General features: G+C 48.0%; 3 protein-coding genes and 1 long non-coding RNA gene across 4 annotated transcripts; 2 read left to right on the forward strand and 2 right to left on the reverse strand.

Annotated features, from left to right (window-relative positions):
- Positions 1 to 15,041: 15,041 nt before the first annotated feature.
- LOC135820075 (uncharacterized) lies at positions 15,042 to 16,436 on the forward strand. The gene is made up of 3 exons (XM_065333381.1): positions 15,042 to 15,076; positions 15,537 to 15,813; positions 15,948 to 16,436. Exons 1-3 carry the CDS (start codon positions 15,042 to 15,044, stop codon positions 16,434 to 16,436), a joined length of 801 nt encoding a protein of 266 aa, XP_065189453.1.
- Positions 16,437 to 21,211: 4,775 nt separating this feature from the next.
- Positions 21,212 to 21,589, reverse strand: LOC135820077 (uncharacterized). Its single transcript, XM_065333382.1, has one exon. It carries the CDS (start codon positions 21,587 to 21,589, stop codon positions 21,212 to 21,214), a length of 378 nt encoding a protein of 125 aa, XP_065189454.1.
- A 2,446-nt stretch (positions 21,590 to 24,035) lies between these two features.
- LOC135818859 (uncharacterized) lies at positions 24,036 to 43,077 on the forward strand. Its single transcript, XR_010553790.1, has 5 exons — positions 24,036 to 24,185; positions 31,123 to 31,290; positions 40,332 to 40,505; positions 40,681 to 40,848; positions 42,904 to 43,077. It is a non-coding gene; the product is annotated as an uncharacterized LOC135818859 (long non-coding RNA).
- Positions 43,078 to 44,511: 1,434 nt separating this feature from the next.
- LOC135820078 (uncharacterized) lies at positions 44,512 to 45,279 on the reverse strand. Its single transcript, XM_065333383.1, has one exon. It carries the CDS (start codon positions 45,277 to 45,279, stop codon positions 44,512 to 44,514), a length of 768 nt encoding a protein of 255 aa, XP_065189455.1.
- Between the last annotated feature and the right edge of the window lie 26,810 nt (positions 45,280 to 72,089).

Consider the following 72,089-nt stretch of genomic DNA (forward strand, 5'->3'; position numbering starts at 1 on the left):
CGCACGTCAGCGCAAGCCACCCCAGCGTTTAAACATTGGTTCGCATCATGAACAGTCCTATGATTGACACTCTTGATCACTAATGTCAATCTCTGCTGTCTCTGCTTTGTTGTTTTCATTCTTCATTTTTGTTTTATTTATGATAGATGTTGCTGTCACAGGTTTCGCAACATCTCGAAGGGGCGTGATGTGTATCTATATTCATTACGTCATAGTTGTACTGCATGCACGCACACACACGGATTAGTTGAGTGTGCTTCTTTTTCCTGTTGGTCTTTCTCATGACATGTATATGTTTTGTTTCCGTTCTCAAGTCTTCACGAATAAATAGTAACGTATCAGCAGCATCGTGTTCAAATTGCCGGTTTTGGATCTCCAGCTGGATTTCTTTCATGCCGGAGACAATGTCACCGACCTGAGTATCCCGCCTGCCGCTTCTCTTTATCTCTTTCGGAGGCTCGGATGCATCCACAGCAGGCGAAGGTGGTGATGCGCTGGAGTCGCTTTTGTCTACAGACAAGATGACATAAACATCAGAAAAAATACAGCAACTTAGGAAACAGGAAGCAGGAGCCATGGTTTCACAAAGAATCAAACCTCTTATTGGAGGCCAACCATACCTGTACATACAGCATCATTCCAATACAGAATGCTAGGAAACGAAGTGAAGAGAGCAACACTGTGAAGATATAGATATAGATTTGAAACACACGTGCATGCACATTAATTAACCCAAGCTGCACACATCACAGGCAGGACAAATGCAAAAAGCTGCACGGTCAACAAAAGGGGAGTGGAGGTACAGGAATGACATACCAAAAGTGGCGTAGCGGGTACAATCGTACACGTGTGCATACATGAAACACCAGTAGCAGCCCAAAACAGACCAAGAGAAGACAAATATGAGCAAAATGACAAGAAACCGTGCCACATATGGATACGAAAAGTACAAAAGAAGACAAACACACTCGTGGTGACAAGAGCTCATTCGTGCAACAAAACGAGGAACGGAACGCATGCAAGGAGACAGACAATCACAGCGCGAACAAATGACACAAGCCATTGTAGCATTTTTGCTACAGAACAACGACATAATTATTATTCCCGTAGCTATGCAGAAGACGTTACTTCAGTAACGTCTGGCGCTAGCCAGGGTCCACACAGCTTTAATTTGGTGTTTGTGTGTTTGTGTGTTTGTGTCACGCCTGGAGCTACCGTATCTGTCCCATATCTGTCCCGTATCTGTGATTTGGTGTTTGTTTGTTTGTGTGTGTGTTTGTGTCACGCCTGGAGCTACCGTATCTGTGATTTCGTGTTTGTTTGTTTGTGTGCTTGTGTCACGTCTGGAGCTACCGTATCTGTCCGGTATCCGTGACTACAAAGGTTCTACAGGATTATACATAACAGCTGGCCACAAACAGCTTGCCACAATATTCGTCGTATCATGTATACGACTCCCTGATATAGAGGGAGATTTGAAAAGTAAATTAATAGGGAGACGAGGAGGAAATAAAATTAGAATGGACGCTAGTTGCGGAATAGGTGATAGGATGAATCAGCAAAACCAGACTTTAGAAGAGAGATACTTTGGAAGAGAGATCCCGTCGTCTCCAAAGTAAGCGTGAACGGGCGATTCAGCGCCGGTCACAGGAAACGTCGGAAGAGAGATCCTGTCGACTCCAGAACGCCCGTGATCGGCAGAGTAAGCGCCGGTCCCAGGAAATGTCAGGACAGACGCAGAATCGACTCCACAATAAGCGTGAACGGGCGATTCGGCGCCGGTCACGGGAAACGTCGGAAGAGAGATACCGTCGAGTCCAGAACGCCCGTGATCGGCAGAGTCAGCGCCGGTCACAGGAAACGTCAGGACAGACATCTCGTCGACTCCAAAATAAGCGTGAACGGGCGATTTAGCGCCGGTCACAGGAAACGTCGGAAGAGAGATCCCGTCGAGGCCAGAACGCCCGTGATCGGCAGAGTCAGCGCCGGTCACAGAAAACGTCAGGACAGACATCAGGACATTTCTTGCCTTGCTCATCGTACATGTTACTGGAACTGATGGAAATGTTTTTTTCCGTTAATTGGCTACATCATTGTATTGCAAAAACGTTTCAATCGGTTTGAATATGAGTTAGGCAAAAGTATTTGCAGAATTTTTTGCGGATTGTTATCTTTCTCTCACTTTCTACCGCTTTTGGTTTGCTCCTTCTTTTCCTTTTTATCTCCTTATAATCGGATTTTCTGGCCTTTTTACATTAAAAGCATAGCGTAGGGCCCTGAGCTTCCAAGCTCTCTCGTTAATTTTGCTCACCGGAACATTGCTGATCATCGCTTTCAGGACACGATTCTGGTATCTGAGTCACGGTACCGCTATCAGGAACAGGACATGGCTCTTGCTCAGGGACAGTCACAACGGGGACGATGCTATCGAGGCACTCGCCCGGTCCATACTGCGGGTTCCTGAAGAACAGGGCATGATAAATTTCGAAATTCGGCCACACTGCCATGGCCGCAGCCAGGTCGTACTGCGATTCATCCAATGCCGTCCCTGCCGTCCCTGTCGCCTCGGGCAGCTTGTGGGCTTTGTATAGCTCCCGGCCCTTTTTCTTCAAATTGTCTATTTTATTGTGAACCTCCTGCACTGTGAAGATTCTCTCCTTCTGACGATCGTTGAGGAGGTGGGTTGCCTTGGTCTCCTTTGCAGCTCTTGTGGTCATAGTTTTATCCATGCTCGACATCAAATCTGCCCAAATTTCAATGAACAGGTGTTCGGAGTTTGTATCAAAGCGAGCGGGCATGATTGCACTATGAAGAGACCGTTTGACAAAACTGAAAGAGAAAGAGAAAAATGCAAGACAAATTGCTGACAGCAATGGAAAGCAAGAAGTGAAAGCAAGAAGTGAAGTCAAGCAGGGACGCCGGTTTGGTACTACTACTAGTACTCCTCCACGTGGAGCCAGTGCCGGGGCCGCCAGAAGCCAGTGAAGGCAACAGCCTTTTTCGGATACAAACGGCCGCGAACGACAGAACGACTGTCCATCTGGATGCGTCGTCTACGTTTTCGTATCAGGCGCTCGATTTTCCCGCCACGTTCCATGTTGTCATGGCTATTGGGACGAAAACGTCACGTACGCCACGTTTTGGGCGTAGTGTGAATGGCCCATTAGCGAATGTGTTCGTTGGTTACTGCGAGTCACTGATTGCAGAACAGTTGTGGCCAGCATTGTACGTTCGTTTTGTTGATGATTCCTTCACCTGGTTTGATTCTCTTGAAGATAGCCAAATCTTTCTTGGTATTCTAAATGACCTACATCCTTCCATACGTTTTACTTGTGAGCACGAACAATCGAACACACTTCCCTTTCTAGACGTCCTTGTGGAAAAGTCTAGTCAGGGTACAGTAACATCTGTGTACAGAAAGCCTACAAAAGGAATAGAATACGAAGCTTGGGTCGGCTGTGACTCCGAGTTTCACGCCTATGGCGATCATCAGACAGCAATCAGAAAGTCTATATTCACCGGCCAGTACATAATGTTTGACTCGTATTGTTCGTACCAATACACGGTGAATTTAGTGCGTAACTTGGTGGATCGAGCAGAGCGTATTTGCTCCTCTTCCAAACTAGCTAAGGAAGTGGACTTCCTAAAGTCAGTTTTTCTAAAGAACGGGTATCCCGACGATCTCTTGAAGGAGCTCATGAGCGAAAAGCTGCATAGAAAGGCAATACGTTTTGGCCCGGACAACTGTCCCACGTATCTTTCTCCCCCTTGGAAAGGTAACCTTTCATTATCCATGAGTCGCGTTGTCCGGAAAATTGTACAACAAATGTACTACGCCGTACATTTTGAACCCGTTTTAACAACTGTACGTGCGTTCACGGTGAGAAAGGATGTCCTACCAACCCAACTCGCATCTAAATTGGTATACCAATTTGAGTGCCGACAATGCGGTAGTCGGTACGTTGAAAGGACTCTTCAACATCTGAACGCACGTATCAAGAAGCACGTCCCACTGCACATTTTTTTGATTGGATTGAATTTTTTATTTATAGTGGTGACTATAACAGACAATTGCCTGATAACAATAGACCCACTCGAAGGAAAGATGCAAAAAGATATGAACAATTAATATAATAGACTACCGGTATTGGATAGGTGATCATGTTCGCATTTTGCATAGCTGAGAGTCATAATTACTAGCGTGAAAAAGCAAGGGGGTAACAGTTTCTTAAAACGGGCGGAGTTATCCACACAGCGAGCTAGAGGTCGCAAATCATTCCACACCTTAGCACATTGGAAGGAAGCGCCATGACGGGCAAAGGCAGTTCTGAGCATGGGCAACTTAAGAGTGCGTGATACAAGGCTGCGCGTTGCAAGACCATTATTTAAACGCTCGAACATTTGACTTAATATGACACTACAGCGGCCTTTCAAACAGCGCCACGTCAGATACAGTAATTTCTTGCAATACATGGATGCCAAACGATCTAGACCAAGTCTCGCAAATAAAGGGCTTGATGGGCTACAAAAACCAGTATTGGACACTGAACGCAAAGCTCGCTTTAGCATTCGTTCAAGCCTACCTAACTGGGTTAAGGAAAGGCCAGCAGAAAAACAATTTGATGCATATAGAAAATCTGGCAACACTAGGCACTTTACAACGGTTTCTCGGCAAGTCAGCGGAATATTGTGTCGATTTCGGAACAGAATACCAATTTTACTGGCAAGTTTGGTGACCATAGAATCAACTTGAGTCCTCCAAGAAAGATCCTGGTCCAAATGTATTCCAAGGTACTTTGCACATGTCACTTGCTTGAGCTGCACTCCATGACAGTAGATTGCAAATTTGTGGTCGGTAATATGTGGCGTAGACAGGAAGAGAACTTGTGTCTTCTGGGCATTTAGAATTAAATTGCGGTTTGACAGCCAGGTACTAATGGCTGAGACAGCTGCAGACATGTTGACTGGCTCGGCACGGGCACTGCGACCCAAACGCGGCAGGCCACCTAAGAACCCTCGATCACAGCCATCGTTAGCACAGTTGCCGTCGACGGCAATAGTGCCTCCATTACCCGTATCGAGAGCCGTGGAGATGGATAATGTGCACATTGTCACCACAACACAATGCACCATAACAAAACAAGAGAGTACACCTCAACAACATCCAGCTCAAGACCAAAGTGGACGCTGCGATGAGGTGATGCCCCCATCGCCATCGTTGCCGTTGCCTCCCCCCGGAACCGCCACCTGCATCTGTCAGCGGCAGTGCTGGGGCTGAGTCTGTGGTGTCCCTGGCACGGGCAAATACGGATGAGGTAAGCACTGAACATGAACAAGAAGAAAGAAGGCTGAAGGAAACGGAATTCAACAGAGAAAACAACACGATCAACATTCAAAGACCTAGACGATCAATGCATGGCTAATTATTCAATGAATTATTACAGTACTGGTTGTTATGCGCCGGCGAAGACACTGGGAACAGAAGATTTAACAACAACAGGAACAACAACAATGACAACAACAACAATGGTAACAAATTACCATCCAGATCAAAGGAGGAATCAACGAACAGAGGTTCAGCAACATGAAGCGAGCCTGGGACCGATCGGTGTTGATGAGGAGAATGACACGGAGGACGACACTGAGGACGAGTTGGAAGATGAGACGGGGGACGAGGTTGCGGTTAGTGGAGACGAGGAATCGGATGGTGATTGTGATCTTAAGAAGTCTGCCGTTTTTCTTCATCTGTTGTCTCACCCTAAGTGTCTGCAGGTGTATGATGATTTTAGTTTTTCTGTTCTTCGTCGTGCACGGTACGCTGGTCAGTTGAAAGTGCTTGAGGCTGTTTGTATTCGTTTGCATAAGCCTGATCTTTATAAGGAGAAGAAACATGTAGTTGCGCTAAGATTTTTTTCGTAGGTCCACAGCATAATTGTTTGTCTCACTACACAGTTCTAGCGCTGCAATTAGTTCCTCACCCCTGTTGCACTTAGCTCTCACTTCACTTCTATTGTCTCACCTTCCCTCATTCGATTTTAGCACTTTGTTTTGTTCTCGTAAAACATTATTGAATGTATATAAATCATTGATTTAGCATGGTTATTTTCAGTCACGGCTTTCCACTGATGATTGTGACAAGAAAATCGATTTTGGTAAACCTTCATGACTTTGTTGTAGCGTGGCGATGACGGCGGAATTTGTTCTCTTTATAGCTATTATAATTGTTGTCTCCTCGTCGATTATTAACAAGAATAATTTGAAACATTTTCGAAATTGAAGAAAAATCGAAAAGACAAAATAGGCACGATTTACGGTGCTATTCTCCGTGTCATGGTTGAAATCGCACGTACTTGACTAAAACCCACTGGTTTTAGTCATGACAAGTAGAACCCTCCGAGCACGAGAATGTTTCGCGTGGTCACGACGGGAGTCTAACTCAGCTCCCCCTTCGCGTTGCCTTTTCACGGCTTGCTAATGGTCCCTAACACTCAACCTTGCCTCTGTGTGTAGTCTTATGGTGTTTTACGTCAACCATTACGGCTACAATGGCCAACCAGACCACAACGAAGTTGGGGCCAAAGAGAAAGTTTACATCCGTTTCACGTGAAAATATACAGGGGCCATTTTTACGAAAAATGATTTATGTATACAAAATGCATGTACGAGGTCACTACATTACACCCCCACCAGAGATGAAGCCGAGAGCAGTTGCTGAAGAACGGCAAACAGAAAAAAAGATCTTGGAAAGGAAGGGAAAGAGTGCGCGAAGCGTACAAAGCGGAAAGACGGGAAACAAAAATACACTGTACAAAGAGAAAAGATATGCGCTGCATGTGGAATACCGTTGTATGACACGTGGACGCAAGGTCCGAAACAAGGTAGAAAAATGCAGGAAAGGGAAAGAGGAAACATGCGTGACAGAGGTGGAAGAACGTGTCAGAGGCAGTCCAGAGAAAGAAAGTAGAGAAAAGAACAAGGGAAACGTACGCGTGACAGAGGAGGACGGATCTTGATCTTGTCAGAGGCGGCTGCGGGCTAGGAGGTCGTGGCGGTTGATCGGCGGATCGGTGGATGGTGGGCTGGCGAGGTTGTGGGCTTGGGCGCCTGCTCAATCTGAGCCGCGGAGGTCGAAGGCACGATGGCCTGCTCCATGCCATCCATACTGTACAGCAACTCCGACTCAGCGCAGTGTCAGGGGTGACCAATTATGGTGTTTTACGTCAACCATTACGGCTACAATGGCCAACCAGACCACAACGAAGTTGGGGCCAAAGAGAAAGTTTATTTCTTTCACGTGAAAATATATACAGGGGCCATTTTTACGAAAAATGATTTATGTATACAAAATGCATGTACGAGGTCACTACAGTCTGTCCTGCATGTTGAGGGAAAGTCCCGGCTGGAAATTTTTTTACCAATGCAACAATATTGCGGAAAGGTCACAACACTAGGGGTGCGTTTGGTTGGTACGATCCAGAACAGGATCGAACAGCTGGTGCACGTGGAGCAGCCTCATGCCAACCAAACGGTACTCCAGAAACAGAGCATATTTTTGCGAAAAATATGCCAAACTTGGCGCATTCTTCAAAATGTGTATGGGTCACCATGGTCATTGTATACGGTACGACGAGTCCAACCCAAAAGCCTATGCACGTGATCATTTGGGACCAAAATCGATGTTCCCGCCAGGTTTCACTCTGAAAAAGTGAAACTGCTCGGTCTGCTCCGGCCTCGAGGCCGGAGCAAGCAGAACATGTTCTGGCCGACCCTGAACAGGTGCAGTCCCAACCAAACGCGCTGTTCTGGTGAATCCTGTTCTAGTTCGTACCAACCTAACGCGCCCTAAGAGACAAGATCAAAAGAAAAGCTTTACAATAATAATAATAATAATAAAACGTAGCCTGTAAAATGTAAAGAGTCACTGAGTCCAGTTTAATTCAATATCCATGTCCAGTATTTATAATAAAAATAATTTGCGGCAATTTATAGATTCTCACATGCGAGCAACCTGGGCCTTAGCAACAACCAGCTCAGCCGACTGCGGATGCCGAACCGATCGCTCACGGAAAAGACCCCGTGAACCCCGCAAACACATGATGCATGAGCGCAACAGGGCAAATGAGAGACGGCATCTGATGTAAGATATTTCATGGTAGTACTGCTCCATCCTCCTTTCCGCTCTCAATAACGCGATTCGGCGATAGAGTGATGTCGCCGCTCTTCCCATGCAAACACTTGCCAAAAGCACAACAGGCATGAACGTCGCATGCTCCACCTCTCTCACTCTCTCTTCATAGCATCTTCGCTTTTCTTTTTCATGGCGCCGATAGACAGTGGTGCGTGTTGCAGATCGATTTGAGCGTGCATACTGGAAGTAATAGAAGGCCAACAACATGACCAGCGTACTCGTGAGTCATGACGTGAGCTGGGCACGATCCACTTGATCCGATCTCGATCAACGGGCGATCCATGTCAGTGCACGTGGGATTGATCAAGGCTCTTTGCACCGCCGATCTACACCCCAATGGAAACTTACCTGCACACTTTTAGCGAAATTGGACAGATGGACTTGAACAAAATGTTCTGGTTTTCTCAGACATGCTCTCTTAGTTCAAAAAGGCAACGTGAACACATGATCTAGCTAAAGCAATTATATCAATACAAACTGCTTTATGGCAGTTTTCTAAAAAAGGTTATTGTGTTCTAGTCCATGGACCCCGTCTAAAAAGTAAGAAATTAACGAAATGTGATAGCCGAAAATTAAAATATCACACAAAAACTCACAATAATCACACACAGAATGAAACGCTAGAAGACCTTTTCCTGTCGTGATCCTCTTTCACATGCATGCATGTTGCCAATTGTTGGTGCAGTACAAGTACAAATGTTGAAAGCAGCATTTCAAGTGTTGTGATTATTGTGAGGTTTTGTGTGGAATTTTAATTTTCCGCTATTATTATTAATTCAACATCTCATATTATAATATCACAATTCGTTAATTTCTTACTTTTTAGACGGGGTCCATTGACTAAAACACAATAACTTTTTTTTAACTGCCATAGAGCAGTTTTTTATTGCTATAATTTCTTTTGTTTTTTTTATGTCGCAAATCATGCAATGGAATGCCCTCAATGATGGCCTCTCCATCATATCAATACCGTACTACCGGCATACGCATTGATGTGCAAGCCTTTTCTTGCAGAAAATGGCACTTGTTGCGTGATCATGTTCTTCTGAGCTGAGGGGGAAACATGTGGGTAGTGGTGGTGATACGTATTTTATACGCAGGTTATTCTGTGGATGTTGCAGAATTTCAGGACTCTGTCATAAAATTGTCTAGCCTTTCAGAAATTTCAGATTTCCACACCATCAATCAGATTTACTTGAGAAAATTAATGTAACCAGGTGGGTGTCGCAGATATATTTGGTGATTCTGTGTTTATAATTGTAGTCATGGGTTGTCGTGATAAGGTCATTTTGCATCATATTGCACGGAAATCGTAATCCTGATGATGTCGATACAACTTTTGGAAGTACATGTAGTTTAATGACTTTAAGTGGTAGTCCACGAATGTCTAAAACAACACAGCAAAGGAGGAACAATAAATATGTATTAAAATGTAAACAAATACATTGTTCAGTCCGACACATCGTTCCAACAACTACACTGATCCTGAGGGTATAAGGGGCCAGGCTATGGTTGGAGGTACTGAGAGATAAACAAGGCACTCTCTGCTCTGTTTTATTTTCTCTTTTCGTTTGTCCCTTTTTATATTTGTACTTTGTACTGTTGAGGCAACGAACTGAAATAATAAAAAAACCAAACCAAACTCCATAATAAAAAAATGTTACACATCGTTTGGTGAGTATGAATGATATCCAGTCGAACCTCTTTAGGACGAACACCAAGGGACTGATGGTATTTGTTCTGTGAGTTTGTCTCAACCCTATTTTATATCCATTGAATACAAATATTTTTTCCAATAGAGATACGATTACATTTCTTCTACAGCGAAAGATTCCAAACCAGACCGACTCATTGACTTATCTCGTATGACACAAATGAGTCACTGAACCTTTCTTTAGCAACATGACGGCAAGTGAAACAGCAACAGAGAAACACGGTATATGTACAGCACATTCTTGCTGGTACTACAAACAGATTGCAGATCGTAATCGACCTTATGCCATTTGTACAGATCCACGAAATCCCGTAGAATCTCGTAGACCCAATAGGGTGTTCATTGTGTGCTATGCATGCGCATTTGACCTTTTTAGCGTCATAATTCAATGACCAGCAATCGATTTTCCACCTTCTTCACTTTGGTTAGAACCTAGAGTACATAACCCCCCAGAGTGTGCAACTCCCACATACCCTGCTGTCCCGACAAAATTTCAAGTTGACGTCATTATTTATGACGCAATGCTACTTGCACCAGTGATTTACAACATGTGTACGGGTGTCAACCCATCACATGTTTTTCTTTGCAATAATTTGTACAGGATTAAATCGGCTTTGGTCAACCACAGGTTCCGGATTCGTCTGATAATCCGTGTACAGTGCGCATTGCATCATCAAAATGAAGTCAACTTGAAATTCTGTCGGGACAGCACCCATAGTCGAGTTGCACACTCTGGGGGGTTATGTACTCTTGTTAGAACTAATGACTAGCTAGATCTTCGTCAGAAAAAGGTTTTCGTGTGAATTGCCTTCAGGCCCCATTTCTTAGTGGAAATAGCAGAAAACACAATAGGGTCCTGCACATTCAACACCCTAGCGGGTCTACGGGATTTCGTGGATCTGTACAAATGGCATACGGTCCATTTTTGCTTTACCGGCACGCAACTTTATTTGGAGCAGTGCAATGTCGGCGCCAATCACAAATCAAACAGCCCAGACTCGAGTAAACAAATCGAATCGTGCGATATTTTCACGAGACGAGACTGCACCCATTGACTTGTTTCGTATGAAGCAAACAAGTCACTGAACCTCTCCATAATGGAGATTTCCCATGATACATGTATGCGAATATATTCTGCATCCTCGGTCAATGCGTCCTTGAACCTTTCCCTCCAGATTGGGAACTGCCAACGATAATTATTATGCCACTGACAGTCTGCAAAATTCAGATTCTACCCTATGGTCGCGATCGATCGGGGCACGGAGTGCCGGAAGCAATATCAGTGCCTTACTTGTAACGTACCAATGAACAATGAACATGAGAATTTAGACAACACATCTAAGCCTCAGCAGCAACATAAGCCTTACCGTCAAGAAGGTAAACTCGCCTTCTTCGCACACTGTGGGCAAGGGCAAAGAGATACGACTGGATCTAAATCCGAATAAAATCAGCACACGTTTCCGTGAATGAAAGGGTGAGCATAAGCAAATGAATCGAAGGAAACTGGTCAACTCACAGATCAACTGTCATCGTGTATTCCGTAAAAGGAGGCCTCGGCAGCGGAAAAACTAAATTTAGAAAAGAGATCCTGTCAGCTTTCCCATTATCAATTGCATTCCACCCAAAGTCAGGACACTTTTCGTAAGTGAAAGAGTATACACAAGCAAACGAATCAAAGTGAACTGGGCAACTCACCTGTCATTGAGTAATTTTGCGCGAACGGAGGTCTGAGCAGCGCCGAAACGAAAAAACCAGGCTAGGAGACGAAATATCCGAAACAGCTCATGCAAGAAGCAGTTCCAAAGTTATCAGAAAAGGCAACAACAAAAAGTCTGCAATGCACACGCATGCGGCCAGCCACGCGATAGTAGGAGCCATGGAGTAGCTGCCGGCCTGGTCCAGGTACCGAGCATCTTACGTAGAAACTTACGTAGCTACGTACACAACGTGTCTCGATAGCGGTGTCGTTAGGTCTTACCATGTGAACACAATAATAGAAAAGCTGACAGGATCGCTTTTCTAAATGAATAAAACTATATGCGCACTCATATCGCAGCCATAGCAACGGATATTCCAGAACGTTAACTTGTCACATTTATCAGTGGAATTCGTGACTCAGGGGAGGGGTGAATCAACGATAGGATTTATGCAATTGGAGTTTAAAAACCAGGCTATAAGAATAATAAGAAAAATAGCACAAACTTCAGACATATTAAAATAGTGATTGCGGCTTGGGTGATGATTTGTAAGAAAGGGTTTGCTCCCCACAACGCTGTCACCTCCAATTTAACTAGTCGCAAGCCCGCACTGGGCACAACAGTACGAAATAGTGTTTGCGGCTTCGGCGATGATTTGTAAGAAAAGTGTTTTTCGCGCTGGAAACGGAGCGCCTCTGTAAGTTTGTATCCCTGGCGATGTTTGTGCCTGGAGAGCACTATATAGGTGGTGCTCTTCAGGCACAATCTTCCTCGGCCTACTCAAGCTCAATTGATGAGGGGTTAATTCCCCGAAACACAGGTTATTGAACAGGGAGTGGTACTTTCTTGCCCACTGCAGTAAATCTGAACAGACAAAGAATGTCTAGTACAAATCCTAATATTGCACTGTTGGCCAGGAAAGACGACCATATTTTGCATCGTTTTGATTGCCTGGTGACAGATCGCATATTGTGGAGTGAAAATAAAATACATCTGCATAGAAAATCAGCATGGTTCTGCATAGCATGATAATATATTGAACGAAATCTTCGTTGTGGGTAGGTCCGAACAATGCACAGGTTTGGCACTCAACAGCTCGGGGTGGTTCGAAACCAGATCGTTATAAACTTATTCTACACTACATTACCGGTATTCGTTTCAGATAATGATGCTCTGGAGTAAGGCCAATGTTCTTCCAAGCGATGAATGTAACTGTTGTGAATATGTGATCTATGGTTCTGTTGTGTTTCGTATTGAGATGAAGCATTCAACCCTGGGCATGTGTTGGCACATTTGATATGTTCTTGGACTACCAACCGAACCCTTTGGCACGGTTATGTACGGTATACTTGCACTGTAGGCACTTGTCGCCCGTTCAGAACGGAGTGAAACTTGTACCAGAATGCAACAGAAACAGTGAATTGTGAGAAGCAAGATTAGGATGTTGTTTAGCACGGTTGAACTGTTTGTTTGTTTGTTTGGGTCTCAGCTTACACGTGTTCGTTCAATATTCCCAATGGTGCAAGAAGTGCAGCTGGGCCAGTATACACCATAATCTGTAGCACAGGATATCACCTGTTTGGTCATAGCAAGGTCACCTGTAATGGAACCAACCAACATACTACTCTGCCGACATGCGACAGTAAGTACCGAATTTGAGGAGTATTGGATACCTTTTTAGAGATTGATTAAACTTCGATTTGGCATAAAAATATATATAAAAATTCGACGGGTTTGCATACCGGTGAGGTCAAGAACAAGGAATCGTACAATTCCCTGGTTAAGAACCACCTTTCCGCTTCCTTGGGACGCCATCACCCCATGATCAGGCGTCAGATGCGGCTCCTAAACGGTGGGGGAGGATAGATCAGATCCACCAACCAAAGGCCTAAATCCCATTTGCCACGTCCATGTTTTGCTCATGCTAGGCCACGAGTTCTCAATTCACTATGAATCGCTGCATGGTTGGACAAAATACTTCCCCTTCCAAACATGACTTGAACCTGGCTGGTACCTCTCGTTCCTCAATCATGGTCTTAGACCAAACCACTGTGCCTGCCTGCACTGGCATAAGGACGAGCAATAGGAAGTATGATGGATGCGGAAACACTCCAATAACGACGAGCTTTCGATTTTAATGAAGCGAGCTAGCGTATTAGTGGTGCCTCTAGTCCAAAATTCTAAGATCGGAATTAGGGCCAACAAGTTACACGACTGGAAAGCGAAACCTCTGATGAACACACACAAATTTTAAAGGGTATACCTTGTCCAAAACTAGAGTTACGAGGTCACAAACTAGGTATGCAATTGTCAGAGGCCCTGATTACAATTCTATGTGGAGCGATTGCACTAACGTGGGTTTCTGGGACCTCATGAAGAGAAACCGTCGTACATGTACATGTTGGACGGGATGTCCTCTATTTCGTTGGATTGAAATAATCCCCTCCTGCTCAAGCCCTTCCAGAATCTTGACATGAAGAAAATAAGCGAATTTTCAAGCCGAACGTTGGCTTGCTCCGTCACACAGAACCCCTCAAATAGTGCACACCATAGCCCCACTTCAGCCGCTGCGCAAAAATTCTTCAAACTCCTAAAAACTGCCACGGAGGAGAACCTTACCATCAACCTATATAGACTAATTCGAGGACTCTGAACACGATGGTGACGTGGCCATTGACGGGCAAGGTAGCTGAGATGCCGAAAATTTGCATTGAAAAATAAAATTTTCGGAGTGATATATCAAAAAATCGATGACTCACGACATGCGACACACTGTTAACCATCGCCTAAAGTCGAAGGCGGTGGCCACATGAATAATGTGAAGGCAGGCGTAGAGCGTCGTTAGAAATTGTTCCATGCACGGCATGCTTGCACCGTACATTCATGCGACAAAATAGCTTATGCCTTTTGGTCACGTGATTGATGTCGCTAGTATTAATGTAAATAGTCTCACTCAATTTTCGGAATGTTTGCCATTAGGACTTGCGTTGGCCTTACATCGAAGGCAAGAGTGTGCCTACATGCAATTCCTGTTCACTGTCTATTGGTCTTCAGAAATCCCCGTATGCACCATAACTGTGACTGGCGGATCTATACGTGGAAATTCACCATTCTACACAGTTGAATGCGATTTAGGTTACAAGCTGACAGGCAGTAAGACTGTTAATTGCACCAAAAACGGTCATACACCATTGCCAACCTGTGAACGTAAGTGATGAACGATGAAACATTGCGCTCGCCATTTTCAACCGAAAGCTATATTTACTTCTTTTCCAAATTGTATTTTAAACTACCGAGCAGCAGTTTCAGGATCCACAAGCGGGATAGCGTTGTTCCTGGGATTCCAACACAAACAAAATCAATAAAATTTAATACTCATCCCTTCCAGAGTTGTTGGCATATTGGACCAACTGCAGGCAGCCTCCGTTTGGCCTCGATAGCCATGGCGAAACAGTATCTCGCTGATCAAAGTATCATGTAAGATTGGTTACTTTTTAGACTTCCATGGGTCGCATATCGTGGTTCAGAGCGAGTCTTATACTATTTTATTAATTATTTTTTATTTAGTATGGAACTTTTCTTCTGAATTCCCTAACTCCTTTGCAGCGTATTTCTTGCACTTGAAAATACGGCCCTTCCGGCAACAGGCTCTCAGCTGGACCAAATAGATAAATAAATAACTTTGCCAATATTTCGCCCATAATGAGTGAAATATTGGCAAAGTTATTTATTTATCTCTTTGGTGCAGCTGAGAGCCTGTTGCCGGAATGGCGATATTTTCAAGTGTAGTATTGAACTATTAATGATTTTTTGCGCACACGCAAAAATATATTAACACAAAAGGCGCATGCTCTGTTCCCAACAAACTCTCAAGCGCTCATTGTTCTCCAAAGTCCACTGTTCCTGATTTCAGTTCTTGCTTTGTCCGCATTGGCAGTGGATTTCTTGCGCAGCGTCTGAACGCAGTCCTCTCCGTGTTCCGCTACCTGGGAGTTCCCATTGCCGACGAAAAGACAGTCGGCCCAACCTCCTGTCTCACCTTCCTGGGCATCGAACTGGACTCCGTCCAGAAAGTGGCTCGTCTCCCACAGGACAAGGTTGACGACATCCGCTCAAGACTATTGGCCTTTCGCCAACGCCAATCCTGCCGTCTACGGGAGCTTGAACAGCTGTTGGGCAAGCTGAACTTTGCCAGCCGCGTCATCACGCCGGCCGTACATTCATGCGCCGACTGTATGATGCCACGCGCAACGTTTCCAAGCCCTACCACCGCATCCGTCTCTCTCCAGAATGTCATCTGGACCTGCTTTTGTGGTCTCACCTACTCGATGGCCTCGATGGCCTCCAGGAGACGCTCGCCAGCGACATCCTGATAGAAACTGACGCATCTGGCGACATCGGGCATGGCGCAGTTTACGGCACGCATTGGTTCGCCGACACCTGGTCACCACAACACACTCCGCTCTGCATTACGTTCAAGGAGCTGTATCCCATCTGCATTGCATGTGCTACGTGGGGCGACCAGTGGTGTCGCAAGCGTATCCGCTTCCATACCGATAACGAAGCTGTCGCCGCTGTTCTCAAGTCTGGCACCAGTCGCTGTCCTAATGTGATGTCACTCCTACGGCAGCTCTTCTTCATCTGCGCCGAGGGCAACTTTATGGTCACCGCCCGTCACATACCTGGAACTACCAACATCCTTGCTGACGCTCTCTCCAGGCAAGATTTCAAGCGATTCCATTCGTGCCACCCTACCGCCGCTCACATGCCCACTCCCGTGCGTGCTCTTCCGTCCATTCCTGGGGAGACTTCGGCCGTGCCTTGCACTGCCGAGTGACGGAAGTCCACATGCAAACTACCATGAAAGCTTGCAGCACCGGTCCTGGGTAAGCGCTGATCAGATAGACTGAGCCCACTTATTGTTGGTGCCAGAGCATAACCGAATGTCACCAATGTACCGACTGTACACTCAGTAACTCAATATCACTCTACTATTGTCCACAATCTGTGGCACCCCCTCTACAGTTAACAGTGAGTAGGAGGTTCTCTAGTTGGGGAGTCAACCTTGCTTACCAGGCTCCTCATACGGCTCATTCAGCATCTCACACTCAGACGGCTCACTCAGCCTCGGCTCACTCAGCCTCTCAATACGGCTCACTCAGCCTCCGCAGCTGGGCCCTGCCCGGCTGCCTCCATACGGCTCACTCAGCCTCCGCAGCAGGGCCCTGCCCAGCTGCCGTACACACACATTCACACAGCTCTAAGCTGTCACTCACTCGGAGCCTGGCAGAGCAATTGACAAACACTCCTATTACCCAAACTGGTTGCTCGTTGTGTGAGTGCGGCATGCAGATGCTTGAGCTAAATGATTTTTTGCGCACGCGTAAAAATATGTTAACAAAGAAGGCGCATGCTCTGTTCCCAACAAACTCTCACGCGCTCATTGTTCTCCGAAGTCCACTGTTCCTGATTTCAGTTCTTGCTGTGTCCGCATTGGGAGTGGATTTCTTTCTCAACCCCGGTGACCCACGCAATCCACTATTGTCATCATCCTGTTTCCTGTTCTAGTTCTCTCCTGTCGGTATCCATTATCATACCGGCCTACAATAACTACACCGATGCCGTCTACCGGCGAAACTCTGTAAATACATGGAGGGGAGTCAACCCTGCTTACCAGGCTCCTCATACGGCTCATTCAGGCTATCACACTCAGACGGCTCACTCAGCCTCTCAAAACGGCTCACTCAGCCTCCGCAGCCGGGCCCTGCCCGGCTGCCTCCATACGGATCACTTAGCCTCCGCAGCAGGGCCCTGCCCAGCTGCCATACACACACATTCACACAGCTCTAAGCTGTCACTCACTCGGAGCCTGGCAAAGCAATTGACAAACAAACCCTCCTATTCCCAAAACTGGTTGCTCGTTGTGTGAGTGCGGCATGCAGATGCTTGTGTTAACAGGAAATGAGGCCGAATAGGAGAGTGAGTTTCAGAGGTGTTCATCAACTTTCATTACTTTTCTGACAAGCAAAACTGACTGGCTGACAACGTCTTGGTAAGACCAAAACACCGCCAGAACAGAACGGAAAACAATTAGGTTGTATCCAGAAAGATAAGCACGAGAGATACAAACGAGAGAGCTTGGAAGCTCAGGGCCCTACGCTATGCTTTTTTGCCTTGATGACCTAGACAAAAAAAAGCATAGGGATGTTATAAATTCTTTAAAAAATCCTTTTTTTAGACATAACCTGGGATTCGAACCCGCACTATGGCGCGCCCTGCATGCATCCCCCGATACACTTCGCATACATACTAATTCTTCCAAGTTGTTTCACATTGTGATCTTGCATTTGAAAGCCCTATTTGAATATGCATTGTGGCCAGCCGTCTTTGATGGCACGGTACGGTAGGGGATAGGTACGGGACAGGTACGATCGAGGGTAATACGACACCGTCTCCCGTACCGTACCGTACCATCAAACACAGCTGGCCATATACAGCTGCCCGCAATATTCAAATAGGGCTTTCAAACGCAAGATAATAACGTGAAGCAACTTGGAAGAATGGGTATGAATGCGAAGTGTATGGGGAATGCATGTAGGGCGATAGTGCGGGTTCGAATCCCAGGATATGCCTGAAAAAAATAGGAGAATTGAAAAATTTATAACATCCTATGCTTTTTTGCCGTCAGATACGGATAGCGCCAGGCGTGACACAAACAAACACACAAACAAACACCAAATTAAAGCTGTGTGGACCCTGGCTAGCGCCAGACGTTACTGAAGTAACGTCTTCTGCATAGCTACGGGAATAAATTCTTTAAAAAATCCTTTTTTGTAAAAACATAACCTGGGATTTGAACCCGCACTATCGCGAGCTGCATGCATCCCCCGGTCTTTGAAAAAATCCTTTTTTGACATAACCTGGGATTCGAACCCGCACTATCGCGCCCTGCATGCATCCCCCGGTCTTTAAAAAATTCCTTTTTTTTTAAGACATAACCTCGGATTCAAACCCGCACTATCGCGCCCTGCATGCATCACCCGGTCTTTGAAAAATTCTTTTTTTAAGACATAACCTGGGATTCGAACCCGCTCTATCGCGCCCTGCATGCGTCCCCCGATACACTTCGCATACATACTAATTCTTCCAAGTTGCTTCACATTATGATCTTGCTTTTGAAAGCCCTATTTGAATATGCATTGCGGCCAGCCGTCTTTGCTGGTACGGTACGGTAGGGATATAGCTGGCCACATACAGCTGCCCGCAATATTCAAATAGGGCTTTCAAACGCAAGATCATAACGTGAAGCAACTTGGAAGAATGGGTATGAATGCGAAGTGTATGGGGGAATGCATGTAGGGCGATAGTGCGGGTTCGAATCCCAGGATATGCCTGAAAAAAATAGGAGAATTGAAAAAATTATAACATCCCTATGATTTTTTGCCGTCAGATACGGGATAGCGCCAGGCGTGACACAAACAAACAAACAAACAAACACACAAACAAACAAATACCAAACGAGAGAGCTTGGAAGCTCAGGGCCCTGCGCTATGCTTTGTTGCCTAGCTCATCGTGCATGTTGTTAGAACTGATGGAAAAGTTTTTTCCTTTGATTAGCTACATCATTGTATTGCAAAAACGTTTCAATGAGTTACTGAAGTAACGTCTTCTGCATAGCTATGGGACCGGCGCTGACTCTGCCGATCACGGGCGTTCTGGAGTCGACGGGATGTCTGTCCTGCCGTTTCCTGGGACCGGCGCTGACTCTGCCGATCACGGGCGTTCGTCTTCTTCTTCTTATTATACTGACGGCAACTAACATCCATTCTAATTGCATTTACTCGTCTCCCTACTTCATATTTCTTTCCAGAAAATCTCCCCATACAGCAGGGAGTCGTTTACATAATATGACTCCCTGCTATACATCTACATGACTGTATACACGTTATAATTATTATGCTATCGGCCTACATGCGATTCCCGGGCTGTTCGACAGGCGACCCAGCCAGCCTGCTAGTGGGATCTCGGCCTCGCACATAAATCCACACAAAATGTTACTGCACTGAATGCATTCCCCGATACACTTCGCATATATACTCATTCTCTTGATGGTACCGTACACTTGATGGTACGGGACAGGTACGGGATAGCGCCAGGCATGCCGATGGCACAAACAAACAAAAATATTGTGGCCAGCTGTCTTTGTTGGTACGGTACGGTACGGGACAGATACAGGATAGCGCCAGGCGTGACACAAACAAACAAACAAACAAACAAACAAACAAACAAACAAACACCAAATTAAAGCTGTGTGGACCCTGGCTAGCGCCAGACGTTACTGAAGTAACGTCTTCTGCATAGCTACGGGAATTAAAGCTGTGTGGACCCTGGCTAGCGCCAGACGTTACTGAAGTACATGTAACGTCTTCTGCATAGCTACGGGAATAAATTCAAATAACAGCAGCCACGTGGTGCATACAACGCATCACACGGAAAAATCATGCATAGTCCAAGTGTGTCGCGGCGTGCAAGGCACAGCGAGTAGTAAACTTCTTAGTATGTAACATGCGATATATGGAATGCATCACGACGTCACAATCAGTGTGTCTCATCGGAAGACCTTCTGAACATCCTCCCCTACCTTGATTAAACCAGATTTAATCAAGTACACAAAAAATTAAACGATAAAGAAATAAACCAAACAGAAAGCAGTGGAGAGAGCGATAAGAACAAAAATGTGCCGCTCACACACAGAGTCAATCTGCGGCAATCTTGCACAGCTGTGCGATGGGGCGGACAAGTAAAGACTAACTTAGTGTCACCGACCTTCACTCGCACCACTCTGACCCACCAATCGACTCCAGGGAACAGCTGCTCTACCCGGCCGAGCCTCCATTGGCCTCGTGGTGCAGCAGCGTCGAGGATCAGCACAACATCATCGATACTGAGATCGGGCTGCGGCCCGCGCCATTTTGCTCGTGGGTGAAGCAGGGGGAGCATTTCGGTCATCCAGCGCTTCCACACCTGCAACACCAGACTCTGGATGACCCGCCAGCGCTGTCGATGGCCTTGCTCCACGGTGTCCGTTCCTCTGGAAACAAATGGCTCGCCTTGGTGTCCATACAGGAAATGGTTGGGCGTCAGTGGCGGCAGATCTCTCGCGTCGGCCGACTGGTACGTCAGTGGCCTTGAATTCAGTAGTGCCTCTGCGCCAGTCACTGCGGTCATGAGTTCTTCGTCATTGACTTCCGCGCCCGACAGGATCGCATAGATGGCGCGCTTTGCTGACATGACGAGCGCCTCATGGACGCCACCGAAGTGAGGGGCAGCGGGGGGACTGAAGGACCACCGAACTCCGTTGTCCGCTAATCGTCAGTCCACGCCTTCATTCATCGCGCCCACTAATCTCCGCAGTTCATTGGCAGCACCTATGAAGTTGGTGCCATTGTTGGACACAACCTGTAGTGAAACACCACGCCTACTCGTCATCCGCATGAAGGTGTTTATGAATTCATCCACGTCAAGACTAACGGCCATCTCAAAGTGCACCGCGCAAGACTGCATACACGTAAATAAGAACAAGTACCTCTTCGCACGCGGCTTTCCGCGACCTTACTTGGTGGTGAAGGGTCCAGCGTAGTCCACTGCTACTCGGGAGAACGCTCGCATGGGCAGAGGCACACGGACGGTCGGTAGCAGTGCCACGATCTGCATTCCTGGCTTTGCTGATTGTCGTTGGCAATGGGTACACTTCTTTTTCCACGCTTTGATCTCCTCTTGTCCAGCAAACAGCCAATACGTCTGCGACAAGAGAGCCAACGTGTGACTTACTCCGCCAGCATGATGGCTCTGCTCATGGGCTTCCTTCACAATTAGCTGAGTGACCCAGTGCCCGCGTGGCAGGATGACAGGGCATCTGGCTGGCTGCTCGAGTATCTCCGCGTTTCGCAGTCGACTGTCAACGCATAGCAGTTGATCATCATTCAACATAGGTCGCAGCTTAACGAGTTTGCTCGTGGTGGGAATGGACTTGCCTTCTTTCACAAGACGATATTCCTCTGCCAGCGCCTGTTCCTGCGCACCAGCAATGATACTGTTTTTTCTGCTCTCGAGCTCGTCTACGGATAGCGGACCAGTGTGTCGCCGCTCAGTTGGCACTCGGCAATTCTGCACGAAGCGCGTCACCCAAGCGCGCTGTCGGAGAAGACGATTGAGAATCGTATCGGGTCGAGTAACCAGGGTAGCTCGGCGTCAGGAGCTGTGACTGCTACCAAGGCAACCGGTGCTTGGACAGACTTTGCGTTGTTCTTCTGCTCCAGGTGAGTAGTAGATCTTGGCTCACTGAGACGCATTGTCGGCCACTCATCCTCGTCTTTGCGGAGGAAGTCGGGACCCAACCACCAGAGCGCATCATCGATGAGAGCACCAGCTGACGAACCACGGGACAAAACATCTGCTGGATTCTCATTCGTCGGCACATGGCACCATTGGCTGGGAATAGTGCGTTGCTGAATCTCACCTACGCGCGTTGCAACGAATGGCTTGAAGTTCCGCGCATGGTTCCGAACCCAGTACAGGACGTTAAGGCTGTCTGTCCAGATGACATTGTCGTGGACCGGTAGACCGAGGATGCCGGATTCCCAAACTGCTAGTTCCATGCCAATTACAGCAGCTTACACCTCTAGCCTGGGAATTGAAACAGTGACGACACGGGATCTACTTGCGATGATTGCGGTCAACACATGGCCGTCTTCATACGTGCAGCGCAGATAGCTCACAGCGCCGCAGGCGCCTTCAGACGCGTCAGCGAACACGTGGATCTGCTTACTGACGGGGTTGCCTGCATTAACTTCTTGCAGACAGCGCTGGATGCTGAGATGGGAGAGAGCTGCTAGATCAGTATACCATCCGGTTACGCGTTGATTGAGCTCATCAGGGAGCGGCTCATCCAAGTCCATGCCTTGTAGCCACATGTCCTGCACCAACATGTGTGACTTCATGATGAACGGGGAACCGAACCCCAGCGGGTCGAAGACACTAGCTGTCGCACTCAAGAATGAGCGCTTGGTGATGCGCTGCTGGCTTGGTGCTGTTGGCTTGCACGCAAAGATGTCGGTCGTGGCCGACCACAGTAGTCAAAGTGTCTTGACGCTTGGCAGCTGCGGGGAGTCGAGGTCGATCTGGCTTGCTCGATCCTCCTTGGACACTTTCTCCATAACTACTTTGGAGTTCGAGAGCCATTTTTGGGCGTGCATGTCTGCTCCCTGCCAGCATTCCGGCAGCTGCTCGTACAGCATTAAGTCTTCGACGCCATCCATCGCAGAATCCATGGAGTCGTCCATATACGTTGCCGCAAGCGTAGTTTCGGCTGCCAACGGGTACTGCTTGCTGATGGGCTCTAGCGTGCTTGGATACAAACTGCGCCAAGAATGGCGATGCGTTAGATCCGAAAACCAGTCGTTGAAATTCACATACTCGCGGAGCCGCCGTGTCATCCAGGTCATGCCATAGAAATCGGGGATACTTCCGGCCCTCAGGACGCAGTCCGATGCGCAGATACATTTCTGCGATGTCACAAACGATGGCTACTGGATTCTGGCGAAAACGGGTCAGAACGCTAGGAAGTTGCCGCTGTAGCTTCGGCCCTGGAAGCATCGTGTCGTTGAGAGATGTACCCTCATACTTCGCCGATGCGTCAAACACGATCCGGGTCTTTGTTGTCGCTTTGTCTGGTCGAAGTATGGCAAAGTGGGGCAGGAACGGGTTCGAATCCCAGGATATGCCTGAAAAAATAGGAGAATTGAAAAATATATAACATCCCTATGCTTTTTAGCCGTCATCAAGGTGGTAGACGGTATCGTATTACCCTCGATCGTACCTGTCCCGTACCTGTCCCGTACTGTACTGTACCATCAAAGACGGCTGGCCACAATGCATATTCAAATAGGGCTTTCAAATGCAAGATCAAAACGTGAAGCAACTTGGAAGAATTAGTATGTATGCGAAATGTATCGGGGGATGCATGCAGGGCGCGCGATAGTGCCGGTTCGAATCCCAGGTTATGTCTTTAAAAAAAGGAATTTTTTAAAGAATTTATACCATCCCTATGCTTTTTTTTGTCTAGGTCATCAAGGGAAAAAAGCATAGCGTAGGGCCCTGAGCTTCCAAGCTCTCTCGTTGTATTGAGGGGTAAACTGCACAACACTGCGCCCTACTCTATAATATTCCATACATTGTAGCCAGTTTCTGCAAACCATATCGGTTCCAAGCTCCAATTGGCTTAGCACTGTCACAATAGTCCCTCCCTCGTGCACTCTTAGTTTGTGAACGGCTAGCTCCCTACTTCTCGAAGTACAAACACCTACGATATAGCGTGTCCAGCACAATTCTAGTCACTCCTTCACGCCTTATACTGTTTTGTATGTGCCAGCCAACATATGCTCAACACCAGTTCTCCTCAATGGGATTTTGATGGAAAGGGCTCCAGCCTTCAAGGCTGCTTGTTTCGATGGCTTCGTACTAATTGGGCCGGAGACGGTTTCCTGCCTAAGTAAAAATACGACAACTCCTCTACCAAACTGCACTGGTAAGTACCACACTTTTCGATTTTGACAGCATGTTACAAGGCGAGGTCGCGTAGTGCTCCTGACTACAACCATAACCCGTTGGCAGAGTCCCGGTCTTGCGACCATTTGAACCGTATTGGGAAAACCCAGGTTCGACCGGGTTATGGTTGTAGTCAGGAGCACTACGCGTCCTCGCCTTGTAACATGTTGTCAAAATCGAAAAACATGTTAAACTACCAAGCAAGGCTTCTGTATATAAGTGCCACACTTGTAATGATCATGCTCTTGTGCCTTATTTTTGCACTTTAATGGTATGGAGCAGATGTTCTGATAACAACGTTTTCCGGAATACTTGTGGTGTCTAACGCATTCATGAAATTCATGTAATGAAAACAATAAAATTGCGTTTCGCGTTAAGCCCGATTCATACTTCATCTCGCGTACGGGAAACCCATCGCACGACCGTCGCGCGATGGGTTTCCCGTACGCGAAATAAATGAGCTCAGATCAACTTTTTCTCGACGCGACGCGTTTCCCGTACGCGACATGAAGTATGAATCGGGCTTAAGACTCAGGTAGACTCCAAGATCAAAGCGCAGATGCAGCTCCATAAGCGGTGTTAGGTAAGTAGAACAGACCCTATCACGATTCTCCCGAATCAAGCACTGTAGACGATTTCTATCTGTATGCGCTCGTGGTGACTTGTTTGGATTTCAGCTGCCCTAGGCTGAGGAGGAGGCTTGCTCTGTTGCTGACTGCTTTCCCTGGCTGCCTGATTGTTGGGCCTGACTATTCTGTAGTTTTATCCTTCGGTTTGATCAAGGGCGGAGGTTTGGAACGTGTGAGACTTGGAACGCTTCCTCACTGGCGAGACCCTACACAGTAGCAGGCCGCCGTGCGCTCCATGCGGGAAACCCCACCTTTGGGTGCGAGGCTGTTCTCATCTGTTTTGCCGGCTACGGGCCTGCCCGTCTCAACGTTGCTGTCGGTCTTCGCGTCTTCATGTCCTGCTGACCTCGCGATTCCCTGTGACAACTCCATTGGTGACAATGCCCTGCTGCCAGTGTCAGATAACAGGCAAATGTGCAAGATGCTCGTGCAAGAGCTCCGGAAAGCCGTGTGTGGATTGTTATCCCGGCCGCAACGAACCACCAATCTGTCGGAATAGCGAGCAAATCACGCCTATGACCGTGGGGTCGCATATCGCGGTGCAGGGTGTGGCTCCTGGGTCAAAGGTCGTCGGGAAGAATGTGGCTCGATCGGGTGTTACCGTAGGTGCTGACCAGAGCGCTAATTGGCATAATCAGCCTCCAGCCTGGTTGAGAAGAACATACCCAACAAGTGATAATTCCGAGACACTAAGACCTCGCGCCAGGCACTTGTCATCAGCAGCAGCGCCGACATCGTCGTCAGCAGGTGAGGATATACCATCCTTTTACCTACAGCACCTCCTGTGAATCTGATGGACCCCGGGGACTCATCTGATACAATGAATACTGGTCAGGAGGGAGTGGAATCTGCTCTTTCCTCTTCAGTCTGCGGGGGCCAAGGGATGCTGCCGGCTGCGAACCAGGCACAGCCTCCTGCAGAGATAGAGCAGCGGCGGAGTCTGCGCCAGGGCGACCCTCCAACGACTCCCGCCTCAATAAGACTTGCGTATGACAAGATTGTCCACTGGAGGAAACTGTTCTTCAAGATTCCGACTGGCTCCACTTGCAAGGCTTTTGTGAACCTTCTCATCGTGGAGCTGTGGCGCTTCATTGATTCTGGAGGAACGGACAAAGTGGCCCTTTACCGTTTTTCTGTACTGCCATGCCTACTGCTGCAGTCTACACGTCATATTAACAAGGCCAAGGAGAACGCTGAGTATCTACAGAGGCGAATAGCATTGTGGCGTGCCGGAGACCTGAATGCTCTGATGAGTGAAGGTGACTGCTTACAAGACTCCTTGTTCCGTCCGCACAGGGGTGGTCGAAGGCAAGGTGAAGAAGACGAGGCGCGTCGGTTCTCTGACCTCATGTGCCAGGGTCGTGTGCATAGTGGCTTGCGCTGTTTGGACCCGGACCAGCCGGGGAAGTCGGGCGGTGTACTGAACATTGATGACACCATAACTCTCAGGGACGGCTCATCGGCCCAGGTGAAGGACGCACTGCTTGGCAAGCATCCGAAGGCGCAGCCAGCGGGTCCGGAGGCAATGTTGCCCGGTGATGCTCCGGCTGTGAACAGCATTCGCTTTGAAGGCCTCACCGCTGAGCTGCTGAAATCCGTGGCATTGCAGTCGGAGGGTTCAGCTGGCCCCTCTGGGCTGGACGCAGCCTGTTGGAGGCGTATGTGCTCTGCCTTTGGTGGAGCCTCAACAGGCATGTGTCAGGCCATCGCTGGTCTTTCCCGCATATTGGCGACTGGTCTTCTGCCCGCGGAGGGACTGGTTCCATTCCTAGCGTGCCGTTTGATTGCCTTGGATAAACAGCCCGGTGTCCGCTCGATCGGCGTGGGCGAGGTTCTAAGAAGCATTGTGGCCAAGGCGATTCTGCGCATCGCCTCGCAGGATGTGGAATCAGCGTGTGGATACATACAGAAGTGCGCTGGGCTTCCTGGTGGAATCTAGGCAGCTGTCCACGCGATGCGGCAAATTTATGAGCAACCTGTCACTGATGCGGTTCTGCTGGTAGACGCGAGTAACGCCTTCAACAGCATCAATAGACAGGCTGCGCTACACAATGTCCAGCGATTGTGCCCTGTCCTGTCCGCCACACTTCAGAACTGTTATCAGTCCAGTGCACGCCTGTTCGTCTCTGGTGGCGGGGAGATAGCTTCACACGAAGGCACGACTCAGGGAGATCCGCTATCTATGGCGTTCTATGCACTCGGGACGCTCCCCCTCGTCAACCACCTGCAACGGGAACACACAGACGTCAACCAAATTTGGTATGCGGACGACTCCAGTGGCGCAGGGAGATTGTGTGTGGTGCGGGATTGGTGGACTACCATAAAGGAGCGTGGGTGCCTCTATGGGTACCATACTACCATACCAACCTAGACAAGACAACTCTGCTCGTCAAGCCAGACTTAGCTGAGGAGGCGTCCGAAGTGTTTGCTGGTACCGGGATCCACATAGTGACCGACGCAGCCAAGTATCTAAGGTCATTTGTTGGTGAGCCTGAGGCGGTGGCTGGTCTCGTGAGGAAGAGGGTGGATGGTTGGTTGCGCGAGTTGCGGAAGCTGTCTCGGTTTGCCAAGACGGAACCACATGCTGCCTACGCAGCACTAACCCATGGTTTACGGGGTAGGTGGGTGTACCTTTTCCGCACTGTGCCCATCCCGGATGAGTACGTGAAGAGCTTAGACAATATCATCGCTTTCGAGTTTCTCCCAGCACTGACAGGTCATGGTGCCTTCACCGAGGAGGACTTACGCATGCTGAGACTGCCCACCCGGTTGGGTGGTCTGGCAATCCCGTCGTTCCAGAGAATGAGGCAGACGGAACTGGGCACGTCAGTGAAAATGACAGAGGCTCGAGAACCCCTGATTGCAACGTTTGACGCTGAAGCTGCGCCCGATCCAGTTTGTTGCCAAATGGCGCAAAGGCACCGACAATGCTTTTTCCGACGCTCTCTCTCGGCTTCCAGTTGACACGCCTCACAGTGATGAATTTGGAGAGAATCCAGCTCTCAGTTCGCCCGCTGTTCATGCGTGCCTACGTGCCTACGGCAAGATGATGACGCCGTAGCGTCGATCTCCGCTTCAGCGAGCTACTCGAAGCTGCGAGAGCTGACCCTGATTATCAAGCACTCGTGCACGCCGTTCGTCATGGTTTCTCGACAAATTCGGCTAATGCCGACCCTGCTGTCAAGCCGTGCTTGACAGCCCGTGAACACCTCCTCCTTAAGGGCCAACGCGTGGTCGGTCTTCGTGCCATCCGTTCTCGTGTCCTCCAGGACCTGCATTCAGAACACCAAGGTCTCACCCGTGCTCAACGTCGTGCCCGCCAAATTGTGTTCTGGCCGAACATCTCTAACGACATCTCTAACACAGTCCGCAGTTGTGAGATGTGCCGGTTGCGTGGCCCATCCCAATGCAAGGAGCCCCTCCGTGTTACTGAAGATCGTCGCTCCCTCTCCCATTCAAGTCCGTTACTGCTGACCTCTTCTCACGTCAAGGATGGGAGTTCCTAAAGGTCTCACCAAAGATGGCGGCCCACAGGTCTTCTCGCCGATTTGCCGATTTTTGTACCTGTTGGCAAGTTGACCACATCATGTCTTCGCCACCCGTTCCGCAATCCAACGGACATGCCGAGTCGGCTGTTTAAGCTATGAAGCTCCTGATCGCCAAGACGACTGTCAATGGCAAACTCGAAATCGACCTCTTCCAATGTGGCTTGCTGGAGTGGCGCAATGCTCCACGCGGCCACGGCCGGAGCCCTGCCCAAGCGTTGCATGGGCAGCCACTTACGTCGTTTGTCATCGCTCACCACACCAGCCTCGCCCCTGAATGGCAAGCTGAGTCTGACTCTGCTGACTCTGCCGCAGCCAAGCAGTCTGCCGCCGTTGCAGCCCACTACGATGACTCTACTCATCTCCTCCCTCCGCTACGCATTGGCTGTCGTGTTGATCTCCAGGATCCACGGTCCAAGCTGTGGCACACCATTGGTGTCATCGTTGCCGTCGGTCGCAGTCGTGACTACCTCGTCAAGGTACCCAGTGGCCGCCCCTACTGGCGCAACTGTGGCTTAATTCGACCCATAACTGCTGCTGTTATCCCTCCAGCCTCAACCTGCACGCCGCCTGCTAGCAATCCTGCTCGTAACGTTGCCCCTCCTGATCCGCAACCGCTCCGCTGCAGCCAACGCCCTCGCACTGCACTTAACCGCCTGGACATTGCCTCGCATTCCACTAAGTCATATGATTAATTGTGTTAGTGCTCTGTTCTCTGCACTAAGTCATAATTATGATTAGCTGTGGTAGTGCTCTGTTCTCTGCTACGTGCGCAGTCCCCACTCGTTCTCGTACACTGCATTTGATTCTTTTCAGTTAGATGCTGAGGTAAACCATGCTAGACCACTGTTTTTTCTCAGAAGGGGTGTGATGTGATATGATGCTCATGTCTTATCACGTGACTATTACGTCATGTATTTTACATGTATAATTATCACATCACAACCAGCATGCGCCATCTTGGACTAGTCGCCTACAGTGCATGCTTGGCTTGACCTGGTTGTTGGTTATTTACCTGTCTTCTTCACACCTGTGTCTACTTGTATTCTTCCAAACCTCAACCTGTGTCCTTGAGTGTTTGTGCATGACTGTAAAGGCAGACATCGAACCGACCTTGGAGGAGCCGCCCGTGTTTTGGCGACAGATATAGCAGGCGCCTTTGATAAAGTCAGCCATACTGGCCTGCTGCACGAGGCTTCCGTGTACGGTCCAGACGGCCCGGTTCTCGGATGGCTGGAAAGCTACTTGCACAACCGGCACCTGCAGGCTGTTGTGGGCGACCAAGAGTCCTCCCTGCACCATAAATTATCTAAACAGGGGTACCACAAGGTGGCATCCTTGTACCTACGTTATTCCTCCTGTACGTAAATGACTGCGAGGACACCTTGCCTGCTGGTGCTTTGTCTGCGTAGACGCCGAGACCTTTGAGGTCAGCAGAGCAGCCTGGCCCCGCCACCACTTCTCGCACACATTCGGGAATATAGTGGACTATCGTATAAAAACTTAGAAGTTGCGACTTCGGCGATAATAGTCATGAAGTTGATTGTTCCGACTAGGAACACACGCTTCTTGCCGAACTTGACACTTGACTGACTCACGACTGCCATCCGGAGCACACGAGGAGCACGTCGCACCTTCCACTCGGCAAACCTGCAAGAAAGCACCACTCCCTGCTCAATACACAGTGTTTCGGGGAATTCACCCCTCATCAGTTGAGCTTGAGTAGGCTGAGGAAGATTGTGCCTGAAAAGCACCACTTATATACTGCTCTCCAGGCCAAACCATCACCAGGGATACAAACTTACAGTATTGAGCAGGGAATGGTGCTTTCTTGCAGGTTTGCCGAGTGGAAGGTGCGACGTGCTCCTCGTGTGCTCCGGATGGCAGTCGTGAGTCAGTCAAGTGTCAAGTTCGGCAAGAAGCGTGTGTTCCTAGTTGGAACAATCAACTTCATGACTATTATCGCCGAAGTCGCAACTTCTAAGTTCGTATTGTTGTCCCTCACGCGGCCGTGCGACTAGTTGTTGGAGGTGACAGCGTTGCGAATAGCTATACTGGCTCTCAACGTCTGTTTAGCACAACTCCATGAGCGACTCTGACTCACGCTGCTACCTGGAGCTTCACGAGGTGTTTGTCGCGCTGGAAACAAAGTGTCTCTGTAAGTTTGTATCCCTGGTGATGGTTTGGCCTGGAGAGCAGTATATAAGTGGTGCTTTTCAGGCACAATCTTCCTCAGCCTACTCAAGCTCAACTGATGAGGGGTGAATTCCCCGAAACACTGTGTATTGAGCAGGGAGTGGTGCTTTCTTGCAGGTTTGCCGAGTGGAAGGTGCGACGTGCTCCTCGTGTGCTCCGGATGGCAGTCGTGAGTCAGTCAAGTGTCAAGTTCGGCAAGAAGCGTGTGTTCCTAGTTGGAACAATCAACTTCATATCGTATAAAAAAATTGAAACAAATAAAATAACTTCACGTTTGTTAGATCTCAAACTTGTACCTTGTACCTCAAGATGTTTGTAATGAGCCTGAAGTGTGTCCTTTTTATGAGTATTATCGCATTTTTTGTCTCAGAGGAAACTGTTTTCCCTATTTCGTTCCATTTTTATGGGTCACGAATTTGTCGCTGTTCATTTAGGTCTTCTTCCTTGCGCAGTTTCTTTCACCTCTCTTCCGTACATTGCCCTTGATTCTTTGATTTTTCCTGAGGATTTACTACTTTTTTTAAATTTCACTGTATTGTGCTGGTAGCCTATTCTGGGACATGTGATCGCTCAACTCTGGAGAATGGATACTCTCAACCCAATGATAACTCTATGGTTCGCAGACTTTCTTGCAAATCCGGATATCGACTTTACACCTCGCCGCATTACACTTGTGTTTCATCATCAATTTCAAAGCGAATCACGACCTGTGAAAGTGAGTACTTTATTCATTCCATTTGGTAAGACTTGTGTGGGCATTGAGTCCCAGCCCTTTGGAGCTTTACAACCCTCTGGACTTCTCCTGTACATCATTTGTTCTAATTCCGTATTTTCTGTATGGCGCACATGAAGAGCGATGATGCTGACACCCTTGGTCGGTTTAGCTGCTCTTGGCCACCTCCATGGTTCGGCTTCCATCACTCTTTGTGTATGTCGGTGCGTTTTTGCTGGCGTTTGCGCAGTGATTGTTTCCGTCACTCTCGTTTGTGGCTATCTTGTAAAGCCACACAATTTGAATGCTATTTCTATATTAGTGGTTAGGAATGGAATATTGCATGCCACTTTGTCTATGTGTTTGTTGTTTCCATATTAGTGGTTAGGAATGGAATATTGCATGCCACTTTGTCTATGTCTTTGTTGTTTCCATATTAGTGGTTAGGAATGGAATATTGCATGCCACTTTGTCTATGTCTTTGTCTAGGAGAGAGGGATTCTCAGGTTATGATGCATGATTTTATGTATACAAAACTGGTGTTAAACGCACCGCGCATGTTTTGCAGAAATTTACGCTGTTCAGGCACCTTTCCCAGATGTCCATGATTGTCTGATGAGTCCTGGAGAGAGAAAATGGACGTCGTAACCTGATTCAACTCGTAGTTGTATCATCGACTATGCACCATGGGCTGATGTACAAGCCCGCTACGTAGACCTCACCATGCAACTCTTAGGTGCCTTTCGCAAACGCAAAGATCAGGGTGGTGAGGGATAAAGAGCGCTCTTTACCGGAATGTTTTACAAATTAGAGAGCGATATGCGAGCGGACATGAACTTACCTTCATTCCGCCAGATTTAGAAATTTACCCACTTGGGTAGGAAACAAGGGAGCAGAGATCTTCTGAGCTGCTTACATGATGCAACACCACGCAGTGCCCTCACTGACCAGCTAGGCTTCGGGTACACTTCCACACTTGACACTGGCACGCATCGCTTGTGAAACTTGAATGGGAATGTTCGTTAGTTTGAGGGTTTGAGGGAGTTGCAAACAGGAAACGTCTGAAGAAACATTTGACAGTCACCACCAGATCCCGAGCCAGGGACCCGAGGTTATGTTCAGCGATGTTCTACCACGAAGCTATGGTGTAGTCGTCATCTCAGCAGCGAACTATCAAAGTCTTGTTCAGATTTCGAAAATCGAAACGAGAGCTTGGAAGCTCAGGGCCCTACGCTATGCTTTTTTTGCCTTGATGACCTAGACAAAAAAAGCATAGGGATGTTATAAATTCTTAAACAAATTCCTTTTTTTAAGACATAACCTGATATTCGAACCCGCACTATCGCGCGCCCTGCATGCATCCCCCGATACACTTCGCATACATACTAATTCTTCCAAGTTGCTTCACGTTATGATCTTGCATTTAAAAGCCCTATTTGAATATGCATTGTGGCCAGCCGTCTTTGATGGTACGGTACGGTACGGGATAGGTACGGGACAGGTACGATCGAGGGTAATACGACACCGTCTACCACCTTGATGACGGCAAACAAAGCATAGGGATGTTATAAATTTTTCAATTCTCCTATTTTTTTTAAGGCATATCCTCGATTCTCCTATTTTTTAAGGCATATCCTGGGATATAAACCCGCACTATCGCCCTACATGCATTCCCCAATACACTTCGCATTCACACCCATTCTTCCAAGTTGCTTCACGTTATGATCATGCGTTTGAAAGCCCTATTTGAATATTGCGACCAGCTGTATGTGGCCAGCTGTGTTTTATGGTACGTTACGGTACGGGACAGATACGGCATAGCGCCAGGCTTGACACAAACAAACAAACACACACACACAAATACCAAATTAAAGCTGTGTGGACCCTGGCTAGCGCCAGACGTTACTGAAGTAACGTCTTCTGCATAGCTACGGGAATAATTATGTATTCCGGCGCTGCCTCACCATGTTGACCCAATGGCAGCCAAGCCCACATTTCTGTTTAAATTTCTTATTCCAAACTACACTGGAATATGCAACCCATGCTTATGTACACAGTCTGCGACAACATGAATATGGTTCTCTCACCTGCATCTGTCGCCGTTCATTACATACTGTAATTGGCTTTCCGCCCACCGCAGATGTTCAGTGTAGTCTATCTCGAAACAACCTGACATTCATAACAATCCGTTTCTCCATAAAAAGAGTCTTCTTAAATTCAGTTGCGTTCATTTTTCTGGCAGTGCATTTCTATACAGCCTTTTCTGCCTTCGTGCAATTCTAAGGCACATAGCTCCATCTGCACAATGTCCCAAGACTCTTTTGAACTTATACTGCTATGAGCCGCCTCTCGATTTGGTTACTCCTCTCTTCCTTTTTTAGCCTCTGACCGCTGGAACACAGTATCGGCATCGGTCCGCCTTGCTGCTTCACCAAGTCAAGTTCGTATCGCAAACCTAGATTGGCTATGTAACCGTTTGAAGGTATTCTTGGAAAAGACAATGCTTGCTCAAGGCAACACAACTGATATAGGGCACTTTGTGCCCTAAGGTGATAACGCGAGGGCTGACAGGATAGGGAAAGGTGCAAGATACAGAGCTTGAGGGCAGATAAGGTTAGCGCTAACAGGGAACTGTTACACCATCCCTCACTAATAAGCGTGGCACAGGTGCCTCCAGGAAGTCGAGGAATATGTGGAAAGGGAATAATCAAATGAAATCGTGTCAACCCATGCCTAGCTTGTGTAACCCAACAACGCTCATCTAATTGAAGCACCGTGCAAGTTAACCAAGGACAGTCAGGCGAGTAAAGATAGCGGAAATGGGGAAAATCTAAAACAGGAGGGGAATGGATGGCTTAACACAACAAGGATCAAGTGGGAATTCTCAAGGTACACGTGCAATTGAATTTGAGCGAGTAACATTTCGCGGTAACCATAGTGTCACTAACATGCCCTGGACGCCCTGTAACGCCTTAGAGCAACTATCGGCCTACCGGCCTCGTCCAGCAAGTTCCCTTCTGGCTCCCAGGTGGCTTCGTCGTCTGGGGACCCTTGCCACTTGACAAGGTACTGAGTCTGATGCCTTCGCTGGCGATCGTCAAGAATCTTCTCCACCATGTATCTGGTCTGACCGTGCAAGTGAATGAACGGTGGTGGGGGTGGCTGCCGCCTGCCGGGAATAGTATTCTGCTCATACCGGCGCAGAGCAGTGACATTGAAGACAGGGTTGCACCGAAGAGCGCTGGGTAGATCCAGCTGATAGGCGTTGGGTCCGATCTTCTTGATGATTGGGTAGGGCCCGAACCACTTAGGGCGTAGCTTCTGTGAGGGCTGATCCCGGGCTTCTGCGGTTGTTAGGAAATCTTTGTACACCAGCACCATGTCGCCAACCTTCAGGTTGCTGGGCACCCTTCCCCTGTCTGCATACTGAGCTTGTCTAGCCTGAGCGGCAATCATGGCGTCCTTTGCCAACTTGACGGCATCCGCCCGATCCTGGATCCAGCCTGGGGCACTCCCTCCTCCCCTCCGTGCCAGGAAATCTGGTGGGGACTTGGGATTAAGTCCATAATTTAGATAAAACGGCGTGCTAGAAGTGGAAGACTGATATGAACTATTAATTGCAAATTCGCAAAGAGGCAGAAGCTTGTCCCAATTATCTTGTTTGTGGTTAACAAACGTTCTAAGCACATCCTCAATTACTCTATTCATTCTCTCAGTCTGCCCATCGATTGGCAGTACTAAACGACAAGGTGGTACCTAAATGATGAAACAATTCCAGGAAAAATTCAGAAGTACATCTTGGATCCCGATCACAAGCAATAGTGGAACTCAAACCGTGTAATCTAAACACATTCTGGAGATACAAATCAGCAGAACCCTTAGCGTCAATTTTGGAAGTCGTGGGGACTAAATGGACATATTTTGTAAGCCGGTCAACAAATGTATAAATTGCATCAAAGCCCTGAGGGGTCTGGGGTAAGCCAACGATAAAGTCCATGGAAATATCTCTCCAGGGGGTGTCTGGTACTGGGGGCGATTGCAGCAAACCGGATCGAGGCAACCCACCCTTAGTGCGCTGACATATGCCGCAAGAGTTAACAAATTTCTTCACGTCAAGGCCCATCATGGGCCAATAGAAGAATTGACGAAGCCGGAAATATGTACGATCCCGTCCCTGATGGCCTGCCGTAACACAGTCGTGGTACTCCTGCAGGAGCTGAAGCCTTACTGCACACTTGGGTACACACAAGCGATTGTTTGGGGCTGCACGGAGGTATAGGTACCTGGACTCTTCATCCCAATAGTACCGCTCGTGTAGAATATCAGAGGAATCGGCGCGCAGCCGCTGAATTATTGGGGAAAGCTGCTCGTCATTCTGATATGCTTCCGAAATCATCTCAGCAACACTATCACTCAGTTCCAAAGCAAACTCAATCGTATTCAAATGGGGTGCTGGTAGGATGGATGGGCAATCCTTTTCCTCAACTACATTGCCAATTGCTGACCCGCGCAGATCAGGGCGGCGGGATAACGCATCAGCCATATGTTCCTTGCCGGGTTTGTGATTAACTGTGAAGTCATAGTCTGCAAGAAATTCAACCCATCTAGCTTCCCGCTTAGTGAGATTGGCTTTTGTGCTAAAGTAGACTACGGCCATGCTGTCACTGAACACTTCAAAATGCTGGAATAGATAAATTCTCCAGGATCGCAGTGCAAACACCACCGCCAGGGTTTCGCGTTCTGAAGCAGTGTAATTTCGCTCCGCTTGTGACAGCTTACGACTGGCATATGCCACAGGATGCCAAGCACTATCGCTTTCCCCCTGTTGGAGAAGGACGCCTGCTATTGCAAAATCACTTGCGTCTGTTGCAACTCTGAAAGGCTTCTGCACGTTTGCTAGTTTCAACAGCGGTGCACGAAACAAGGCCTGTCTCAGGGATTCGAATGCATGCTGACGGGGGCCACTCCATTCGAACCTGGCATGTTTGCCAGTGATCTCCACTAATGGCCGCGATATAGTAGAGTAGTGCTCAATAAATCTTCTAAAGTAGTTCGCAAAACCAAGGAACTGCCTCACCTCCGTAACTGTCGTCGGTGGCTGCCATTCCCTCACTGCTTTAAGCTTCTTTGGATCTGGAGCGATACATTCACCGTCGACGGGATGCCCTTGAAACAGAACATCCTTGACACCAAACTCACATTTCGACTGCTTACAGAATAGCCTATTTTTCCGGAGCGTCTCAAGAACTGTCTGGATATGTTCAAGATGATCTTGCCAGGATTTGCTGAAGATAAGAATATCATCCAGAAACACTACCACAAACCACCGTAAGTACGGTTGGAGAATACTGTTCATCAGTGACTGAAACGTGGCAGGGGCGTTAGTTAATCCAAAGCCCATGACCGGGAACTGGAAATGACCGAAGGGAGTATTGATAGCCGTCTTAGGTACATCTTCCTGACGGATCCTAAGCTGATTGTATCCCGAGCGTACATCCAGCTTACTGAAGTATGAGCTACCTTGAATGGTATCAAACAGGTCATCAATGTTTGGGAGGCAAGCTTTGTTTTTGATGGTGATCCTGTTCAAATTCCGCCAATCACAAACCATGCGCAATGAGCCATCAGACTTTTTAAGGCAAAAGACTGGGGCACCGTATGGTGACTTGCTGGGTTCGATGAAGCCCTTGCGGAGGAGTTCCGTGAGCTGGGCTTGCAATTCGTCCATCTCGGGTTCGGGGAGACGGTAGGCAGCCCGTGATGGAGGAACGGCACCCTCCTCAGTCACAATCTCATGGTCGACATCCCTCTCTGGCGGAAGCTCAGTCGGCAGGTCGTCTGGAAAGATGTCCGAGTATCATGCTGTCCTCCTCCTCGTCGTCAGTAGCGTTGATCCACGCCAGGATTCCCTGCGCGCCTTTCCTCAACTCGCGGCGAGCCTGGGAACCAGATATGAGCATGCTCTCAATTGGCGGCGACTCCTGATGCTCCGTATCACTATTTTCGCTGAAGTCTTTCTCGATAACCTTTACCGGACCGGTCCTCTGCAGTCCCGATGATGTCGATGAGCCATCAGCCAGGGTTACCTTCAGTGTTTCGTCCTTGCTCTCCGTAACAAGGCCGTTTCTTTGCACGAAAGCTTCCGATATGAAGTCGTGCGTCGATCCCGAGTCAATAAGCATAATTGCCCGGCGGCCTTTCATCCTGCCCTCAACACGGAGAAGGTCATGCTCCAAAGGAAGCTCCGTGTCCTGTACTGCGAGATCAACGTTGCTGACATGGGATTCCTGTTCGGCAACATCTTCCGAATCAGCTTGCAGCGTCGGTTCTTCCAGCTCTAGTGCGCTGTAACGGTTGCGTATGTCAACCGGGTAACCCTTGGGTGCTTTCCGCTTGGTCGCCAGCGAGCGCACGCCATTCTTCACTGGCGACCAGCGTTTGGGTGTTGATTGCTGGGACAATCCCGAGCTAGGTGACCTGGCTTCCGACAAGCGAAGCATCCACCCTGCCGACTCAGGTGACGCCTCTCCTCCGGTGTTAGCCTTTGGGGTCGTACGGGCTGACTTCGGTGCTGAATCGGGTTCGGCTGTTGGTCCGCCGTTTGCGCTGACCTGATCGCTTGGCTCTGATCAGTGGGGTGCTCTCGCAGCACCCGGGTCTTGACAAGATGGGTGCAGTCCATTTACGAACAGCAGTCCACGGGTCAGCTCGTCGATCTCAGGCACTTGTAGGCTTAGGCGTGAGAACTCGGTGACATAGCTCTCGAACCTTGAGTGCTGCCTGACAGCGAAGAGATCCAGTCGCAACCGCTCTTGATGATGCAACGGACCGTACACCTTGGCGAGGGCTTCACGCAGCGCTGGCCACGTCGAGAACTCCACACCCGTATCCAACGATGCGATGAACCATAGCTTGGCGTTGCCGCTCAGGAAGCCCGCTGCGTAATCCACCATCACCGATGAGTCGGTGATTCCCAGTGACCGAATCGCCAGCTCAATGGAGAAAGCCCACTCCTTGAACTGCGAGGGCTTGCCATCGAAGATCGGCGGCTCCTTAGCGTGCCGAAGCTTCCCGGACCAATGAGCGGGCGGCACAGGGAGCGGTTGTTGTCGGTTGCTCAGACGGGCGCTGACTTGGCGACTGGCTTCACGGACCTCGCTGGCCAACCTGAATAGCAACACAGAAAGAACAAGGATCTCCACGACAATGGCGAGCTCCAAGAACACCATGGAAACCATCCTCTGCTACCAGTGTAACCGTTTGAAGGTATTCTTGGAAAAGACAATGCTTGCTCAAGGCAACACAACTGATATAGGGCACCTCGTGCCCTAAGGTGATAACGCGAGTGCTGACAGGATAGGGAAAGGTGCAAGATACAGAGCTAGAGGGCAGATAAGGTTAGCGCTAACAGGGAACTGTTACAGGCTAGGGTACCCCGTAAGGAGACCATAGGTCTCTGGGAACTGCCCTAGAGAAATATCAATAAATATTTTAAAATATAACGGCGAGGAGACAATAATTTGATAACCGCTATCAATAAGACAAGCTGAATGGATATTTGTGTCTACGTTATTCATGCAATGTAAAACGGTCTGCAATAAAACGATTCACCTCTCAATCTACCCACTTCCCTCTCCTTCCCCTCCCACTGCTCCTGTTCTTTCTTCTCTTTCCCTCATACGTCCAATTATCTGGTACGTCCAGAGCGTAACGATGTCGAGATCAGTTGGTCAACGGAGCGCCTGGCCCCTACCACCATGGCTGCTGCATGTTCCCATTGCGTGCACCACATGGCTTTTAGTAACAAAATTACCGTTTTACATTTCATGAATAAAGTATACATAATTATATATGTCGATTCAGCTTTGTTTAGTTTCGTTTTTGATTTACAGGTTATAATAATAATAATAATAATTCGCGGGATTCGCGTTGGCATCACAGGTTATAGTAGAAACTATTTATTTCGGTAGAGGTGTGCGTTTGTTTCTACTTTTAAAAAGCGTAAATTCTACTTTCCTCTACCGGCTCCACCAGGAAAAAGTTGGTAGAAGCCCTTAGAAGTTGGTTGAAGTTCACGTACATATTGTGCAAAACTACTAAATCCGGTAGAAAAGCGCCCGTGCACTCAATTCTACCGTCTACCTCTATTGGTAGAGTGACTCTACTTTACTCTACCATTTTTTTTACTAAGTCCACTATGCTCCCGAATGAATGCGGAAAGTGGTGGCGGGGCCCTGCTACTCAACCGACCTTGGTGGTGTCGGCGTCTGCACAGACAAAGCGCGCCAAGAAAATAGAGAAGGACATAAAAGAGAGAGAGAGAGAGAGAGAGAGAGAGAGAGAGAGAGAGAGAGAGAGAGAAGAACAAGACAAGAACAAGACATGTATACGGAAGTGCAGCGCCCACTATTAGCGCCCACACATCCACTGCAGAGGGGTAAAGACAAAAGATATGTTGGATAGTGAAATGGAGGTCAATCAGAACTTAAGCTGAGGAAGTCAAAGAGCGTCAGCTGCTCTCTGCCAGTCAAGGCGCAGCAGGTACTTACGGCATCTTTCTTTGAAGGACTGCAGCTGTTGTGGGTGCGGTGCAGATCGGAAGACAAGTCCCAGCAGGCTGTTCCACTTTGGGATGGCGCAATCGCGGAACCCATTGCGGAGGATGCTTTGGGTGCGTGCCTGGAGTGTTGATTTTAGCTGGTTCTGGTGTTGCTGAGCGATCTTAGTAGCCAGCCTGGTCGATGGTCTGCACGGAGGGCGTAGGTCGGCTCAGACTCGGCTGGGCCTGGTAGAATGGCCTTAAGGTGATTTTTCGGGGCAGGTACGTTAGCTTGCAGAGGAGCGGCAGGGATGCAACCATTCTGCAGTGCTCCAGGATGTGAAGCCAAACTCGGGGCCGATGATCTTATCTAAAAACGAACGCAGCCTTATTGAATGCGGTTATCAAATTTAAAAAAAATTGTCCAGGTATTTGGCTGTAAATGGACTATGTGCAACTATGAGCTTTTCGTAGCATGACGTACACTTTTGTTACTTCTTTTCAGAAATTGTTTGCAACTCTTCCTCGACAATTATTAACAATGGATTTCTTCAGCCACCTGACGGCATCGCCAATGAACGAGCGACCGTGACATGCAGTACTGGATATTCATTAGCCGGTTCTTCAAATGCTACGTGTCGGGCGGATGGCGTGTGGAACACGAAGGCAACGTGCAACGGTTAGAACATTTTTTTGTACCAGAAAATAATCATCAAAAATTCTTTAGGGAGGGGAACGTTTTGCAATTATCGTGTCATTTGTAGACTTTTCATTGTCGTTGTTCATCAAGATTTGGAGAATGTATGATGATGTCGACTGTTTAAACGACGTTTTTTCTGTTTTCGCAATTTCAGGTGATCCGTGTCACGAACCAATTATACCTAATAGCAATGTGTCCGGCTTGAACGCGTCAACCGGTGAAGTGTTTTATGTCGGTTGCAAGGAAGGATTCGTACGACAGGGCAGCCCCACAATATCTTGTGTGTCACCTTCAAATTGGAAATCTGTTCCACACTGCCAACGTAAGAATTCCGCCCCTTCTGCTGCATGCCATGGACACTCAGCATTCTGAATGCATTTTCGACAAATACCGCACAGAAGATTGAGGATGTGATCCATATCAAATCAATAGAAAAGGAGAATATTCGATCATATAGCTTTTCTCATGTCGAATATCTTCTGCGTCGTTGATGGCGCAGAGTGACAACTATCTAGGCGATATTGAATATTATCGAATGCTGTGCTACAAGAAGGTCATCGCTGCTCTTTCATAAACCCAGATGACGGATGGATATAGGATTGGGAGGGGTGGAAGGAACGATAGGTGTGCAGGATGGGGAAAATATCATGGCCGGAAAACGATTCCTCAATGGAGCACCACCTAATTAGTTTGTTCCAAACAGAATTGGTTTTCAAAAAAACAAAATGAAATTATGGGACATGCTCTCAGTGGTAGAAGACGTGTTCAGTTAACAGCTGGTTTATATTTTCTTCCTTATTCCGTACGTAGCTTGCATTATCATTGTATTGAATAATCAGCGCTAGTTTCATGACGGTTTCATGCTGCGTCTGGAGGTGCTGGCCCTCGTGTCTGAGGGCGGAATACTCGCATTGCTAGGCCATGCTGCTCCAGCAACTTTAAGGTTATGCACTGTTCTCTTGGAATACAGCAGAAGTTAGCAATATGATTGATCTAACAGATCATGGGAGTGAAAGAAAAGGGTCAAGTGAAGTTTGTATTAGAGGCAGAAGTGGGATTTGGCCACTCAGGATTGGCAATAATTTGGCTTACTCCCTGAAGAGGCTAAAGGCGGTCGGTTGTCCAATCCCAGTCAGAATGCCGCAGGTGGACGTAGACCCTTTTCTTGAAGGTCTGCATCGCCTTCTGAAAGGGTGAATAAAGGCTAGGAGACGGTGTCCATCATGCAGTGAGGGAAGGACCGAAGGTCATCGTTCCGATACTGAGGTGGGACAGTCTTGGTCACCTTGGACGGGTGGTGGCTCGCAATTGTGCAAACGCAGGCTAGCGTGCGGGCCCGGGTTGGAGCTGTCGTGGATATGAGGGCGGTGACCATGGCAGGGCCAGTCAAATAGTGGATCTTGAAGAGATAGGCGAGGTCAGCAACATTACGACAGATGTCCAGGCCGGGCAGGTGGCAGCCATTATCGATGGCAAGGAGTGCGCTAAGCTGAATGGCCGTGACCTTTGCTAGTACGGAGGGTGCTAGCAGCATACCATATTCCAAAATCGGCCAAACACAGGCTGTACACTACTGCACGGCATTCAGAATTGAGAGCCATGGCAGCCTTGCGAAAGAAGCTGAGTTGCTGTGCACTGAATCGCTGTGCACTGCCTGTGGATAAGTTCATATGAACTGACTGAAATACCTTAGCTTTCATCTTTTCATACTTTTAGCTCAAGAGGAGCTGTAAAGTCAAGTGCCTTATGACAAAATAATGCCAGCTCCATGATCCAACACACCACAGTTCACGCATGTTATCCCTAATCACGTTGGTAACGCGCACGGACTGATGCAGTAGTGGTGAAGTAGAAATCACTGATTATACCTCGCAGAGGGGCGGGCGCAGGGGCTGTATTTCGGAACCATGGACTAGAGGGGTTTAAGGTCAACAACATTATTAAATTCTGAAGAAAGATCAAAAACGAACATAGTGGAGATGTCCTCGGCGTCAGAAGAGTTGTTCTTATATGTACCTGTCGTGTACTTCTACCTACTTCTGGACGTACCTCGGAAAAAGGGGTGGGGTCGGGGTGGGGGCTTGGGATGCAACCAGTGCTGCAAATCGGCTATTATCAACAGACATTTTTAAATATTTGTATTGTCAGAGAGGTATTTCCTCTGGCCTTCAGGGATGCTAACATGCCTAATCCGTCCAGTCCCCCAAACCCTTCCAATGTGAGGCAGTGTTGTCTTGATGGTATTTTGTTCGTAGCATGTCCAGTGGGCATTTTCTAAAATCAACCGGCCGAAAAAGTGCCGAAAACAGTGGGTTTGCTTGTGTAGAAATCTTTGCAATTACTCGTAAAAGGAACTTGAATGTCTGCTCTGTTTCAGCTGTGCGGTGCAAAGGTACGCCAACAGTGCAGAGTGGCTCAGTTTTGGTTGGGCACATCACGCCAACATTTGGAACCATGGCAATTATCATCTGTAACTCGACGTATGAACTCCATGGTAACAGAACCATCACCTGTAGTGCGAATGGCACCTGGACCGATAATGGTCAGACTTGCAAAGGTTTGTTTGTTTCTTTCTTTCTATCTTTCTTTTACACAAGAGAGAGTTTGGAAGCTTTGTCACAACTCCGAGTTTCACGTATCTCTACGATCATCAGGCAACTGATGGATCCAAAACGGGCAGCCAGAACATAAGGGGGAGCAAGGTGGGAAATTCCGAGGGGTGTCATAGGCGACGCGTCTGTTCAGCCTCGTCGCCTTGCCCTTTCATAAAGAATATCGCCCGCCAACGCATCCGCTTGATGAGGCTTTCCACCATCTCGATAAGCCTGGTTGTGTACTGGGCTGGCGACGGAAGGGGGATGTTCTTCATGGAGTAGTTCAAATCCACCCGTTTTGGCGCCTCCATCCTCCGACACGAACAGTAAAGCGAGATTGCTCTACCAATAGGGAGCCCTTGACGTAGTCAAGTGGTGTGCTTCACTGTCTGAAGAGTGCTCAATGCCCATGTAGGGCAGAGCCTTGTACACAAGAGAGAGTTTGGAAGCTTTGTCACAACTCCGAGTTTCACGTATCTCTACGATCATCAGGCAACTGATGGATCCAAAACGGGCAGCCAGACCATAAGGGGGAGCAAGGTGGGAAATTCCGAGGGGTGTCATAGGCGACGCGTCTGTTAAGTTAAGCCTCGTCGCCTTGCCCTTTCATAAAGAATATCGCCCGCCAAAGCATCCTCTTGATGAGGCTTTCCACCATTTTGATAAGCCGGGTTGTGTACTGGGCTGGCGGTTTCTTTTATTTGAATTCGTTTAAATCACAGGAAATTCTCCATTATCCCCAGAGGAAAAAACCTCTGGTTCTTACCAAGAAGGAATAATATATTACGAGAGAAGGAAATAATAAAAAGAATCATAACATGAGAATTCAAAAAGCATTATAATTAACCCTTTGTGCGCTCAACGAGCGATTTCGCTCGTTGACTATACAGTGACACTAAAAAGAGTATATCTCTGGTGTTCCTTCGCCGATTTTCATAAACAAAGCATGTACGTTTCGAGGGGAACCTTGTCTATCACGTCGAAGTTATCCGAAGTCATGGGCGTGTGCATGTGTAAGCAGTGCACCGAGCATAGAGATAACAAGCAGTAATGTGTATGGTGAATAGGGGGGGGGGGGGGGGTGCTGTATCCACACTGCTTTTTATAGTGAAGATGAGCAAAGTGGAACCCATGGAGGAAGGGATGCCGAGCAAAAAGCAGCGTGTTTAACACTGGTCACAAATTTTGGCCCCTTGGTCAAAATTTGGTCCCTTGGGCCGACCTCTCGTTCCCCGTTGTGTTGGGTTTTCGGCTTTAAGGCATAATGGACGTACTAGGGCAGACCATATTTTGGTATGGCTTTGTTTACAGCATAATCCACTTAGTCAGATTTGTATGGTAATTTCAAGAAGGCACTGGATGGGTTTGTCCAACGCCGACGCTTTGGCTTGCTAGCTCGTGTTGATGACAATGTCCGGATAGTGATTCAGTTTTAGTTGCTTGGTTATCGTCAATTCACTTTCACTGCGCATCTGGGGACCTGATGATAGGCGCTGGACCCTCAGAAATTGAGAGGAGGCAACGGGCAACTTCATTATGTTGGGAGTAGCCGACGCATAATCCATCAGTAGCCCACTGCTGCATGGGTTCTGGAATAGCTTGTATGCCAACTCTCCCGACTCTTTGACGGCAATGGTTATATCCATGGAATTCACTGAGTCGCTCACCTCACTCAACTCGTATGTGAACTTGATCCTTAGGTGGTAGGAGTTGAGGAGCTGTACGAACTGTACAAGCCGCTCTCTGCCATAGGTCCAGAGGATTAGGATGGCGTCGATGTAGCGCTTGTACACTAGCGGCTTGATCTCTGCGGTCTGTAGAAGTCTGGTCTCGATTGTATGCATAAAGATAATGGCGAAGAGTGGTGCCAGGTTGTTGCCCATGGAAACCCTGTCAATCTGATGATATACCTGATGTCCGAACTTGAAATCATTGTGGCTCAGCACAAATTGCAGCAGGTTACGCACCTCGTTCAGGCTGGGTCCAAGCGTGTCGATTTGCTCTAAGTGGTTCTCTAACTCCTCCATCACAGCATCGACCCCTTCCTGGATTGGAATGCTGGGGTATAAGCCTACTACGTCCATAGTAAAGACGATTGTGCCTTCAGGTGCTTTTAGACCAGGACATAGGTCCTTGATGCAGTCGATATCCTCTATCATATTAGCCAGGTATGCCGGTACAGATCCGACGTGTTGTTGTAGTATACGTTCTAGTATAACTGAGATTCCAGTGGTAGGTCCATCACAAGCGGGCACAACAGGCCGCAATGGCAGATTCTGTTTGTGGTCTTTCGAGAGTCCGTACCATTTCGGGAATCTTGTACATCTTGGTTGGATGTCATCCAATAGCTTCTTGTCCATGCCGCTACACTCTGTTGCAAGTACATCATCATAAACATCAATGCAGGCCAGCTTTACATCTAGCTTTTTTGGGGGTTTTCCCGCCTCCCCGTTAGCAGAATAGATCGCGCGCTTCGGGCGGAGCAGGCACATATTTAAACCGCCCGTTTGCAGCCTTGGAGACATCATTGACTACCTGAAGAAGGCCATTGGCCGAAACGTTGTATATAATGGAATGGTTTTGAAGTTTGCAGAGTATTGTGGAATGGGCGAGTTCACCCAATTGCATCTACTGTGAAAAACCTAGATAATAAATTTCGCGATGCATTTGTACAAGGTAAATAGGAAAGGTAGAAAGATAGAAAGAGGATGTAAAGAGGATGTAAGAAGTGAGACAAGAGGGACTAAAATAAACACTGTGTAAAGACTTTCACCCAAGGGACGAAACCTTGGGATAAGGGGTGTTCTTTCTTTCCTCCCATTCTGCATAATTTATCGCTAAATCTAATATCTATCCCCTTGTTGAAATGGGTATCACCTTTTTGGAGCTATTGATCTTAATTTTTCATTTTGTTCTGGTTGCTTGTAATTCATTCCAAGTGAGTCCCGAAAAACTGGAGTCCTTATGGATGATGGTGGTGATGAAGAGCCTGAGATTTGATTTTTCTGTCCTTGATAAGCTTCCTCTCCAAACCGAGAGAGCTTGGAAGCTCAGGGCCCTACTTTATGCTTTGTTGCCTTTATGACCTAGGCAAAAATATATTTTTCATTTCTCCCATTTTTTAAGACATAACCTGGGATTCAAACCCGCACCAATGGCCCTGCATGCATCCTTCGATACACTTCGCATACATACCAATTCTTCCAAGTTGCTTCACGTTATGATCTTGCATTTTAAAGCCCTATTTGAATATCGTGGCCAGCTGTTTGTGGCCGGCCAGCCGTCTTTGTTGGTAGGGTACGGTACGGGACAGATACGGTCGAGGGTAATACGACACCGTCTACCGACCTAGGCAAAAAAAGCATAGGGATGTTATAAATTTTTCAATTCTCCTATTTTTTCAGGCATAACCTGGGATTCGAACCCGCGCTATCGCCCTACATGCATTCCCCAATACACTTCGCATTCATACTCATTCTTCCAAGTTGCTTCCCGTCCAGCTGTATGTGGACAGCCATGTTTGATGGAACGGTACGGTACGGGATAGATACGGGATAGCGCCAGGCGTGACACAAACACACAAACAAACAAACAAATACCAAACGAGAGAGCTTGGAAGCTCATGGCCCTACGCTATGCGTTTATGCTTTTTTGCCTAGCTCATCGTACTTGTTATTAGAACTGATGGAAATGTTTTTTTTCGTTGATAGGCCACATCATTTTTTTATTTTTTTATTTTTACTAGAGCCACGTAAACCCGTCATGTGTGAGCCATGAATAAGGGGAGTGGTGGCGTGGTCTGGGATGCTCTGCCGACCTTGGGTCTCGGCTTCATCACAGCCAGGCGCACCAATAGCAGAGAGAGAAAGAGAGAGAAACTTAGACAGAAAGAGAGAGAGAGATATATAGAGAAAGAGAGAGAGAGAGAGAGAGAGAGATAGAGAGAGGGAGAGAGAGAGAAAGAGAGAGAGAGAGAGAGAGAGAGAGAGAGGAGAGAGAGAGAGGAGAGAGAGAGGAGAGAGAGAGGAGAAAGAGAGGAGAGAGAGAGAGAGATAGAGAGAGAAAGAGCGGGGAGGGTTGGGGAGCAAGAGAACTAAATAAGAGAACTAAAATAAAGTATTTAAAAAATGAGAGAGAGAGAGAGAAGAGAGAAAGAGAGAGAGAGAGAGAGAGAGAGAGAGCGGGGAGGGTTGGGGAGCAAGAGAACTAAATAAGAGAACTAAAAAAGTATTTTAAAAAATGAGAGAGAGAGCGCGAGCGGGGAGGGTTGGGGGCAAGAGAGGGGGAGAGAACTAAATAAAGTATAATTTTTAGTTATTAATAATTAATTATACAGTAGTTTGGAGGCGGTGGGAAAACAGTTTCGTAATAAGTATTCGCATGCAACGATGCAAATCCACACAGTTCAGTAGACACTTCTTTTCTATCAAACGTTTCTTTCCCTTCTCTTCAGGATAGTACAGGGAATGTTGGAAATTAGAAAAACACATAACTATAATAGAGAATGAAAGAAAGAAAAGTCAACACTTCAACATAGGTGTTAAAATGATTAAAGTGTTAAAAACTCAAAAACAAACAGCTGCCAGTTATAGACAAACACGTTGAACACATCAGGGAACACTTGTCACACTTTCACGAGGTGTGACACCAAACAACTGCAACGATCCACCAGTTCTCAATTGGGAAAGGCCTTCGCGCTTATGGCATGGTATTCGTTTAAATGTTGTATTTCGACTCCGCCGTTCTGCTGATGTTGCTGCATGGCATACGCTATATGCGTTGTGTGCGTTTTGCTGTATACGCTGTTATGTCCAGTTTTATATGCGTATGTTTTGCATGTACGCTGTTTTGCATACTATAAATAGCTGATGTTATTAGTGTTCATTGTTAATTATTCGATGAAGTGAAATATACTGTCTAAAGGAAAAGTGTTGTCCTCGTGCCGTGTGGTCGTACGATCCTGACAGTTTAGAGAATCTTAGAGGGTTCACAACATTTGGCGACCACGCCAGGATAGGAGCGAGCATGGCAGAGGAACTATGGAACAATTTGGAAGCCAGCTTTATCGACAATGGAGAGCGGTTAGGATTAGAAGGCGAGTTGTTGAAGGTACATGTGGAGCAGAGGCTCCAACAGTACGCGGAGCGTGAGGAGCGCAGTGCCAGACGGCGAGAGGAGGCGCTCCGCACCGAGTTTGCCAAAACACTAAAGGAGATTAACGAGCGCATCGCCAATGCGCATGAAGGTGAGGGTAAAGCCGCGATGGGAGGTACAGAGGAATCTCCCAGTCACAGCGGTGGGCGTCAACCGCTGATGAAAATCCCCTCATATGATGGAACGCAGCCATTGGAGCGTTATCTTGACCTGTTCGAGGACATCTGTTCCAAGAACGAGTTCGAAGAAAGCGAATGGCTGCTGCGACTGCGCATCGCGCTAGCAGGTAGCAAAGCGGAGAGGTTATGTATTGGATGCAATAATTACGAGGAAGCAAAACGAGAGTTGCTTGCCTCGCTCGGAAAGACTCCGGATAAAGCGTGGAAGACATTGCTGACAGGCAAGCAGCGGTCAGATGAGTCGTTTCATCAATACGTTGTCCGTGTTTGCCGAGAGGTAGAGGTGTGGGCCACACTCGCTATGACAGAAGATGGCGAGGTGGACACCAAGTATAGCGCCGATATAGGAAAAATGTCCCCGGTGCTGCAAGCAATGGCAAAACAGGTAATCTTGGAGCAATGCGGACCTGAGATGAAGACGTACCTGGTCGAACGGCTGTGCTACGGGATGTCACTGCGCCAGGTACAGGAGCACGGTGCGTCTTACCAGGTCGCGCACGGACGACAGGGTGATACTGCCAGGAAGCCAATAGAACGATTCGTGCCAAGGCCCACGGCGTCGGCACAGTGTATGGCGATATCGGTCGCAGATGCAGAGAAGCAGCTAAAGTCGCTGCCACAGGAAGGGAGAAAGGGTTTTCTGCAGCGAGAGAGACTCTGCTGGAACTGCCTTAAGTATGGCCATATGGCCAGAGAATGTCGGTCAGGCTCGAGATGCACGAAATGTCAGAGGAAACACCACCTGCTAATACATGATGTGTTGGATAGAGCAGGTTACAGCCGGGAGAAACCGACTGAGATAGTTATGGAGAAGAATGTTGGGTCGTGCTGTCTACACTCGCCAAGTGTGCGGCTGATGACCGGAGTGGCACGAGTTGAGGGAAGAACTCGAAACGCGAAGGTTCGAGTGTTCCTGGACTCGGGTGCTGAGGCGTCATTCGTGACTGCAGCGTTGGTGTCAGCAATCGATGCAGAACACGTTGGGGTTGAAAATGTAGAGGTGAAGCCGTTCGGCGCGGAACCAACCCAACAGCGCATGGATAAGTACGCCATCACGATCCAGGGTAGCTCGGCTAGCATTCGGGTACGCGCGTTCGTGAAACCAACGCTTGAGCTGGACCTGAAGTGCGCAAGTCCGCAGACCATTGCGCAGTGGCACAGTTGGGGAGTAGAGCTGAGTGCCAAGCCTCAACAAGGGACATCAGACGAAATACATAATAATAATATAATAAATTATGCTGATTGGTGCAGACTATATCAACGCGGTATTGCACAGCAAGAAGGAAGTTAATGGTGAGACGGTGTGGAACACAGAGATAGGTAATGTATTATCTGGTCCAGCGTCTGCACCAAGTCGAAACAGTCAGCCGGTGACCGTGTCATGTGTCACAGCCCACATTGAACAACTATGGCAGTTGGATGAACCTCCAGAACAACATCAGCACCTGCCATCGTTCCCGCTATGTCGCCAGGGCAGCGGGTACCAAGTGGGTCTCTTGTGGCGAAATGAGCGTCGCCCAACGGATAACGTTACTCAAGCTAGAGTCATCGCAACGCGGCTTCTTGAAAAGCTGAAGAGGAATGGGAAGCGTGCGCTCTATGATGATGTGCTGATCAGGGAGTAACGTGAGCTTGGAGCAATTGAGCTGGAGCCATGTGAGAGCGATGCCGGGTACTATGTACCGCATCATGGTGTATTCCGTGAGCACGCTGCCACCACGAAGTTAAGAGTGGTGTTCAATGCCTCGGCGACGGCTCCAGATGGCAAGTCGTTGAACGACATGGTTGACCCTGGACCGTCGCTATTGCCGAGTCTCGCAGGTATGCTATTACGGTTCCGTGAATATAAGAGCGCACTGCAAGCGGACATCCGCAAGGCTTTCTTCATGGTCGCGGTTAATCCCGAAGACCGTCCGTACCTGCGTTTCTTGTGGCCCGGTCGAAGCGACAGCGATGAACTGTTAACCTGGAGGCTAACGAAACTGCCATTTGGCGTAAACTGCTCGCCGTACATGCTTACTGCGGTGATTCAGCATCACTTGAAGGAGCTACGGGCGTTGTCTGCACCCAAAGAGCGAGATCGTATTGATCTCTTGCTCACGAGTTTCTACGTTGACGATTTGGTCTCTAGTGTCTCAAATGCCTCGGAAGCCAAGGAGATGCAAGAGTTCAGCGTGCGTGTGCTTACGGATGCTGGCATGGAGTTACGCAAGTGGCGAGGCAACGAAATCCCGTGCGATCCAGAGGCCGGAGATAAAGTACTCGGTCTGAAATGGAAAACCAGTGATGACTTGCTCAGCATAGCAGCGCTAGGCGAGTCCGATAGGCCGTCTGTTTGGACCCGGCGATCCCTCCTCAAGTGTGTTGCATCAGTGTTTGATCCGCTAAGTCTAGCTGCACCGGCAGTTGTGCCGGAAAAGATACTGCTACAGCAAGCCTGGAAAGTCGGAGGCGACTGGGATGATATGTTGCCTGATGGCATCGCAGCCGCATGGGCGCAATGGTGGGGAGAGTTGGCCGAAGTGGTGAGCATTGAAATACCACGTTGGATTTGCTGCAATCTTGACACGCCGATTGCGCTTCATGCCTTCGCCGATGCCAGTGAGAAAGCGTTTGGATGTTGTTTGTATGCAGTCTTCAATGGACAGTCGCACTTGGTATTTGCCAAGGCCAAAGTGGCACCTGTGTCTCCGCCCACGTTAGCCCGCCTTGAGTTACAAGCAGTATGTCTAGCGGCTCGCTACGCTGAGTTTGTGGTGAAGGAGCTGCGTGTGACCGTCACGCAAGTCTATGGCTGGACTGACAGTCTCACTACCGTTCATTGGATCAGTAATCCATCGTACAAATGGAAAACATTTGTAGCTAACCGCGTCAGTCAAGTCCAAGAGATATCGAAGAAGGTCGGCATTGTGTGGAACCATTGCCCGGGCCTTCACAACCCAGCAGATTTACCGTCGCGTGGGAGTAGTGCACAGCAGATCCGTAGTCCGTTCTGGAGGGGCGGACCAACCTGGATCACGGAGCCCAATGACTGGCCCACCGCATCCTCAACCGCAGCTACAGATGAGTCCAGTGTAGAAGTACGAGTGTCAGCCACCACCTGTAGTCGAGAATCTGATAAGGAATGGTGGCTCCGATTCAGTAAATGGTCGAGGGCACAGGGCATGGTGACTCGGATGTTGCAGTGGAAGCACACTGAGCCTCGTGCTGAACTCTATTTTGCAGCAGACAACGTATTGTACCGCATCGTTCAAGCCGCATGTTTCGCTGAGGATCTTGAGCTGATCAAGCAAGGTCAACCAGTGAAGCCCGGGTCGAAGGTGTATCAGCTTGCACCGTTTCTGGATGAGCATGGAGTGCTCAGAGCCGGGGGACGACTTCAGCACAGCGAGTTGGCGTATGGAGCCAAGCACCCAGTCCTGTTAGGCAAACATCATCTGACCGAGTTGCTGTTGGAGAAAAAGCATGTTGAAAGGATGCACCAAGGTATAGAAGGAGTCTTGTCGTTCATCCGTCAGAAATTCTGGATTATCGGTGGTCGACGAGCGCTACGCAACATTACTCAGCGATGTGTTACATGCCGCCACTACAAGGCTAAAGCTGCCTCAGAAGTCTGCCCGCCGCTGCCAGAAGACCGAGTTGTTCACGAGAGACCGTTCGCAACTACGGGCATCGACTATGCTGGTCCGTTGTACGTGCGCCGTGGTGAGTCATCTCCGAAGGTATGGATAGCATTGTTTGTGTGTGCCACCACCAGAGCAGTTCACTTGGAGGTGGTCGATAGTTTAAGTACCGAGTCATTCTTGATGGCATTTCGGAAGTTTGTCGCGAGACGTAGTTTGCCGTCTCGGATCAGGTCTGACAACGCTACAACATTCAAAGCGGCATCTGACAAACTGAGTGTGCCATGGATGTTCAATCCTCCGGCTGCACCATGGCATGGAGGCTTCTATGAGCGAATGGTTGGTACAGTGAAGAGTGCCTTGAAAAAGGTAATGGGAACAGCGTTTCTGAAGGTCCAGGAGCTTGAGACCCTCTTGTATGAGGTTAAAGCAGTGGTGAATAGTCGTCCGCTAACTTATGTGTCTGATAGCCTGGATGAGCCACCAGTAACCCCTGCAATGATGATGGGTAACATCTGGATGTCGTCAGAGAAGCCAGCAGGTACCCTGGACGCTGCGCAGATGTCATCGAGATTGCGTTACCTCAGTCGGACACTGGAGCATGTCAAGAGTCGTTGGGAGGTGGAGTACCTAAGTCAGCTGAACAAGCACCAACAGACCATGTCGCGCCCTTTAGCTATGGGTGATGTTGTCTTTGTTCTCGATGATACCAAACGCAAACAGTTCTGGCGTTTGGGACGGATCATCGAGTTATTCCCTGGTCGAGATGGTAAGCGTCGTGTTGCCAAGGTTAAGTTGAGTACCAGTACCCTGTTGAGGCCGATCCAAAGGTTAGTGCCATTAGAAGTATCGTCACAGGACGTGGCTCCTGGGCTTGCCGATACCGCTCAACCTGCTATCGTCCCTCAGCAGCCAGCGTATGAACCGTCAGCACCGTTACCACCACCACGGCAGCAGGAGATGACGCGTTCTGGGCGCGTAGTCAGAGCCCCGGATCGTTTTTGACTTGTGTGCACTGTTGTACGGCGGTGAGAAGCCCTTTGGTGGGGAGAATGTTGTAAACCACCAGTTCTCAATTGGGAAAGGCCTTCGCGCTTATGGCATGGTATTCGTTGAAATGTTGTATTTCGACTCCGCCGTACCGCTGATGTTGCTGCATGGCATACGCTATATGCGTTGTGTGCGTTTTGCTGTATACGCTGTTATGTCCAGTTTTATTTATGCGTATGTTTTGCATGTACGCTGTTTTGCATGCTATAAATAGCTGATGTTATTAGGGTGCGTTTGGTTGGTACGATCTAGAACAGGATCGAACAGCTGGTGCACATGGAGCAGCCTCATGCCAACCAAACGGTACTCCAACAGTCCGTGCGCCAAATTCAAAAAAGTCGTCTAGAAGTTGCACTTTTATTTGCAACCGCGGGAAATTTGAGAGGTCTGGAGAAGAAAATTCTCAATGGGACTCAAAATTGACAAACAAGACGACGACCAGCGCTCGAGCATAGTACCTTTTCGCCATTCCTTCGTGCATGATACCTATTCTAATTGATAAATACTACCCTCATATTTCGTTTCATGCGCAACGGACGAAGCGAAGTGTCTTTTTTCGTCCACGAAAGAAAGGTAAGGAAATTGTCGTCTTCGCGACACCCTTCGGATTATTTAGTGGGGCATTGTGGGCCAAGGATATTTTTTCTTTTTCTTTACAACTGTCCCCAGGTACTGAGACGGCGCTGATATCCTAGGAGTTCTGTTAGTGCAAAATGCCAGGTTACTGACTTATGGCGAGGTTTGTCCACCCAAAAATATGGGAGATTTCTTGGATAACATACACACATAATACAGTGAATGGTATTGCAGTGGGCATCCAAAACGGTTGAACAAAACAAATATGGTATGATACCTAGAGGCTAGGCACACAAAAATCACTCAGGAATTGGACGCAAGTCCCGGGACCTTCGTGCGTCATTACACCCGGACATTGAATGTTTGCCGGCGCACGGCTTTGCTTCACCACTTCATACAAGTTTACGCACTCACTCAATTCGAAAGACTGGAACGAGATCAAACCGAATGTGACAACTAAGAGCGAGTTGTGCATTTGTTGGAACAACGTTCGGGCATTGCTAGAAGGATATCAGCAGGGTCAAACAATGGCAGCAACAGCACCAGGTGATGATGGAGTACCAAGGAGCTTGTATCATGCACATTACAGTGAGCAACAAGAGAAACCGTACTGTGGTACGTGAAATCAGAGCCTGGGCAGGATGATCGACACTGTACACTGTGCTACAGCGCCTCAATTGTGCGAGAGAAAACAAACAGACCAGCAAGCACAGATCATGAACTGGTACACAACATTGACAAAGCACAAACCGCACAGCAAAGTTACAGGGCATAGCCGAGCGTTTTGTTGCCAATGAATCGCTTGAGAAGGGAGCAGTATTCCTTGTAACATTGCATGGAGTATACGAGAACGCAGAGTCAGAACCAGGCGTAACAAGGCAAGACGGCTACTGTACAGGGGCAGGCTTGACGATCACGTGCATACTCGCAATTTTGGTACAACCAGGAAATTAGGCATCACGTCATACCGAAGTGGCTTCAGCACGCTACATTGCATTCATAGCTGTACGGTGAACCTGTTACACGAGCTTCTGTGAAACAGACAGCATGCCAATGACCTGCAAGCACCAACAAACGCAGCCGGTAAAACAAACGCTACTGCCCAACATAAACTTAAAAAAGCAGATGAGAAGCAAGAATGTGCTTGATGTTGGAAGTTATGCTCGCATATTCAAAAACATGCATGGAAAACATCAATGACATTGTTCACGAATACAACAGAAACATCATACAGGGAGAGTAAGTAATCCTTCCTCCGTTTTGTATACGCGCACGCGCGCGCGTGGTAGATAAATCCGTTTGGCATGACTTTCGATCGAGGTTGCGTTCACCGTAGAGATAGGTGAACTCCAAGCCAACACCTCTCACTTTCGCTCTACTGCCCCTTTGGGGCCGATGCGATCCTTGTGCTAAGTTGTGGTAGTGGCTCAACAGAACAGGACAGGTGTGTGTGCACGCGCGCGCATGCGCGCATGTGTGTGTGTGTGTTTGTGTGTATGTGTAAGTGTGGTTTCTGAACTTTTCTCACAATCGTATAAGTTTCAAATTTTCGTGAAAACCCAGCTACACTGTGACCGGTACAATTGCATATTGTTTACTAGTATCTGGCGGTCAGTCACATGGCATGTCGGGTATCCAACAGCACCGCACTGACAGCTTATAAACCTTATATTTAGTATTTATAGTCCTACTTCAAGTAAATGTAGACAGTCACCATCATGAAAGTTTCCATTACGTAGAGTTAAATACAAGCCAGTCTCTAGAGATGAGCACGACTGTCTCAGGGTAATACTAGTGATAAATACAGGTACTTCGAAGTACTGTCTTTTTGATCTGTTAAGTTAACAAAAGATGGCTTTGTAGCTTCAGTCGTCCAGAATATTCATTTTATTCCGCGGTTGCCGCATAATCAACACGCAACTGTACTTGTGCAAATCTCCAAACGCTCCGTAATTGGCCGACATTTACTTGTCCACGGTGATGAGAAGCACGGCTCCTAATTTTTAAATCATGAAAGGATTACATATGCAGGTACATGCATAAAATGTGCACTATCCTGAAGTCGTGCACAAATATTCAAAATCATTCACCGAACACAGAGAGGCGCACATACCGTAAAGTACCGCGAGAGCGCCCCACCTTGATTTTGCTGCGACAGATTTATATAATACAGCAAGGGAAAGGAAAATCGTATGGCAGAGTGCAACGAAGTTCGTACGGTGTGAGCAACTTAGTGTACTAAGGTCACACTAAGCAGGTTTTTGTGTGGAGCTCGTGTCCGCTCGAAGGCACAGATTGTCTGCAGAACGTGCAATATGTGTACAAAGTTCGTGTCGTATAACCTACAGACAGGAGACCACCCCCACAATACGACCCCGAAAGGACGAGATGGTGGGGCGCTCTGGCGGTACTTTACGGTACATGTAAATACGAAGGAACCACATGCGCAGCAAGGAGATTAGTCATTACTTTACTTATGAGTTGATGGATAGAAGTTTCCTTTCAGCTGACCATTACCACTCATGAAAGCAATAGTGAGTGCTGTTGTTCTGATTCACAGGTATATATTCGGCACTTAGCGCAATGTGTTTTCGAAGCTAGGCACACGATTTGCATGAGGAAATCATGCAAAGATGTGGCATAAGGCCCTACAAACATGACCTAGGTAAAGGGATGCCATTATTTGCATTTGGAGTACTTTGGCATAGGATAATTTGTGGATGATTGTGTTGATCAATTTCGCATAATTTCACGACAGGTCATAGTTTATTTAGTGGGGTGTTGTGGGCCAAGGATCTACGACCATGTCTTTTGCATTTCGAACAAGTAGACACTTTCAACAATTCATACAAAAAACGCCTTCAGTGCAAAACATACCGTTCGGACACACCAGGCAGTCCTTTCCAGCCTTGATTTTCAAGTGCAGACGTATCCACGATGACCTTAGAGTGAACTGCGGCTTGGAACACTTTGAATACGAACCACACACTCAAACTAACTAGACCACCGCATAGCTAGTGTATTCACGGAGCCAAAGAAGTCTCCTTCTGCCCCCACAGGGTCTTGGTTAGTTCTCTAGAAGGGACGAGAGCCATACCTAAATTCAATAAATTCTCCAATTCCAAAAGCCTCAAATGAAGGCGTCTTGGTGACTTCGTTTCCCGCGGTTGCAAATAAAATCAGCCCTTGAGTACCCCTTGGCGCACGGACTGCCAAAAACAGAGCATATTTTTGTGAAAGATACGCCAAACTTGGTGCATTCTTCAAAATGTGTATGGGTCACCATGGTCACTGTGTACGGTACGACGAGTCTAACCCCAAAGCGTATGCACGTGATCATTTGGGACCAAAATCGATGTTCCCGCCAGGTTTCACTGTGAAAAAGTGAAACTGCTCGGTCTGCTCCGGCCTCGAGGCCGGAGCAAGCAGAACATGTTCTGGCCGACCCAGAACAGGTGCAGTCCCAACCAAACGCGCTGTTCTGGTGAATCCTGTTCTAGTTCGTACCAACCAAACGCGCCCTTAGTGTTCATTGTTAATTATTCGATGAAGTGAAATATACTGTCTAAAGGAAAAGTGTTGTCCTCGTGCCGTGTGGTCGTACGATCCTGACAATTTAGAGAATCTTAGAGGGTTCACAACAAACACATTCTCCTTCTGTACACATAGTTCTGGATCTAGTTTACGAATATACAGAGCTTCTAACACAGCAAGATATAACTTAGACCTTCCACGAGTCAAAATCGAAAAGATATCATCACTATACAACTTGCGACAACTAGCACTGCCCGACAAATAACGCTTGATGGACGATGTCCGATCACTTAGCTCTGTCACCTTCGATGGCTGCCGTTGTTCTCTTCCGTTAGGCTTGTTTGGTTGGTTGCTCCGGTCCACACCTCCAACGTCCGTTGATTTCATGTCCGTTTTTGTTGATTTCATGGCCGTTTTCGTTTCACTTCTTGGTCTTCCTCGTTTCCTCTTGTTGATCGTTGTCACTTCCATTATCGACGTATTCAAATCCCCAGTACTCCGTCTCTTCACCTTGCTTCTGGTAACTCTTCCGGTATCTATGAGCTCCAGTGTCACACTGGGTGGTTTTCGAGACGGTCTCCCTCGCTTCCTCACGCTTGTCTGAGATGGGCCAAGCTCCCCGCCCGTCGAGGCGGAGGCGCGCATGCGTACATCTACACTGGACGCAGACAAAGGCGTTCCAGTATCGGACTGCACAGCACATTTTGGAGGACGGCAACGACGAGGACGAGTACCACGAGCGTCAACAGGGACAAGACCTAACGGGGCATGTTGACGGATGCGTGCGCCCAGGTGTTGAAGGGTTCTACCTACGTACCGATCTTCACATTCTCGGCACTGAAAAAAATAGATAAGGTTGCTTCTACTAAGGGTAGGTAGAATGTCCTTCTTCACACTGAACGCACGCGTCGTTCCAAATACTAAAATACAATTTCACGCACGGGTAAGACGAACAGACAATGTTGCGCACCTCCTTCTCGACGCGCGCAGAACCAGCACCCACCCAGGGTAAGCGGAGTACTACGGGGCACCTGTCCGGTCCAAATGGTTTCGGATCTTGCGTGATTGGTTTGTTATTAATAAGTTTTGTTAGTAGTGACGAGGGGTATCCATTGTTTGTCAAAATTGATGTGAGCCGCCTCAGTTCTTCTTGAAGAAGGTGAGGAGAGCAGATTTGATGGGCACGATAGACTAGTGCTTTGACAAGGTGAACTTTGGATTTAGTTGGTGTGTAGCTTCCCCATGGAATATACAAGCCAGTAAAGGTGGGTTTTCTGTAAACCGTCATGTCTAAACTCTTGGTGTCGTTGTTGCGGGTAATATTGACATCTAAGAAGGATATCACACCGTCCCGTTCACCTTCTGCAGTGAATTTTAATGCAGGATGTAGTCCGTTTAGGGTTGTTAAAAAGTTCTCGCAGGTTTCTTGGTCCTCGTCGTGACAAAATACATCATCTACAAAACGGTAGTATACCGAGGGCCATAGCGATGGGGGAATGGATGACTCGCTAAATCCAACGAATATGTTTGCTAATACCGGACCAAGTGGAGATCCCATCGCAACTCCATCCAACTGTTTATACATGACATTGTCAAAGGAAAACTCAACACCAGAAGTGACCATTAACATCAGTTTGACAAATTCGCTCTCATTCAAATCTGGTGGAGTCACGGACTTGTTATCGTACAACGCTGCTGCACAAATATCAATGGTTTCACGCAATGGAACATTGGTGAACAAACTGACGACATCGTACGAGCACATGTAACCACACGACTCACCTATGTTGAAGTGTTGACTTTTTCTTTCTTTCATTCTCTATTATAGTTATGTGTTTTTCTAATTTCCAACATTCCCTGTACTATCCTGAAGAGAAGGGAAAGAAAACGTTTGATAGAAAAGAAGTGTCCACTGAATTGTGTGGATTTGCGTCGTTGCATGCGAATACTTATTACGAAATTAATTATACTTAATTATTAACTGGTTTGAGGGAAAGAGACAAAGGGGAAAAGTCTGAAGACAAAATTGACTGTCACCACCAGGACTCGAACCAGGGACCCTCGCTTGTAGCCAGCGATGCTCTAACCACTGAGCTATGGTGTAGTCGTCATCCGAGCAGAGGCCGTTCAACATTTTCTTCAGACTTCGTAACTCACACTTCCTGTGAATCCACACAGGCGGTTGGGAAAAATATATTTAATTAATTAAGTCTTCACTAATTAATGAAGTATAATTATATACTTAGAAGTTGCGACTTCGGCGGTAATAGTCATGAAGTTGATTGTTCCAACTAGGAACACACGCTTCTTGCCGAACTTAAGCCTATGCTCATTTCTTGCATTTGTGTCGTCCGACGTTTCCTGGGACCGGCGCTGACTCTGCCGATCACGGGCGTAGTGGACTCGACGGGATGTCTATCCTGACGGTTCCTGTGACCGGCGCTGACTCTGCTGATCACGGGCGTTCTGGAGTCGACGGGATGTCTGTCCTGACGTTTCCTGTGACCGGCGCTGACTGTGCCGATCACGGGCGATCTGGAGTCGACGGGATGTCTGTCCTGACGTTTCCTGTGACCGGCGCTGACTCTGCCGATCACGGACATTCTGGAGTCGAGTGATCTCTCTTCCGACGTTTCCTGGGGTAGGCGCTGAATCACCCACCAAAATATGTTTTTGCTGATGCATCCTATCACCTATTCAGCGTCTATTCTAATACAATTTCCTCCTCGTCTCCATATTTCTTTCCAAAGTGTGTTGTTTGTGAAAGTAGGGTGCGGTTTGACATTTTGTGCTCCGAGGATTAGCCTCGAGGTGCGTCTCTTTACAGAACTACCCCTCCCCATTATTGCTTAGAACTAATAGAAGTGACCAACAGTACCAATGGCGACAAACGAAGGCATGGACCTGGCTTTTGTTGGCTATGAGGAGCTCATCAAGATCGGCGAGCAAATGTCTGTGGATAAAGCCTCGAGCCTCTCCCGGCCGGATCTGGTGAGCGAGCTGAGGAAGCGTGAAGTGGGCGTGCTGGCGAAGAGTTCGCTACCTACATCGGAGCTGCAACTTGCAATTGTAAGCTTTACTGACTCAATTAGCAGCATGTCACAGGAAATTGTCTCCTTGAGACAGGATAAAGCCGACAAAAACCTGAGTCTGGAATTAGAAGTGCAACAACTCAGGCGGGACGTTCAGGGGCTCCAACAACCGGAAATCTGTGTACACCCTCTCGTGCAGGAAGCACAGCAAAATTTGGCAATGTCTGGTGGGAAGTTGTACAGCACCGCCGAAGGAGACTTGAATCCCCCACGTGCACGCACACATGTTTCCTCTGGTCCTATGCAGTACACACAGGGTAGTACGGGTTCTAGTATTCACCATATGACCCCCGCTCACACCACCTCAAGCCATTTGTCGCAGCCTGTTTTGTCAATGCATGGCACCAGACCACATCCACCTGAGCAATCCAACCCAGGGTCGAGTGTTGCAGGTGCAGAGTGGATGGGAGTCACACGCCGTAGAGTTACTTCACGCTACGTGAAACCACAGCCCAGGGCAGCCGACCTGCGTGTGCTAACAGAGCCTGAACGTAAAAAGAAGCTTGTTCTGTAAAAAAACTGTTCGATTTCAGAAAACTTGTACCTGGGTACTTGCCATGCTCGCGTAACCGTGGCAGCATCGGATGAAGACAAAGTTCTCGACTCCAAATTCTGGCCGGCCACCATCCAGTACACAGTGCGAAAGTGGCGCTTTGCTGATGCCCAAGGTAACAAGTCGTCTTCTACTTCGCGGCGAGGAAGTGATGATCAATCCTGAACTGTCATGCCAACAAACCAACATACACAACGATACAGCAGCAACGCCTTAATCCCAACGCCCCTGTATTCACCCCACGATCGAAACTAGCCCACCTGCTCTACCCCATTCAGCCCTCCTCTGGCCGACACGCACACATTGCATGTATCAACGCTAGATCAATTAAGAACAAGCATGGAGAACTTTCCCAGTTCATCGAGCAGTACAAGCCCGACGTCATTGGCATCACTGAAACATGGCTGTCTCAGCCTAACTCCCTTGTAGTTCCAGGCTACGACTGTTACCGCCGTTATCAACCCACAGCGGACAACAAGAAGAGCACTGATAGGCTAGCTTTAGGGGATTTGGAGGTGTCGCTCTTCTAGTCCGGTCGGATTTTCCAGGTACAGTTAAGCATCGCACTGATCTACAGCTCCCCAAATTTGAGGCCACGTGGGTCGAAATAACAGCTCATACATCGACCTCGTCATCTGCACCTCCTGAGTCTCTCATTACTGGATGCCACCAAATGCACCAAATGCGTGTTCCACTGATATTGACAATTTCGTGGGCTGTCTGCAAACAGTCCTTCAGACGCCCAGACACACCACTCCCTCTATGCTTATGATGGGTGATTTCAATGCCAAGTGTAGTGACTGGCACGGCAATATCACGGACACTGCTGGACACCAGCTACAATGCCTGCTAAGAATGTTTTCCCTCTCCCAGTTAGTCAACTTCCCTACTCACCACACTCCAGCCGGAACAGGAGCAGCCTTGGACTTGGTAATCACTGATACACCATCTGCGTTTTCAATTTCAGACATTATTGCTCCTCTGGGTCAGTCTGACCACGGCATCATGTTGGTTCGTATGGAAGTGCCTAGCCTGCAACACTGTCGAGCACCATCGTTCTCTCCTGCATCAGGTACAGCCTATTAGCGCTCTCCGTCCACTCCAGATGACTTGATCGACAGTTCACCGCCCCGCTATCATTTCCGTACGATCACAAATGAGCAGTGGAACTGTATAAACCAGCAGCTTACTTCCGTGGATTGGAGGGAGCTTCTTGGTAACACAAGCATTGACGTAGCTTGCAAGAGATTCTCATCTGAACTCTCTGCTGCTCTCGCTAAGTATCAGTCCTCAGCTTCTCCTATTACTCGCCCCTCTTCACAGGGTCGTTCCGTCGACAAGCCAGCACCTCCACCCTGGCTGACGACCTCAGTATTAAATGCAGTCATCAATAAACGGAATATCTATAGCATCTACAGGAAGTTCCCCACAGCAGAGAACCTTGCTCGCCATAAGGCCCAACGCAATTTAGTCAAGCACCTCTCTCCCCGTGCTCACAAAAGATACATTCAGTCACTCCAGAGCAAACTCACTAACTCAGCCCGTCCGTCGCTTTACTCATTTGTCCGCACCCTGTCTGGTGTATCTTGGCATCACCCTGCACCCTCAGCAATGACCACCTCCGCTGACACCCTCACACATAATCCTGCTGGTATGGCAGCTGCTCTCAACGAGCAATTTGTACGGGTTGGCACAACGGATGATCCTGACTGGCCCGTCACAGATCTGTCTCATCTCCCTTCTCCGGCCTCGAACCTCTCAAACATTGTCATCTCCTCCGAAGCCGTGATTCGCTATATTGAGAAACTCAACACAGGGAAGTCCCCAGGCTACGACGGTATATGACTCTGAAGGCTTTGAAACTTTCTATCTCCTATCCTCTCTCTCTTATCTTCAATAATTCCCTGTCCAGAGGCGTTTTTCCCTCTGCTTGGAAATATGCTGTGGTTGTGCCCATATACAAGAACAAGGGAAGCAGACATGATCCTGGTAACTATCGCCCAATCTCTCTGCTGAACACGTGCTCCAAGATACTTGAGCGAATCGTCTATGATCGGCTGTACCATCATCTGGCACCTCTGCTCCATGATATGCAATCTGGGTTCTGCCATGGTGACTCTACCTCTCTACATCTAACCAACCTTGTCCAGAGACTGTGCACCCTCCGAGACCGCCGCCATTACCTTGGCCTGTGTTTCTTCGACCTGGCGAAAGTGTTTGACGCAGTTTGGCATAGGGGGTTACTAGCCAAGCTGCATGCTTATGGGGTCACCGGACGCCTGCAGTCGTGGTTCACCTCCTATCTCAGCAAAAGGACTCAATCAGTCAAGCTTGGTCCAGTCCTCTCAGATTCTATCCCTATTTGCTCTGGTGTACCGCAAGGGTCCACTCTAGGACCGTTACTTTTCCTTGCCTTCGTCAACGACCTCCCTGTCCTCAACCCTGGCGTGTCTTTGTTTGCAGACGGCACTTGTATGCTGCGCAGTAGTCCCTCTGTTTCCCGTCTTATATTAGACCTGCAAGCGGGTATCACGGATATCACCTCGTAGATGGCATTGTGGAAGCTAAAACCGAACGTTGGGAAGACCAAGGTAATGATCATTCCCTCTCTTTTTTTTTTTTTTTTTTTTTACTATGTTCACATTCCCAGCTCGAAAATAATAAGAAAGACAATGATACTGAGACTAGGACGAACGTGACAACTATTGAGCAGGGGCTGCAGCGAGACGCAGCAGTGATGGTGGGGCATTGATGGCTCTGCCGACCTGAGGTCTCGGCATCACGGCCAAAAACACGCACCAAAAACAAAAGATAGAGCTGTACGAGTCAGCAAAATGAAAAGAAAGGAAGGCCTTAAGGGTTAACACCAGCGAGTGTGCGGGAGAAACTGTGAGACTATTAACAAATTACAAGGGCTGTTAACATGTTACTGAGAGGAGCATCATCATGGCTGATCATGGTGAGTCGGTTGTCTGAGCCAGTTGTTGTGCATAGATAGGGATAGAGGAGAACGACGAGAGCATCATCATAGCGAGTCGACTGCCCAGAGCCAGTTTGTGCTTCGCAGATGGCGATAAACATTAGTTTTGAATGCTTGTATTCCCTTGCTGTGGGGAGGCTGGGACAGAAGAGCGGCGGGGAGGGAGTTCCAGTCACTAATACTGCAGTGTGGGAACGAGCACTTTAATGCCAGCGGGACAGATGCAAGCAGCTGGTGTTGGAGCTGGTGATCATGGCCAATGACGCTAACATGCTCGCTGCGAGTTCTGGGGCTGGATGAGGGGAAATGGCGCGGTGGCAAAACAGAGAGTAGCTGCGGAGGGCCAGGCAGGTAATGCAGCTTGTATAGGCAGGCAAGCGAGGCAACAGTACGACGGATGGCCAGGCTAGGTAATAGTGCACCTGGACCGATGATTCGCAGAGCACAGCGTTGGATATGATCCAGGCGTTGCAGGTAGCTGGGCGGAGCACCTATCCAGATGAGGGGGGCATACTCCATAACTGGTCGAACAAATGCCTTGTATACTGTGGTGCGGCCGGCTGGAGAGAGAATGTGCGCAGCACGGCGCAGGAAGCCCAGGCGTTGTTTGGCTCGAGTGGCAACCTTCCGGAGATGAGTGCTGAATGACAGCTTCGAGTCAAAGGTCACTCCAAGTAAAGAGAGAGCCTTCTCCTCAAGGACAGGAGTGCCGCCGAAGACAATGCGAGGCAAATTGATGGGGGTTCTGCGGAGAGTGGCGGTCATGGCTTGGGACTTCGACGGTTCGAAGGACATGCGCCATCTGCGGCCCCACTGATGCAAGCGATCCACAGAAGTCTGGAGGCTCAATGCTGCGTCGGCTGGGGATGTGTCGAGGGATATCAGGCTATACAAGGTAGTATCGTCGGCATACGCCTCCAGGTGGGCTCCGGGTGACAGAGTCTCTGAGGCGTCGTTCACGTAAATCAGGAAGAGTGTAGGGCCGAGTATGCTCCCTTGGGGAACTCCTGCTGATATGGTATACAGCGATGAGGTTTGGCCGCCCACCAAGCATTGAATGGACCGTCCACCTAGGTAGGAAGAGAGCCAGGTATGCAGCGGGCCGCCAATGCCAAGATGGCGGACTTTGTGGAGGAGGCCAGCATGGGACACACGGTCGAATGCTCCGGCAATATCCACGGCTAGAATACGTGCTGCACCGCCTCGTCCGACGGCTGTGATCCAGGCGTGGTGTAGAGCCTGTAGCGCATCTGAGGTCCCGAGGCGGCGACGAAACCCGAACTGGTGGGGTGTCAGGAGTTTGTAACGCTCAAGGTGATTCATGAGCTGACGATTGATAACGCTCTCCATGATCTTAGAGATTATCTCTCTCTCTGTCTACTACTCTCTACTACCCTCTCCCTCCCCTAGTATTCCATTTCTCCACCACTCCCATAGAATATGTAGATCATCACAGGCCTCTTGGTGTCATTTTTTACACTAATCTCTCCTCGACTCACCATGTTGCCCACATATGTAAGAAGACTAGTCAAGCCATAGGTATAGTAATTATACTCACACCGCGACGCATCTTCCTGGCAGCTGTCGTGCTCTTTTCTATGATGCATATATCTTGCCGCATTTTGACTACTGCTGTACTGCCTGGACAAATCTATCTATTGCCCAACAGCAGAAACTGGAAATTCACAATCGTTCCCTCCTTAAGATTCTTTATCATATGCCCAAGTCCCTTTCTAGTGTCGCTCTCTATATGTTATCCTCGACCAGACCTCTCCTAGAAAGACGACGAATCATGATGTGCTGTCTTATCCATCGTATTCGACTTTCCAAAATACCCCCGCATCTTAAACCATTTGACTGGTTCCGACGGTATGGCTCCACTAGGAACCAACTCTCCCTTACTCTAGCCCGCTATTCTGCATTGCTACACTCCCCCCTTTTCAATGGCTATTTGCATTGGCTTAAGCTGCACCAGGAGACAAAGGGCCTTTCTACTAAAACAGCATTCAGGAACGCCTTGCTTTACCAGTAGACCACAATTTTAGTCCATATTTGCTTCTTTCTTCTTTTCCTTTTCTTTTTGACTGCTTACTCTTTTCCTTGTTAGCCATGGTTAGCTATAAAAACCCTGCAATCGCCACGCAAAGTGTTCATTGGCTACCCCAGCCATGTATTGCTTGGAATAAAATAAATAAATAAAATAAATAAATAAACAAAACTCCGTCTACATCAGGGAGTCGTATACATAATACGACGAATATTGGTACGGTACGGGACAGATACGGAAGCCAGCAAATATTGTGGACAGCTGTTATGTACAATCCTGTAGAGCCTTTGTGGTCACAGATACGGGTCAGATACGGGATAGCTCCAGGCGTGAAACAAACACACAAACAAACAAACACCAAATCAATTAAAGCTGTGTGGACCCTGGCTAGCGCCAGACGTTACTGAAGTAACGTCTTCTGCATAGTTATTCAGCGTCTATTCTAATTTAATTTCCTCCTCGTCTCCCTATTTCTTTCACATTCTCCGTCTACATCAGGGGGTCGTAGACATAATACGACGAATATTGGTACGGTACGGAACAGATACAGAAGCAAGCAAATATTGTGGACAGATGTTATGTACAATGCTGCAGAGTGTTTGTAGTCACAGATACGGGATAGCTCCAGGCGTGACACAAACACCCAAACAAACAAACAAATAAACACTAAACGAGAGAGCTTGGAAGCTCAGGGCCCTACGCTATGCTTTTTTGCCTTGATGACCTAGACAAAAAAGCATAGGGATGTTACATATTATTATTTCTACTTTTTGTTTTTAGACATTACCTGGGATTCGAACCGCACTATCGCCCTGCATGCATCCCCGATACACTTGGCATACATACTAATTCTTCCAAGTTGCTTCACGTTATGATCTTGTATTTGAAAGCCCTATTTGAATATGCATAATGGCCAGCCGTCTTTGATTGTACGGTACGGTACGGGACAGGTACGGTATAGGTACGGGACAGGTACGGGACATGTACGGGACTAGGCCCTGACGGATTATGCTAATATTTTCGTGAAATTATGCTTTTCGAATGCTGAAAAAATGGCAGAATTATGCTATTTTTATGCTAAAAGTTATCATGTTGTGCCGCATCATGCTCACATATGCTGCTAATGTATATTATGATGGTTCTGTGCAAAATAACAGGAGAGTTTTTTTGTAGAGGGCGTTGTACGAGGTGGTTTGGCTTTTTTTAACATGGTTGTAAAATGACGTTTTTTCAGTCACTTCTAGACAAGCTACGTCCAAATGAATTGTTGCAAGTGGAAGTGCTATCCTTCATGCCCGTTGTGTCCAAAAATGGGAATGATTCCACTTTTGAAAGTGTCTTGAATCATGTCCTACTTTCATTGTATTCTTAGGGTTCAAATAATTGGTGTGTCATTTTTTAACAAATTTGTAAAATGGCATCACAAACTGGGATATTCGGTCATCAATGTTCTGAAGTTGATAGATATCACTTCAAGGATTGCTAGTGGATGAAATTAATTTATCAACAGAGGAGTGAACTGCATTGTATGCTGCGAAACCCGTGTATTTGTAACTACCGTAAAGTACCGCCAGAGCGCCCCGTCTCGCGAGAGCGCCCCACCTTGATTTTACAGGCAGAGAAAGGAAAATCGTATGGCAGAGTGCAACGAAGTTTGTACGATGTGAGAATCTTAGTGTACTAAGGTCACACTTGGCAGGGTTTTGTGTGGAGCTTGTGTTCGCTCCAAGGTCCGGATTGACTGCAAAACGTGCAATATGTGTACAAGGTTCATGTCGTATGACCTACAGACAGCTGACCACCTCCACAATACGACCACGAAAGGACGAGATGGTGGGGCGCTCTGGCGGTACTTTACGGTAGTGGCTGTGTTATACGGTGGAATTGGATAGATAGCATAGCATCGCAGCGATGTTTTCGTTCTCACAGAGTGTATTCCGTGACCTACTGTTCTTCATTACTGTCTCTAGTGATGGCAAGACGGCCTGACGTCGTCCAAAGGCCCTGCGGAAGCAATTCACTGCCCTCCTCGTCCATTCAGGGGCTCATTTTACACATTTTACACAAAATGGCAAAGCACCCACCACTAGTTATACCAACGTGGCCGGGAGAATTAAATTATATGCACCAAATTTTCTGGTCAATGTTGATCTACGATCAACTGGCTCTCATTTGCCACCACCCATGTTTCGATACAGCCATCCGGAGCAGAGAAACAGCCAGAAGAAAAGCAAATTTTACACATTTGTTAAAAAATGCCAAATGTTAAAAAAAGCCAAATCACCTCGTACTGCAGTAGCAAAGTTTCAACGGGGTCAACGCACCGTCCGACCTAGCTACGACCGTCACTGATTGTAGTGGACTGGGCATGTTATCAAGGGAGTCGTAAACCTACGACTTCCTGGTGCATCTACTTGTACTTGTACAGTAAAGTACCGCCAGAGCGCCCCACCATCTCATCCTTTCGTGGTCGTATTGTGGAGGTGGTCTGCTGTCTGTAGGTCATACGACATGAACCTTGTACAGATATTGCACGTTTTGCAGTCAATCCGCACCTTCAAGCTGACACAAGCTCCACACAAAAACCTGCCAAGTGTGACATCGTACACACTTCGTTGCACTCTGCCATACGATTTTCCTTTCTCTGGCTGTAAAATCAAGGTGGGGCGCTCTCGCGAGACGGGGCGCTCTGGCGGTACATTACGGTACTTGTAGCACATGTACAACTGTATGGAATTTGATGCTAACAGGCAGATTATTCCAATTTATGCGATTCGTATGCAATTTGCCTCGAATTATGCGATTATTCGATTTTGGTAAGAATTATGAGAAATATTATGCTAGTATAATCCGTCAAGGCCTATACGGGACTGGTACAGGACTGGTACGGGACAAGTACGGGACAGGTACGGTTGAGGGTAACACGACACCGTCTACCGGCTTGATGACGGCAAAAAAAGAAAAGGGATGTTATAAATTTTTCAATTCTCCTATTTTTTTCAGGCATTACCTGGGATTCGAACCCGCACTATCGCCCTACATGCATTCCCCCATACACTTCGCATTCATACTCATTCTTCCAAGTTGCTTCACGTTATGATCTGGCGTTTGAAAGCCCTATTTGAATATTGCGGCCAGCTGTATGTGGCCAGTTGTGTATGATGGTACGGTACTGTACTGGGCAGATATGGGATAGCGCCAGGCGTGACACAAACACACAAACAAACACCAAAATAAAGCTGTGTGGACCCTGGCTAGGGCCAAACGTTATTGAAGTAACGTCTTCTGCATAGCAGCGGGAATTAAAGCTGTGTGGACCCTGGCTAGCGCCAGACGTTACTGAAGTAACGTCTTCTGCATAGCTACGGGAATTAAAGCTGCGTGGACCCTGGCTAGCGCCAGACGTTTCTGAAGCAACGAGCCTGATTTTTGTACGCGTGGGGAGTGGAAGCAAACTTTTGAGCGCCGATAGTGATATCTTTTTCTGCTGAAACTGGCTAGAGTGCGTGTAGAATTGTTATAAAGATGTCTAGAATCTGTTCCATTCAGCTGAATGAAGGGTGGTCCTCGAAGGATCATGCCTTTTTCATCAGACTTCTTCTGTCAGGTGGTGTAAGACCTGATGATATAAGCAGGTGGATCTGAGTGGAAGGCGCGGATTCTGTAGAGTTTCGTTTTCCTGCACTGCCGTTTGGGACGAGGTGTCTTCCAGAGGGTTAGAATTTGAAGGAAAACAGTTAGTACTAGTAGTTGGTGATGGAGCACTTGCGTCCGTGCATATATTTGGTGTGGCGAATGACACCCCACTGTCCGCAATTACGTTCGTGATGGAGAAATTAGGATCCGTCATTGGTGTTCCGAAGCGGGAAACAAAGGCTGTGAAAGGCTACACCTTCACAACTGGTACTCTGCATCTAGCTTCTCAACATTTCAGCCGGTAAACGTGTCTGATGTTGCACAATGCTTGCAAACTGTAAGTCCTCGCAAAGCATCTGGGAGAGACAACATTCCTGGAATTGTACTGCAGCAGTGTTCAGACGTCCTGGCACCTCCATTTACCACCCTAGTCAATGCATCCTTGACATCTGGTACTGTGCCATTGTGTTTTAAAACATCACACATTAGTCCACTGTTCAAGAGTGGTGACGCAACATCCCCTACTAACTATAGACCAGTGTCATTGCTCCCTATTCTGGCCCGAATTTTGGAGTTCTTTGTAAAGAAGCAACTCACAGCATACCTCACGCAACATAGCATATTACCTAGCAGTCTGTTTGCCTACAGGAAAATGCACTCTACCGAAGATGCATTAGTTCTAGCCGCCAACCGTTGGCGGTTGGCCAAACAAGAGCGAAAATACACAGGTATTGTAATGGTTGACATGTCAAAAGAGTTTGACCGTGTCCAACATCAACATCTGATTGATAAACTATTCACCCTGGGAGTCAATGGCAGAGTATTGTTATGGTTGACTAGCTATCTGTCTGGTCGTACTCAGCGTGTCAAGGTGTGTGAGGCTCTCTCTGATGCAGTCCCATGCTCAAGAGGTGTGCCCCAAGGCATTGGTCTTGGGCCGCATCTCTTTGTCCTTTACACGAGTGACATTTCCGACGTCATACCTTGCATTGTTGTTCATCAGGAGTTTGCGGACGACATCATCCTAGATTATTCTGATCCAGATCTGGACACTGTTTGCAAGACGTTCACTACGGCTGTGACACGTCTGTCTGACTGGCTCTCCGAAATTGGGCTTCTGCTGAATACCGGCAAAACCCAAGTCATGGAAATTCAACCTCGGGGACACACTGTCGACATACCAGTCTTGAAATGTAAGGATCAAGCCTTAACTGTTACCTCCACTGCCAAATACCTTGGCGTAACCATTGATTACCAGCTATCCTGGCAGCCACATGTCTCCAGTGTTGTGCAGAAGGCGTCAGTCGCCATCAGCCAGCTATGGCGCCATGGGCGATCTCTGCCCATAAGAGCCCGCAGACTTTGGTACATTGGCATTGTGCAAGCACAACTAACGTACGCATCCAATGCATTCTTCCCGTGGTTGACACAGCAGCTGCAGAGTCGTTTAATCAAATCCAGCAAATCCGGAATTCGTGCAATTTTCAGTCTCTCCAGCCGTGCATCCACAGCCCCCCTTCTCGTGCGCTTATCTATTCGATCCCTAACTCACATTTTTAACTACAAGGTTTTGTTTTTTGTTTTCCGTTGCCTACATGATCTTGCAAGTCCTCTTTTCTGCACCTACTTTCAGTTGATGGCTAATACAGGCCAAGCATCCTGGGATGATCGCCGAATTACTCGAGGACAGGAAAAGCGGCTACTGCAAGTGCCTTTCCTTCCTGGACCTTCCGGTCGTCAGTCATTTACATTAATTTTTTTGTGGACAGCACTCTTTAGAAATGGAATCGAGGGGTGCCGCAAGAATCCGTCCTCGGCCTCCTCCTGTTCAAACTATACATCCGTAACCTTCGATGCTAACTTTGGAGCAGGGTGCAGGTTTTCGTGCTCTGAGGCTCCCACAGTTTCTCGCCAGGAAACCGGCATCAGGCCGGCCTGGTTTCAAACATTTGGTATAGTAGTAGTAGTAGGAAACTAGGTAGACATCGGATAGCTTTGGCCCACCTCCGCCATGCCTCCAGCAAAAGCTGCCATTCGCGGGCTGACGGATTCGGGGGTAAAATTGTTGTGCTCCCTTCCCGGGATCGAGTCTTCGATTTTAGACGTAGTAAAAACGCTGGCAACATTTGTGACGGAGACCGCAGACCGCGAGACAGGACTAAAGAATAGGATCGATGATTTGTCGAGGCAAATTGCAGGCCTGAATGAGGAGGTTGTCGCCCTCAGGGAGTCCGCCATTGTCGCAGCAAGGGCCTCTCCCCTGACTCCTCCAGCAGTTGTCCACAACCAGCACAGCCAGCGTACGATGGAGAGTACAGCGGGAAGGACCAGCAAGCGTACCCGTACTCGCGCGGGCCAGGCTGCCACGTGTACCACTGATGCAGACAAATACCGTAGCACGTCCCGTAGCGTGGGTGACCCTCCAAGTGACCCAAGGATGAGGACAAGTCCCAGGCAATTGAGCGGCCCACTGTCAAGCCCAAGCCACTGAAGCTAGAGCCAATCACGGATGACACGTGGAAACTGGTATCAAACGAACCTCACA

The sequence above is a fragment of the Sycon ciliatum genome, chromosome 6 (assembly GCF_964019385.1).
Source record: "Sycon ciliatum chromosome 6, ocSycCili1.1, whole genome shotgun sequence".
Taxonomy (NCBI): domain Eukaryota; kingdom Metazoa; phylum Porifera; class Calcarea; order Leucosolenida; family Sycettidae; genus Sycon; species Sycon ciliatum.

Bases quoted from the DNA above. Each gene is read 5' to 3' on its own strand.
- LOC135820075 (XM_065333381.1), top strand. From the start codon at position 15,042: ATGGCGAAACAGTATCTCGCTGATCAAAGTATCAT. The intron at 15,077-15,536 runs GTAAGATTGGTT...CCGCATTGGCAG, and splicing joins CTCGCTGATCAAAGTATCAT to TGGATTTCTTGCGCAGCGTC. The intron at 15,814-15,947 runs GTACATTCATGC...GATGGCCTCCAG, and splicing joins GCCGCGTCATCACGCCGGCC to GAGACGCTCGCCAGCGACAT.
- LOC135820077 (XM_065333382.1), bottom strand. From the start codon at position 21,589: ATGTTGAATGATGATCAACTGCTATGCGTTGACAGTCGACTGCGAAAC.
- LOC135820078 (XM_065333383.1), bottom strand. From the start codon at position 45,279: ATGATAGAGGATATCGACTGCATCAAGGACCTATGTCCTGGTCTAAAA.